Source organism: Camellia sinensis, chromosome 7 (assembly GCF_055761805.1).
Source record: "Camellia sinensis isolate YWXY chromosome 7, ASM5576180v1, whole genome shotgun sequence".
In the NCBI taxonomy this organism is placed as follows: Eukaryota; Viridiplantae; Streptophyta; class Magnoliopsida; order Ericales; family Theaceae; genus Camellia; species Camellia sinensis.
In genome coordinates, this window is record NC_138967.1 from 62,087,804 (window position 1) to 62,159,892 (window position 72,089).

A 72,089-nucleotide genomic window follows, 5' to 3' on the forward strand; every position below is an offset into this window, starting at 1 on the left:
ACCAGTTGTTCTCCTTGCAGACCACTTTTTCTGGTCGACCGACCAGTTGAGGTGGTCGGCCGACCACTGTAACTGGTCGGCAGCTTTTTTGCTTTTTCTGCAGATATTTTGGTGCCAGCTGGGACAGTTGGTGAGCACAGATAGCATCCTCCATACACGTGTATGGAGGGATTGCTTGGAGCCTCTAGCTTTTCAAACAAGCTTAAGGCATGGTTTTCTATAAAAGGGAGCCTCCTCCCTCTTGTCTCAGGTTCAGAAATTTGCATAGAGCTATACATATACTTTTATCTCTATATTTCTCCCTCTCTCTCCATATTTGTGTTGTTTGGTGCCTAAAAGTGAGATTTGTTCATACTTTTGCCCTAAACACATAGTGAAACACCTTCATTCTTGAGCTAAGGTTCTTGGAGGTTTGTTTGAAGCTCAAAAGCTTGGTTTTGCCTCAGAAGTTGCTGATTTGCTGTGTTTCTTCAAGGGTGGGACTCTATCATCTTTAAAGCTTTGTCTTTGATTAAGTCTTTGGCCCTATTTGCATGATGTTTTAGGCCTAACTTTCAACTGCAAAAAGCTTCATTTTCAAGTGTTTGAAATGTTTGTTTAAGGTCTCTTTGGTGTTGAGGGTGTTCTACCCTCTTGTGTGCCTTGTTTTGCCTTGTTTTGTGCCATCACTTTAGGCCTTTGTGATCACCTTTATTTGGCCTCTTCACCACTAAATTCAAGAGGAATTTCAATGGTGGAAAGGGTGTTTTGAGGCCCCAAATAGGAGGGGGTTGTCCCTCCCTCCTCTTCTCTTGTATGCTTGTGTTGGTGGCTTATCAAAGTAGCATGTTTGTTAAGCTTGTTTTGGTTCCATCTCAGCCTTTTTTTGGCCTTATTTCAGTATGGCATACCTCTGTTTTGGCTTGGTTTAGGCCACCCTTGCATGCTTTATACACTTGTAGTGTAATCCTTGCAAACTAGCCTTGTATGCTTAAGGTTTTAGCATGTCTTTCTAGCATGTTTTGGCTCTGTCTTAGCATGTCTTAGACCTTATTTCAGCATGCCTTAGCTCTGTTTTGGGTTGGTTTGATCGCTTGTTGCATGCTTCATGTACTTGTAATGCAATCCTCCTTGCTAGCCTAACATGCATCATGCTTTGGACCATCATTCTAGCATGTTTTTGGCTCTACTCCAGCAAGCTTTTGGCCATGTTTTAGCATTCTCTAGGTCTGATTTAAGTGTTTTGGGTCATGCATGCCTTGCTTTGTATAGCCATAGCGCATTCTTGTTCACTAGCTTTGTGTTTTGAGTCCACTAGCATGCATTGCTTGAGCCATGTGCATGATTTAGCATCATTTAACTTGATATTTCAGAGCATATATTATTGCCATGTTCTCACTTCTTTCACTCTTTGAGTGCTTTTAAGGGTTATGCCTTTGTGCCTCACTTATGGCCTAACTTGTATGCATGCATGCCTAGGCTTTTGAGCTCCCATCTCAACATGTTTTGGTCTTTGTTTGACCTACTTGAGCTCTGTCTATGGTTGGTTCTATCATTTGTGCCATGTATTGCATACCTCTTGTGCAGTCCCCTTTAGTAGCGTTGTGCCTTAGGCCCTCTAGGATGCTATACTTGTGATTGTTTGAGTGGTTTGGCATCATTTCATACATGATTTCAGAGCATATAGTGTTGTCATACTTCCAAGTTGTCACTTCTTAATCATATTTGAGAGTTGTGCTCTTATGCTTAGTTGATGGGCCAATGCCTGAGCATGCATTATCTTGCATTTCATGCCATCATTTCAGAGTATTTTGGCCACTTTTTTGGCATGAATTAGATCAGCCCATATTCGGTTTAAGTCCATTGAGCATTGTATTGCATGCCTCTTGTGAGAGGCTCTTTCCTAGCTTTGATGCCTTAAGCTTCTAAACTTGCCATGCATGCATTGTTCATATGTTGGAATCTTGTGCATGCCATTGCATTGTTGCTTGTATGTTGTCGCATTGCATTGTGTTTGGATCGGGCATTGATCCAAACACGAGAAACGAGGGACATTTCATACTTGAAGTGATAAAACATGCCTCATTTCTCGGTCGCCGACCCTCTTGATCATGCGTGATAGAGGTTAAGGCCCTTATGTGCTATTTGTGCATTCATTGGCATTGAATTGTGCAAACTTGGCTTCTCGGCCATCGTGCATTGCAATGCTCGGTTGGTGGCCCGAGAGTCGAGAACCGCACTCCCTTGAGCTTAAGAAATGATAGGGAGGGTGGTTGTGCACACATACCTTGCAAATACACTGTTGTGCCCCTTTTGTTCTCTATTGCAGCAAATTGGAGCTTGGCAGAATTTTCTGGTCGGTAGACCAGAAAAAGTAGCTAGGTGACCACTTTTTCTGGTCTGCAGCATGTTGAGGTGGTCTACACCACCATTTTCTGGTCGGCAGCCTTCATGGAGGTTCCCATGTTGGAGTAGAAGCTATCTGGAGGTTTGTGCAGTATTCTCAAATCAAATGCAAACAGAGGCAAGTTGGGGCATAGTAATGGATTTCCGAATGAGGCGACCGAGCATGCATGCACTTCTCGCTCCGAGGCTCCTTTTAACTACTTTGCTTAGCTAGTTAACTATTTGGTTATGCACTTAAGTAGTTAATGCACTTAGCTATTCATTTGTGTTTGTAATTAGTTAACTTGTTAGTTAATTAGCTTCGTTTTGTAATAATTAGTTTAATTAGCTTAGATTAGCTAGTTAGCTTATTATTTGAACCCTCCGTCGAGAGGGCGTATTGTTGTAATAAGTGTGCGTGTGTGTGATGCATGTCTTCTCCCTCCGTCGAGAGGGCGTATTGTTGTAATAAGTGTGCGTGTGTGTGATGCATGTCTTCCAACCCCATTTCTTTCTCCCTTTTACTTAACCGCTTTCGATGATTAGTTTAGGGTCATTTTCAATTAGCATCCTTATGCTTCGCATGCGTGTATCATTCATCTGTTTTGCATGCACCGGCTCGACGCATCATACAAACTGCATTGTATTTCAATACCAATATGAATACATGTTATCTAGTTGCATTCACATGACATCTTAGAATAGTCGAGCCTATCTTAGTTGCATTTTTGCATGTGTTGCATTAGGCATTGTTGACATATATATAACTCAAAGAAAATCCCTATCTCAAGCTTAGAAGAGAAAATGAACAAAACAAGGTTGAAACTCCAAAGTTGTCGAAACCAACTTCTACTTGGATCAAAACGAAGCTCTTGATAAGCTCTACACTTAATCTCAAAGGACCATGGTGAAAAGATCACTCAAGGTGAGTAGATCTAGAGATCTAGGTGCGAAAAGTCAAGTTTTAGAGAGAGAAGAAAGAAATCACAGTTTGAGAGGAAAAGAGGAGGAAAAGTAATGAGAGGAAAGTGGATTGGGTCTATTTATAGTAATAGAGAATTGCCCTAAAGTCAAATAAAAAGGACAAGTCAAAAACCCCCAAAAAGTAGGGCCCAAACCAACCCAAAAAGATGAAAATTATACGCAGGTGTCAACCCGTCGGGCATAGTGGTTGACCCTTCAAATAGAAAAGCAAAGAGTGCAACAGGCAAGGTGTCGACCCTTCCCATACTGGTGTCGACACAAAAAAACAAGCAGCAAATTCTGGACAAGGGTCGACCCTTTCCAGACCGGTGTCGACCCTTGTGGCCAACAACAAAAGGAAGGTGTTGACACCTCCAAGACCGGTGTCGACCCAGAATAAGATTTTTAAGTTCCCAAGCAACTTTTCAACGTAAACAAGCATGAACAAGCAATCCTAACAAGTTTAAATTGATTTGTATTCCTCCAAAACTAAGATATAACAACACTAAAAATTCTCAAAATAAAATAAAGGATTCAAATGCACTTCCCAAAAACTTTGAAGGGCACAAGTGCTACATGTATGATGGAAATTCTATTAATTATCATAGGAATTATTGGACAACAAGTCTACCTGTTAGTACCTACACATAAGTCTCTTTTTTATTTTTTACCAAAAGTGGTAAGATTTAGTAAGGAACATGTCCATTAATTATGAAATATTTATAATACTGAGATTATCCCTTAAAGAAAAATAAATAAATCTTGTTTATATCTCTCTTATATGTTTTACTTTCCTACCTTAAAGAAAAATAAATAAATCTTGTTTATATATGTCTTATATGTTTTACTTTCCTACTTATCTAAACGTGATAATGTGAAAATGTAGCTACACTTCTTCTTTTTTTTGTTGAGGAAATTTCATTTTTATCGCTAAACTATATCCCTCTAATCAATTTCATTCTCGAACTTTTGATATTGTTAATTTACCACCTCACCTATTTAAATCATGATTAATTTGCCCCTTGTCGTCATATGCAAATCGAAAAAGTTAAAAACATTACAGTTTGACCCTTAATTTCAAATTATAGATCCAAACTCACCATTTCTAGTTTCCTCTCACACCCAAACTACCCGCTCTCATCTCTCAACCAAACAACCTTCACCACCACACCATTACCATCATTAGTCGCCACCGCCACCACACACTCTAGATACATCATCTTCTTAACCACAAACCACCACCAAATTTCATCACCAACAACATGAAGTGTTCAGGATCCAAAACCTTCAAACCTAGATTAAAAAAATAGTTTTGTTAAAGCGTAAAATGCAGTTTTTCACTAATCCACCTCCATCAAATCCACACATGTTACATGGCTTAAGCAATTACTCAAATTTTATGAAGCAATTTCAATATCAGAAGGTGTCACTTTTAGAAAATGGCTCTATTAAGTCAAATATTTTAGTTGAATTGGGTTTTTGTTCTTTGTTAGAAATCAAAATGAAAATTTGCTATATGTATCTAGAAAAAAAAAGAATTTCTTGACGTACGTATATATATGTATCAATTAAACAGATTTGAAAATTAATTGAATTGAATTAGTTTATTTAGATTTACTGAATATAAATTAGTGAGTTTCATTATTATGTATAATTGTTTGTGAATCGAAAGATATTTTCTATTTGATGAATTTTCTTAGTTTTTAGGATGGTTGGTGGTGGCGGGGGCGATACAAGAGAAAGGGTGGTTTGGGTGAGAGAGAAAAAGAGAATGAGTGAATTTGGATCTACAATTTGAAATTTGAGGCTAAAATGTATTTTTTTTTTTTTTAAAACTTGTTCTACTTAAATGTGACGGACGGTGACAAATTGATCACGATTTAAATAGGTGAAGGGATAAATTGACAATATCAAAAACATTTGTGTGAAATTGATTAAATAGATATAGTTTAGAGGGAAAATAAAAATTTTTTTTTCTTTCTCACTTAAATTTTAGATCACAGTCATTTCTTTCATCTTCTTATCCCACACTCCAAACGTAGTGTTAGTGAGTGCTCACTAACCTGGAGTAAGGAATGGATTTTGGGAGTCACTAAAATCAGCCAAATAAATAAATAAATTTATTGCATATCTCAATTCTTTGAACATTCTATCAACTGTGGCCAAATCTAATTTAATTGGTTGTGAACTATCAATTATGGTTGTTGAATCAAACCATAAACCATTTTTAAATAATGAACTTGGCCACATTTATTACTATTATTATTAGTATAACTTTTATCATTATTATTAGGGCAAACTTCAATTTACTCCTTGTGGTTTGGGTCATGTTCAATTTATCCCTTAATGTTTGGAAATGACCATATAACCCTATATGGTTTGTGGACTAAAATGCACAATTAACTTATCTATTCAAGATAACACATTGCAAGAGTCACGTGCTTGTAGGGAGAGTAACACTATTTTTAAAACAAAAATAGCCCCGCCACATCTTCAAATTTGTAAACAATGCCATTCAATTATTTCTCTCTATTCCTTTCATCCCGGCCATTAGCACCTCCTCTTCTTTTCCTTTTCTTCTTCTCATTTTCTCTTCTTGTTTTCTTTTTTCTAGCTTCCCCCATAATCAAACCATTCCCATAATCATTTCACCAACCCATATACATTGGACCCCCTGTCGAGAAATTGGTAGAATGCCGAAGGGGTTACTCATGAACGGAAAAAAAAAAAATTATATGAAAGCCACTAAATGCTGATAGAGCAATGGATTGTGAGACCCCTAATCTTTGTAAATTCTATTAAGGCCTTCACTTTTTGAATTATTAGAATAAAAGCTCTTAATCCCTCGTTTAATCGCAAACTTAACCCTAGAATTGAAAATGCATCGCGAACGAACCCGTACAAACCCTAATCGACCTCGGTAGTTTAGTAATCATTTCTATCACCTAATACTAATTAATTAACCATCTAATTATAGATTGATCACTCAAAACCTTAACTTTTAAGTTTCATCGTTTCGTTCAATTATTCATCTTTCAATTCAAAGTTTAGTGACTTAAATTGAATTGTTTTTCCTAACCCTAATTTAAATAAATTCTACATTTAAATTAGATATTCTAATTCATAAATTTGAGCCCTAGTCCTCACACTTCAATTGAATGACACTTTAGCCCCAATTCAAGTACATATGTATATATATATGTAAAGTCGTACCTTTTTCTCATCAAATCTTTTTGTACACAAAATCGACACTTATATATATGAATTTGTACATAAAACAAAAAGAAAAATGCCCTCAAAACCTCATGCACATGGCCGGCTACCCTAGGGAGAATTCCTTGTTGTGTACTTTTTGGAACATAGATGATTGATTTCATGAAGGAATTTTGACTAAATCCCTAAATCATGGAGAAGTGTTTGTACTAGTTTTCAATCTAGTTCTATTTTGACCAAACTAGGACTAAATCATATTTTAAACCATAATTAACCTTCTTAATTTACCTCCATTCCATTCCATTCCAATCAAATACAAATTCTTTTCATGCAATTCCAACCAAGGGCATTTAGACTTTTCACCATAATTTTTCTATAAATAGAACCTCTCCCCTAACATTTTTGCACGTCACACACACACACACACATAGTTTGGCTAGAGAATGGCAGAATAGAGCAAGAGTGAGCTTTTGGAATGAGAAGGAAGAAAAAGAGAGAGCTTGCACAACACCAATCCTAGGCAAACAAGTAAGCCACAACACAACTTATTCTTTTATTTTCTCTTCCAAATACATGGTATTAAAAGTTTAGAATATTATTTTCAGATGTGCATGCATGGTGTTCTTCTGTTTGAATAAAAGAAGTTGGGGCCTTCCTCAAAACTCGTCCAGTTTTGGATTTCTAAATTTTAATGTTGTGTCTTGTCTAAAGGAATGAAAAAAAAATATTATTTTATTAGAATATCCATTCTTACTCAATGAAAAATATATTATACATAAAATCATCATGAACTATCACGATAGAATATTATTTTATAAGAAGATTAAAGAATAACCATTGCTGCTAACCGTATCAACCACCACCATCTTCGGTTCTCGTTGATAGCCTCCAATGCCACATTTGGTCGCTGACAACGATTTTCCCGTAGCCCCCACCAATTGTTGGTATTTTTTCAGTGAATCTTCAACAAGGTTTTTGGCAAAGTAAAAATTTGTTTAAAAACATAAAAAATTTCACACAGTGAAATTTCAAAATTTTATTTATTGTCAGTGAAATTTCACTATGACGGTGAATATTAATTGTGCGAAATCACACTAGTTTGACCCAAAAAAAAATAGAGAGAGAGAAAAAAAGAAAGAACACAATGAGAATGATAAATGAGATGATAGACAGAGGACTTATTGGAATATAAGAATATCTTATAGACTAATTATGATACATGTACTTGAACGAGAATTTTCTAATAAATTCCCCTTTACTAATTACAAATTTATCATTAATCTATAATTAGTTTTTTAAAAATATAATAATATGTAATTTTTTTATTTTATAAAAAAGACGTTAATAGTTGGGACTAGAAGAGAGCAATCCCATCCTTTTTGTAGTTTTGCCAGTATTAGAAACTTTGATGTAACTTTGGATATTATATATAAAGGTTTGTTGCATCCCCACGAATCGAGGACTGTAAATGAATAAAGTCGTTCATGAATAGATTTGAGCTTGACTCAGTAAGGTCTCATCGGACTCGATTCGTTGAATATTTATTGAGTTCGAGTTCGAGCTCGTTAAATTCTTAATAAACAAGTCCAAATGTACTACAGCTTGGCTTATTTAATATTTATTTAAATAATAGAATAAATATATTATTTATCTATACTAAATCATATAAAAATATTTATAAAAAATAAGATAAATATGTTATTAACATATTTAAATAATGTAAATAATAGCTAAATGTATTAATATGTAAATAATAGCTAACTATAGATAATACATTTATATAATAGTGGTGATATATATTATTATTTTGAGAAGATATTAACTTTTCTTTTAATATGTTTATATTTATTGTATATATAATTGTATAATCAAAGTTTAATTGTAACTTTACTTTCATAGGAAAGTATGAATTTATAATTTCTTTGGCTCATTAAGGTTCGTGAACAAGGTCTAACTCGAGTCAAGCCTAAGCCAATTTGACTCAAACTCGGTTCATTAAATTTTTATTAAGTTTGAGTTCGAACTTACTAAAATCTTAATAAACAAGTCCAAACATACAAATTATCTTATTAACTCGGCCCATTTGCAACTCTACATGCAACCATATTGGTGTGCTTTTCATGCGCCTCCTCATTTGTCAAAGCTTTTGAATCAGTTTTTTTATTTTTTGTTATTTTTATTTTTAATGTTTTTTTTTAATTCTTAATTTATTTTTATTTTTTTTAGACTAGGTGTTTAACAAGTCTCATGGATATTGTTTAATATTGGGATTATGTAAAGATGTTTTTGAAATGGTGAACTTTGTTAAAACTAATTTAAAATAAGTAAAAATATTATATGAAATTAATGAAAAGTGCATTGGGTTTGAAATTTGTTTGGCTTTTTTATTATGCCCCGGAATATTTGTTTGCAAAATCCAAATTTTAAATAGAGGAAATATTATTTTGCCTCAAAACTTTTACCCATTTTTTAATTTAACCTCCAAACTTTGATTAATATCAATTTTATACTTTAACTTTCAAAATTTTGATCAATTGGGCCCCTATTGGATGGATTGTGTTGATGTGACACAAAAGTTCATTTAGAATTTCATTTTACCCCCTAAACTATACCTTGAAAATCAATTTGCCCCTCAAATATAAACAAAAAAAATCAATTTTTCATTATTGAGATAAAAATTGGGAGATTGACCAATAAATCTCATATTTTGGACTTGTAATCCATATAGTCCCTTTTCTTCTAATCTATTTAGTCATTTTGGATGTGTAATGACTCATTTGCCTACCACATTGGAGTGCTACATTTGGAAAAGTACACTAACAAGTTTTTTAGTATCACAACATATCCACCACGTTGGAATGTCACATTTAGAAAAAGTACACTAAAGAGTTTTTAATTTTTTTTGGAGTGTACAACATACCCGCCACGTTGTTACATTTAAGAAAAATACACTAAGAAATTTTTAGTTTTTTTGAGTGTCACATCATACCCGTCATGCTGTCACATTTGGAAAAATTACATTAAGGAGTTTTTAGTTTTTTTGGATTCAAAGTTTTAAAGTGTCACATTATACTCACCACATTGTCGCATTTGAGAAAAATACACTAAAGAGTTTTTAATTTTTTTTGGAGTGTCACATCATACCCACCATGTTGGAATGTCACATTAATATTTTTCACATTGGAGTGTCACATCATACATGCCAAATTAATAAAAGGATATAACTATCTACCAAAACATTACCAAAATAAAAAATCAAACGACACGGAAAGAAACTCTCCACTAATAAGACTTAACAAATCAATAAAAAAAAAGTTGAAATTAATTGGAGTACTTGTTTGTGAGATGAGATTTATTGGTAAATATCTCTACAAAAGTATTTATTAATATTTAAATTTATTTTTTATATTTGGGAGGCAAATTGATGTTTAAGATATAGTTTGGGGGGTAAAATGAAATTTTCAATAAACTTTGGTGCCACGTCAATACAATCTGTCCAATTGTAGACGGAATATGGAAGCAAGGGCCAAATTGATCAAACTTTTGAAAGTTTGGGTGTAAAATTGATATTAATCAAAGTTTGGAGGTCAAATTAAAAAATGTGTGAAAGTTTGGGGGGCAAAATGATATTTCCTATCAAATTTTTGTTAGATCTAAGTATTTATTTAATTTTGTTACCTTTCTTCTCAACGAAATGCAACCATGACAACTATTCTTTAATTAAGATAGCAAAAAATAAATAAATAAATAATAATTCTAAAGGGTTAAGGGTAAATTATACAAATGATCATTGCAGTTGGTCTCTATTGTTTCAATTTGTTCGATTTTACTCCTTAATTTAATGGATTGTGTCATATTAGTTCAATAAATAATGATAGTTAAGTTTAGTAGACGGAAAGTCAAACGACGTGTCAATTTGATTTATGTAGTTTACACAATATGTCAATTAGGTCTCTGTTGTTTTAATTTGCTCGATTTTGATGGGGAGCAAATTAACACATTGTATAAACTACAAGGACCAAATTGATACATTGTTAGACTTTTCGTCCACCAAAACTAACAACCATTATTTATTTGACTAATATGACACAATTCGTTAAATTAAGAATTAAAATCGAGCAAATTGAAACAACATAAACCAAATTGACACATCGTGTAAACTACAAAGACCATTTTCATAATTTACGCAAGGGTTCATTACACCAGCACCCCCTTAACTATTAAAAATATTTTTACCTCTCTCATCTATGAACCCGTACGTTTTAACACTTTCAACTTTGAAAACCATACAAATATACATTTTTTAGAGTTGGCCTGAAATAGGTGAAAGTGATACATTTTTATAATTGAAAAGGTCAAAATGTACAGGTTCATCGATGAAGGGGGTAAAATGATATTCGCTAATAGTTGAGAGGTGTTGGTGTAATTAACCTATTTTTAAATTAAACTAATATGTTGTTGTCAATCTAACCGAGTATTTAGAATGAGTAATAAATATTTTGACCACAATTTCTATGATATATAAAAATATGTGTATATTTTTTAGTGAAAATACAGTAATAATAATTTTATGTTAAAGCTTAAGTCATTTAGATAGTCACATTTTTATACTGTCCAACATCACAATTTCACAAATAATATTAGTTTCATTGAAGCATATAAATATCATAATATTGAAATCTTGTTTTGGTGAGATTTTATCTCTCGCCTTGGTGCTTTCTTGGTTGAAACTGGAAGTTTTATGGGACTTGTTCTTTGGTGTCACCTAGTGAGACTTATTTATTTGCTTGGGTTAGAGAGAAGATTTTGGTTTTGGTGAGAAAACTTGTATTTCTGTTTGGTGAGCTTAGTTATTCGTAAGAGTTTGCTTTGTCATCATTGTAGCTCTTCGAAGTATTGTTCTCTTTGCTAGTTAAATCCCATTCTCATGTGATTATCATGAATGTAAACTTAGGTCAAACGACGTAACTATTGGTCATTTATGAGTTTAAGATTGTGTCACTCTTGGATTTGCATATTTTTGTATGATTCTTTTGTTTCATATTCAAATGCCATCAATTATATTGGTGTGATTGAATTTTCTAAAAACTCCGCACAACAGAATATATCCCAGACTTTGGGCATATCATAACAATGGACAACAAAAATCATAGCTTCCATACAAAAGATCTTTAATGGTTAAAACATTTTGCAAATTTGATTGGAGTACATGAGTCAACATACTGTACTACATTGGTCAAAAAATTAGGCAATCTATTCTAATAAATTTGAACTTAATTCCATTGCAGACTTCAAAGTTGACCCAATGATGGAGAAGTTAGGAACGGAAATGGTTGAACAATGTGGCGGCATACCACTAGCCATTGTAGTGCTTGGAGGACTTCTAGGAACAAAGCTTACCTTGAGCCATTGGCAAACAGTGCATCAAAATATTGGCTCATACCAAGAGGAGATTGTTAGATGTGTCAGCTCTAAGTTACCAAAACTCGTCATATCTGAAGGCATGTTTTCTTTATTGTGGCAATTATCCAGAGGATTTTGATATAGAAGTAGAGACGCTATATCAACTGTGGATGGCTGAAGGCTTCATATCCCAAGAGGAAAGAGAAGAAGAAGAAACAATGATAGACGTGGCAAAATGTTACATATGTGAATTAGCACAGAGTGACAGAGGTGCATGGTTCAAGTGGAATTGCCACTAGATGAGGAATGCTCAATAATTAAAGAAAGCAAAAGATTTAAACATTGTCGACTTCATGACCTCATGCAAGATTTATGTTTGTCAAAGGTAAAAGAGGCAAATTTTCTTAATGTCATTGATTATCAACATAGAAATGTACAAGGGCATCCCTCTTCTTTAACATGGAAACATGAAGCGGCGCTAGCAAAAGTAGTAAACTACGTAGACTTGTCATCAATCTAGATAAAAATAGTAACCTTTGCCTCTCCGAACAAGAAGGAAGAGCTCAACACATTTGGACAATTTTATTCTTCATGGGTGATGAGTTTAGCAATCTTTTTGGAGAAGAATTGACTCTTTTCTCGCAAAATTGTAAATTTCTTAGAGTTATACATTTTGTTGGAATAGGCTAAGACAAAAGAGAACCAAAAGAAATAGGAAACCTAATCCTCTTGAGATACTTTGTTTTAAGAAAGACTGGATTCACAAAGCTTCTATCATCAATAGGCAACCTGAGATACTTGCAAACCCTTGATTTGTGCACAACCGATGAGATCAGTGTGCCAAATGTGTTATGGAAGATGAAAGGATTGATACGTCTTTATCTTCCTTATTATAATCAATTTTTCACACAAGGAAAACTGAGACTAGATGGCTTGAGCAACTTGGAGATATTAGAAAACTTGGCTTCAGAAAAGATTGAAGTTAGAGGTATCTTCAAATTAACCAATCTTCAGAGAATAAAGAACGCAAGAATGCAAGAAAATCTTGAGGATTTGACGGTGGTCAATAACTACCTCCTTAACAACTACTTGGTTGTGATTTCCTTGTTCTATTGAATATATATGGTGCTATACGTAAGTTTCCAGAATATGAACACCATTTCTACCCAAGCCTCACCACTTTATTCTTGTTGAACTCTCAACTTAAGGAACCCAATGGTAACATTGGAAAAGCTACCTCACTTAAGGACTCTCCACTTATGTAATGCCTTTGTTGGAAAGGAAATCGTTTGTTCAGCTTATGGTTTTCCTCATTTCAATCATCTAGAGCTGTGCATGGTTCTAAATCACGATATTGGGTAACGTAACAGTATCAATCGCGGAGCACAAGTATCGATAGTATCGATCCATAGGTATCGGGAATCGGGTGTCACGGCGGTGAATTTTAAAAATTATTTCACATGTTTTTCAGCTTTTTCTTTCCCATACCGGTCCGAACCGGTGAGTATCTGCCTGTTGCGGCTTGTGTAACGGCTTGTATAGCGGTTATAGACCGATACGTACCGGAACTCGGCCGATTCTCCTGCGATTTTCAATCTCAGCAGTATACCGGCCTATATCCGTCGCGATGCCCCATTTTCCCGATACGTATCGGCCGATATACGTAGCCTATCAGCCGGTTTTTAAAACTATGGAGCTTTGTAATTTAGAAATTGAGGAATGGAGGGTGGATGTTGGAGTCATGCCTAAACTTTCTTGTCTATGGATTGTTAAATGCAAGAATTTGAAGAGGCTTCAGGATGGATTGATATTCATCTCTACCCTCTAGGAATTGCAGATTTGGTATATGCCTAAAACATTTAGTGACAAGCTTCAAGTGGTTGATGGCCAAGGAGAGGATTTTCACAAATTTAGCCACATCTCTTCCATTCATTTTGCAAGTAAATATTTACTTTTCTAGACTAATTCAAAAAGCTGAAGTAAGTATTTTAATTTTCCACAATCTTTGGATTTTAATGTTTGGTACTAAAAATAAACTGAAAAAGACAAGAAAAAAAAAACGATAATTTTTCAGAAGTCAGAGGAGAGTGAAGATCAGTATTCTCAAAAATACCGTTTCCCTTGTCTAAATTTCCCTATAACTTTTCTCGTTCTTTCTTGCGTTTTCTTCAAAACAACAGGTAACCTCTTATCTTTTTATTATTTCAATACCCTTTCTTTGCTTATTTTCAGTAGTCAATCCTTGTTAGGGTCTTCATTCATCATCTCATCATATAGTCTCTTCGTTTTATCAATATTATTACCTCTCCTCACATGTTTTCTTTATTTATATTAGAACAACATGTTTAGGTTCATTTAATCATGTAGAAACCATGTATTTAAGCTCAGTTTGATCATCATATAGTTTAGTATATTTTCTTTGCTTTTTACTTGTTATTTGCCTTGTTAGCATAAGCATAATTTAATAGCCTCAAACCGGGCTTAGGACTATTTTTTGTGTGTTTAGTTGTATGTTAGGATCATGTTTATTTATGTATTTGCATGTAAGACGTTGAAAGTGGGCATCTGAATAAGTCCTTTTAACCTTCATAGCATGTGCTTGTGTCTTGTTGCATTGTCTTTTAGATAATCCAAATTAAATACTCTTTCTATGAAAAATTATATGTTTTGAATATTTTTATGTGAATATTGCTTATTCTAGTTCGAGTCCATTGCCATGAATGATTAAAAATATCCTTTTGATTAAAAATCTTAATTTTTGAAAAATATAGCATTTTTTTTTCAATATAAAATAAGTGATATTTATTATTTATTCAAATTATCTAGTTGTTTGGGTTAGTAAAGGCTTTTAGGTCTAATAATAAAGTTTGTGAATAATTAACCACTAAAATCATAAAATAGAAAGTAAGTAGATGCAATCTTCGGATTGGGCAAAAATGAATGCTTTAATTCAATAACCTTCTCCTTTTGTACCTACGCTCTTGAATTTGGAATTTTTTTATTATAATGGATCGGTCCTTAACTTAGTTTTCATTGCTAAAGGTTTCTTAATTTTTCTTAAAACATTAAGTGGCGACTCTTTGTTGGTCAAAGGGAGTTAGTACAACATTTGTGTAGGAAACGGGCCATAGACTCGAAAAAGGCACGATACCCACAACTACATTACCTTCATCAAATTTTGAGTTGGGATTTCTTTTTCTTTTGCGCAAGTCTTCCATGTGCAGTAACCGCATCCTCTGTCAATCGCACTTAGGATCGGTAACCTTTAGTTTTGATACCACTTGTTAAGATTTATATCACATCCCACACTACAAGAAAAGTGGGCTTATGAGACGGAACTTTTTTGCGACGGCACATTTACCGTCACAAAAAGTCGCAAAAAGTCATTTTTTGTGACGGCACAACTTGCCGTCGCAAAAAATGTGACCTTTTGAGACGACACAACTTGTCGTCGCAAAAAATGTGACCTTTTGAGACGGCACAATTTGCTGTCACAAAAGATATGACTTTTTGAGACGGCACAACTTGCCGTCGCAAAAAAAAAATGTGACTTTTTGATAAAAAAAAAATAATAATAATTTTTTTTCATTAAAATAAAAATAAAACAAATAAATTTTCAATCTATAACTAAAAAAATGACTTTTTTTAAAAAAAATTCATTAACTACAAAAATAAATTAACAAAAAATAAATTTTTTTGGCGACGGCAACCCCCGTCGCAAAAAAAAAAAAACAAAAAAAGGTTAAACCACATTTTGTTGTTTAAATTTCATTTGTGATCGATTTTTTTTTTTTTTCATTCCCGCTATGTTTCCCCCCCTTTTTTTCCATTCCCCCCCCCCCCTTTTTTCCATTCCCCTCCCTTTTTTTTTCCATTCCCGTTTTGTAACCTCCTCAACCCAAACAAAAAATGCTCAATCTCAAACCACCCCGCCCAAAACCAAAAATCCCTAATCTCTTCTTACCCCCCTCTCTGTCTCTTTTCACCCATTTTTCATCTTCCTCTCTCTCTTTTCTTTCTCTCTTTCACACATCACTCTTCTATGTCTGTCTATCTGTCTGTCTCTTTTTCTGTCTATATGTCTCTCACTCATCTATCTCTTCTCTCATCTCTTTTCTCTCTGTCTCTTTCGTTCATCTCTCTTCTCTCTATCTCTCTCGTTCATCTCTCTTCTCTCTGTCTCTTTTTCTGTCTCTCACTCTCTATCTTTTTCTCTCTTTGTCTCTATCTCTCTCTTCTCTTTCTCTCTCTAACTCATCACTCTTCTCTGTCTGTCTGTCTCTTTCTCTCTTTGTCTCCCGCTCATCTGTCTTCTCTCTATCTCTCTCATCTGTCTTCTCTCTCTACCTCTCTCACTCATCTCTCTTCTCTTTATCTCTCTCTCGCTCATCTCTCTTCTCTCTATCTCTCTCATCTCTTTTCTCTCTATGTCTCTCTCGCTCATTTCTATATATCTCTCTCGCTCATTTTTCTTCTCTCTATGTCTTTCTCTCGTTCATTTCTTTTTGTCTATCTCTCATTCATCTCTTGTTTCTCTCTCTTTTTTCTATCTCTCTCTTTCTCTTTCTCTCTCTGTCTCTTATTCTCTTTCACTCATCACTCTTCTCTCTCTATTTTTCTCTCTATCTGCCTGTCTATTTGTCTCCCCCTCATTGTGTTCGCCTTGCTTACTTCCCTCTCCATTCTTCTCTATTTACCAAGCTATCTTTCGATTTATCAAGACACTACAAGAAAATGCACTTTTGGTGACCACTTTGTCTTTCTATCACTCATCACTCTGTCTCTGTCTCTATCTCTCTTCTCTATCTGTCTCTCACTCATTTCTCTTTCACCAACCATCTCCTCTACCACCTTCACCACTACTGCAAATGATATTCCACTACCACAACTACTACTATTGTTGCCACTCCGCCTCTACGACTATCATTACTACCACCATCACCACCACTCCACTACCACCATTACTTCTACCATTACCTCTCATCTACCACCGCTACTCTATCTCCTCTACCACTACCACAACTTCACCACTAATCTCATTCGCTATCACCACCACCACCACTATCACCTCTTATCCACCACATTCACCACTACTGTCGCTCCCTATCCTCTACCGCAAAAAATTAGTTCCTGATTTTTAGTAACAAAAAAAAAATGGGTCGCAAAAAAACATTTTTTCATCTTCCTCTCTCTCTTCTCTTTCTCTCTATTACTCATCACTCTTCTCTCTCTGTATGTCTGTCTATCTGTCTATTTTCCCTCTCTCTCTCTGTGTCTCTCACTTATCTATCTATTCTCTCATATCTTTTCTCTCTCTATCTCTTTCGCTCATCTCTCTTCTCTCTATCTCTCTCGGTCATCTCTCTTCTCTCTCTGTCTCTCTCGCTTATCTCTCTTATCTTTGTCTCTTTCGTTCATCTCTCTTATTTATCTTTCTCTTTTTCTGTGTCTCACTCTCTATCTCTCTCTCTCTGTCCCTCTCTCACTCATCACTCTTCTCTCTATCTCTCTATCTTTCTCTCTCTCTCTCTCTCTATCTTTCTCTCTGTCTCTTTCATTCATCTCTCTTCTCTTTATGTCTCTTTTGCTCATCTCTCTTCTCTCTTCTCTCTATCTCTCTCTGTCTCTCTCGTCCATCTCTCTTCCCTCTCTGTCACTTTTCTGTCTCTCACTCTCTATCTCTTTCTCTTCTTCTCTCTCTCTTTCTTTCACTATGTTTGCGTTGCTCACTCTCTCCCTCCCGTCTTCTCTATTTATAGAGCTCTCTCTCGATTTATTGATCCACTACAAGAAAACACACTTTTAGCGACCACTTTGTCTCTCTCTCGCTCATCACTTTGTCTCTTACTCATCTCTCTCTCTCACCACCCATCTCCTCTACCACCTTCACCACTACTGCAAACGACATTCCACCACCACCATTACTTCCACTATCGCCACTTCACCTCCACCACTCCACTACTACTACCACTACCACCACTACTACCACTACCACCACTACTACCACCACTACTACTATTACTATTACCTCTCATCCACCGCCACCACTCCATCTCCCATACCACTACCACAACTTCATCACTAATCTCCTTCGCCGCCGCCGCCACCACGACCTCTTATCCACCACTACTATCGCTCACTCTTCTCTACTACAAAAAATTATTTTTAAAATACTCAAATAAAAAAATTTTTTTTTTTCGATTAATTGTTTTTAAGTAATTTTTTTGAATATATATTTTTTTTCAAATCATTTTTTTTTCAAACAACTTCTATGTCAATTATTTTTTGTCAATTAATTTTGTAGCCCTGTATAAAAATATTTTAAAAATTAAAATATTAAAAATATTTAAAAAATTAAATATTAAGAATATTAAAAATATTCTGAAAATCAAAATATTAAAAATATTCCGAAAATCTCAACCAAACAAAACCTTTTTTCATTTTTTCCCCGTCTTTCCCCCCTTTTTTCCCCGTCTTTCCTCCCTTTTTTTCCATTTCATTTCAGGTTTGTAAAGCCCTAAGTTTCAGAGCCCTAAGTTTCGAAACAACACTATCTCTCTCTCTCTCTCTCTCTCTCTCTCTCTCTCTCTCTCTCTCTCTCAGAGGCGACGACGAGCGGCCATCGGCGTGCCCTAAGTTTCTATTTTTCAGATTTGATTTTCAATTACACTTACCTTCCTGCCCACAACCATCTCTCTATCTTCCTTCATTTTTCACAGTCAGCAAAGCTTCCTCTCACCAGAAAAACAGATCCAAAGCCATCTCAATCACTAGTTCCAAACGTAATCGACCTCATATTTATCTCCGATCTGCGACTCTCTCTTTGTCTCTCTCTTCAGTCTCTATTTCACACTCGAAACCCTAGAATTTCGCAAACGGCTATCATGAACCACTACCACATTTATGAAGCTATCGGCCGTGGCAAATTCTCGGTAACTCTCTTTTTAGATTTGATTCGAGTTTGCTTCTGAATCTGTTTGTGGCGTGAAATTTTCTGCTTGGTTGCTGGGAAACAGAGGAAAATAGAAGAATGTAAAATTTTAATATATATATCTATCTATCTATCTATCTATCTATCTATCTATACTATTATAAAGTGAACACATAATATGGTGTCCTGAAGCTTGCTTTACTCTCCTCATGCCATGTGGCAGTGTTTTTTATTTTTTTTTAAAAAAGTTAAACAAAGAGATGGGCAAGGCTTGAACCCATGACCATGGATTTAAGTATGAGGACTCATACCACTTAAGCTAAGTACATATTATAATATTAATTTCATTATTATTTTCTTTTATTCCTATTTATTTAATTTGCACACACATCGTGTGTGTCCAACCGCTAGTACTATTATAAAGTGAACACATAATATGGTGTCCTGAAGCTTCACTCTCCTCATGCCATGTGGCAGTATTTTTTATTTTTTAAAAAAAAAGTTAAACAAAGAGATGGGCAAGGCTTGAACCCATGACCATGGGTTTAAGTACGACGATTCATACCACTTAAGCTAAGTACACATTATAATATGAACTTCATTATTATTTTTTTTATTGCTACTTATTTAAATTGCACACACATCGTGTGTGTGCCACCCACTAGTACTATTATAAAGTGAACACATAATATGGTGTCCTGAAGCTTGCTTTACTCTCCTCATGCCATGTGGCAGTCTTCTTTTTTATTTTTTAAAAAAAAAGTTAAACAAAGAGATGGACAAGGCTTGAACCCATGACCATGGGTTTAAGTATGAAGACTCATACCACTTAAGCTAAGTACACATTATAATATTAATTTCATTATTATTTTCTTTTATTCCTCTTTATTTAATTTGCACACACATCGTGTGTGCCCAACCGCTAGTATATATATATGCATTTACAATTAGTGCAACAGTAGCAACAAGTTTCCCTTAAAAAGTTAGAAATTTGATTGAATTAAGCTAGGTATCTGTAGTTCCTATTTTTCTTATGTAACACGTAATGGATGTTCAAAATTTTAACTTCTTTTTCTCCTCTCTTATTGTTTACTTGTTTGAAGTAGATAATGCAGAATCTAGGGTTTGATTTGATGTTTAGGTAAAAATTTGGGTTTCAGAGATATTTCTTATTTGTTACTGTTTCTTAAGAGGAATCGAGCAAGAACTGTTTGGAATATTTTGTGGACATGTTTTTGGCTAGTGAATACTTATAGGGTACCATAAATATGTTTTTTCTTCTGATTACTTCTTCAAAACCAATTCTGTATGATGTTTATGTTTAAATGATGCTTTCTACTCCAGCTTGTGATGAAGTTTTTATGCTTTCCTATTTTTGTGTGGATATTGCATATGCAAATCTGTAGTCCTAGTTGACTAATTAAGTAATAGTATTGGACTATGTTGCCATGTGATTCTCATAACAACTGTGATATTAGTGGACTACTGATGGTGTAGAATCCAGTTTTAAATTTTTTTTTATTGTCACTTATCAAAAAAAAGGAATCCATTTTTCAGATTTCTATCAATTTAGTTCTTTGGAAATAAATGTTTGTGTTTATTTCACATGCAGAGAGAGCTTATATGAAGATGAGGAGTTTGATCAACGATAACTTGCTGCATTGCTTGTTTCAAAGGTCATTATCATTTTTCTATGTATTCCTCCTTTGTGTTTAGCGACCATCGCCCCTCTTCTATATTATGATCACTTACTTTTCTTGTATAGAAAAAAGATAATTTTCTTCAATTCTGGTTTTTATGATCATTTGGGTTGCCAAGGTTTTCTTTCCTTCTTGCCTGAATAGGTGTAGTGCGATCTTCTAACCATATATATTTATTCTTTCCTTCTAGCAATCAAGTGGGGCATTGATGAAAATTTGTGGTATCCTATTAAATCTTTAGCTCAGATGTGTGACATTTGAAAATTAATGTGTGTAGTGTATTCCTTTTACACGTAAATTTTGTGTTTCAAATTCAGAGGGGCTGCAAACAAAAGATTTCCTTGTATAAAGCTGCCCAAGTTAGCTATGTATGTTAGGGGTTGGATATAATCACATTTGAACTCTGAATCAGCCAGGGAGAGATAGGGATATAACATTCTATTTACATTGCCATGATTATAGGAGTTTTTGTATAATGAGGAATTATAATTTTAACAGGATTTATAAGTGTCCTATGTAAACAAAATTTAGCTATGCCATGTGTTTATAAGTGTCCTATGTAAACAAAATTTAGCCAATTCCAATTTAATTACTCATAGCACCTCATCACCATTCTTAAAAGTGTCCTATGTAAACAAACAGTTTTATTAATTAAAATGAAGAAGAGCTAGTGATAAGAATGCAATACTGGTCTCTGTTCAATATTGGAAATTATTGTGATGTACACGTGTATTCCTGTGGGTATCGATGAATATTATGGATTGTATCTGGAGTGTGTTATCAAAGGAGGGAGACACATTGGATATGACAATTCACTCAATCATTCAATATGTTCAGATGTTTTCATCCCTGGGGTAGTGAGTTTCTGCATTCTTGGTTTCTCTAATCTTTGCAACCACAATATATCTTAGTACTCTTTTTTTATTTTTTTATTTTTATTTTAATTATCAGTAACTTACAATAGATTACTTGCATGTGAAGATAAAACCTGAAATCAGAGGCTATCACTTGTTAGTCCTTAAGACGTTTAATTAATTTACTTTTATCTTGTTTACACAAATTCCTTTATTTCTTTCGTCAGGTTTTCTATTACTTGGGTGAACTTAATGACTCATTGTCATATGCTCTTGGTGCTGGTCCAATGTTTGATGTTTCTGAGGATTCAGATTATGTCCATACCCTTCTGGGTAAGAATTTTCGCATTGCATTTATTATTTTTCAACATGAAAAGAATTATATGAATGTAAATTATGCCTTTTCACTGTAATCTTACTAATTGTTGCTGTCATGTTCTTTCTTCACTCAGCTAAAGCTATTGATGAATATGCCAGCGTCAAGTCAAAGGCAGCAGAGTCAAATGATGAAGCAGCCAAAATGGACGCTCGTTTGGAGGCAATTGTGGAGAGAATGTTGGATAAGTATGTAAATTTCACCTCATCTTCAATGTAATGACGCCTTTTTCCAATTTTCTTACCATTGCTGTATATAGGTGTATCCTGGATGGAAAGTATCAACAAGCTATCGGAATGGCAATTGAATGCAGACGATTGGATAAGCTTGAGGAAGCAATTATGAGGAGTGATAATATTCATGCAACCCTATCATATTGCATTAACATCTCTCATTCCTTTGTTAATCTGAGAGAATATCTCCATGAGGTATGGATAATGTTCTTGCTTGTCTAATTTAGAGAGCTATTTCCATATCCTAAAACAGCATATTTTCTGTAAACATTTTTTATTATTTCCCACAATAGTTAATTTCTGGTTGTCATGATTGGTATATTTATTTATGACATTGTAGTTCTTCATCCAGGTTACCTTTCTTGTTTCAATTTGAAATAGAAATTTTTTGCTAGACTTAATTATAGTTATGTTTAAATATTATACCAATCTAATGACAACTGTTGTTGCCATGTTGGTTTCCGCATTCAAGTTCCTTGGGCCGGCCTATGTGCATTCAGAAACTTTATTTATAAAATTAAACAGGATTTGGATTGTCAAGAAAATTGAGTGATATATCTAAAACTCCTTCTTCCTTGGTAGGTTTCTCTTACATTACAACTTTTGATGCATGCTACTGATTTAGTTTGTATGACTCATTAAGATTTGGACTATGGAATATATATATTATTTTTTTAATAAAAAATTTGTACTGGAATTTTATTTACTAATTCATTTATTCTATTCCTCTATTTATTCAACTGCCACAAGCAAAATGTGGAACTCCCTTTTACATGGCTCCTGAGTTGTTTCAGGATGGAGGCGTCCATTCTTATGCATCTGATTTTTGGGCCCTTGGTTGTGTGCTATATGAGTGCTATGCTGGGAACCCACCCTTCATAGGAAAAGAGTGCTATGCATGTGCGTGATTTCTTGGCATATTATGTTTCAATATGTTGATTGCTATAAAACATTGGAATTATTACTTTATTTTCTCTGCTTTTAATTTGGCATGCCTTTCTTTCTTTGTAGCGATCTCATGCTAGTGGAGACACGAATTGGGGAAAATTTTCTATACAAGGCCACCACGGTTATAGCTGCAGCTAATCAAATTGCCTTTCATATTCTAGGTGTCTTTGAAACGTTTTTTGGCATGTAGACCCACAATTTTGCAGTGTAATGGCCGGACAGGGGGTGACAGTTAGGCAAGGAGGGTTTATGTGTCATAATGCCTTCACAATGACTTGAATACTCAGCATGTAAAATATGGGTCCCAAAGTAAATGGCTCATCCTGTCTAGACCTCAATTTTATTTATGAAAGTGAGAATTTAAATGCAATTTGTTTTATTATTTTAGTAATGAAATTTGGTTTATGTTATTTTAAATTATGAACAAAATCATGTATTTAAACATTATATATGTATTATGGAACATTATGTAGTGGGATAATTTTGTTGATGTGTAATTATATGAATGGAAAAATATTTTATTATGAAGAAATTGTTATTTTTATATTATTATGGAGAAATTTTAATATTTTTATCGTAGGATGTTTTTTTCTTTTTTGCGACGGCATTACACCGTCGCAAAAAATAGTAAGTTTTAATATTTTTATTAATTTTGTTACAGGTTTTACTTTTTGCGAGGGCATTATACTATCGCAAAAAATAGAAATTTTATTATTTAAAATAGAAATTTTATTATTTTTTTAAACTTTTTGCGACGGCATTACACTGTTGCAAAAAATAGAAATTTGCATATTTTTAATACTTTTTGCGACGGCACCACACCGTCGCAAAAATAGTGTTTTTACCGTTGCAAAAAAAGACTATTAGCGACGGTATTTTTTGCCGTCTCAAATAACATTTTTAGCGACGGTAAAATAGTCTCGTCCCAAAAAAGTCAAGAAATTTCAAACGTTATTAGCGACTGCACAATGCCATCGCAAAAAGGCAAAAATGCCATCGCAAAACATTAGCGACGGCACTGTGCCGTCGCAAAAACTCTTTTGCAACCCCTGCATTTGCGACCCCCTCTTGCCGTCGCAAAAAGTATTAGCGACGGCATTAGGAGTATTAGCGACGGTATTTTGTCGTTGCAAAAAGTCAATTTTTTTGTAGTGCCACCAATGCAAATGAATGTCCACCCACGCACATACCAAGGAGAAAAATAATCACATACAAATTTACATAGTTTGGCCCAAATTATCTACATCCACGATAAAAGAGCTTCCATTATGAATAAAATAAAGAATACATGTGAGGCACTACAAAAAAATTAAGGTTTTAGAGATCAAAATTTAGGGACAAAATTATTTTTTAGTAACTAAATATTTTTGTTGCGAAAAGTGTCATTATATTTTTAACAACAAAAATTAGACATTAGTGATGAATTATTATATTTTTGGGACCAAATTTTTTGTCTCAAAAAATAAACCATTTTGAGACCAAATTATTTTGTCCCTAAAAGTCTATTTATTAGTGACATTTTCAAAATTTTGTTGCTAAAAGCCTTGTTTTTTACTTTTAGGGACGACCTTTTAGCAACTATCCTCATGACAGTAGAAATTAGTCCCTAAATGCCTTTTGCAAAAATAATTTTACTTTTAGAGACTAAAACATTTGGTCTCTAAAACTCTTATATGTTGTAGTGAGATGACCAAAATATTCAAAACTTATATCACTATCCAAATTGAAAAATCTAGAAATTCCCTAGATGTTGATTTGTGATTATGTATCAATTTTAAGCAGCATATAACAATCCTAATCAAACAATCAAGACAAATCGACATAAAAAATCACAATTGGACACCTCCAGTTGTGATAAAAAAAAAATCACGGGCAACAGCTACAAAACAATCCACTAGGAAGATATAAAGGAATTACACAGGTATACTTTCAATTACCTAGCGAATCCACGCCCGAATTGAACCAACCTCTATGCGCCTCTTCCAACCTTGTCTTCACCTCGGAATTGTCTTGACGATGAGTCACTCCGGAATCCACCAAAGCTTCAGGCTTGAATTCTTCAGAATCCACTGAAGAACAACTCTCAGTTTTGTGTAGAACAAACAAATAATCATTTGATGTATACTCTTTAAACCAGGAGTTGAATACTCAATCAAAACATCAAAGAAAACTAGCTAAATATCTCCAAATATAAATCCTAAAACCCAAGAAGAAGATCTGGAGAAGTAATCCTAAATTCTGACAGAAACCCGTACTTTTAGAAATCTGAATCGCGATGCTCGCTCGAGCGAAGATTCTCTCATTCGAGCGAGGAACCAAAAAAGCGTGTTTTCCATAAGTGACTTCGCTCGAGCGTACATTCATCTCTTTCAGGTTTTTTGCCAGACGCAGCATTCGCTCGAGCGAGCACTCCTTCGCTCGAGCGAGCAAGGGCGGACATGGAACTCTGAATGCAATTTTGCATTTTGCTTTCGGGGCACTGCCCCTCGACCTCGCCGTGGTGCTGCCCCGGACCCGCCAAGGGGCGCTGCCCCCTGGACCCCTGCGAGCTGACCGGGCAGCTCGATCCCCGTCATAATCAGCGAAGTGGCAATCTTAAAAGCATTAACATCACAAACCTCTCTGTAAAGCACAATTCGGGTTGGATTCGCATCTAAACACTTATAGCCTCACTGAAATAAAAAGTGCGAAAACAAATACAACTTAAAGGAATTTTGTCAAACGGGATTTCCAAGAATAAAAACCTAACAATCTCCCCCTTTGACAATGCCGTGACAAAACACATCTAACAAATAAAATCCTAAACACCCTAACCCTTACAACCAATAAAAACAAACTTCTTTCTCAAGGTCATGATCTGCAAAACAACTATTAGTGCCACAATCTCCAAAACAACTATTAGTCCCACAAGAGTATATGAAAGAGCAATAGACATATGACACAATTATCTTGAAACATGAGATGGAAAACATGAATAGATGAAAACTAAGACTCATGAAAAACAACTCTCAAACAACAAAAGCAAGATCATAAACCACACAAGCAATGATATGACGATGTAAATACCGGAAACATGCAAGAAGGAAATAATTAGCACACAGTGCATAGCAAACATGCAAAACAACTATAGCCAATCTCCCTTACCAAACAAATCAAAGTATTCATGCTAATAAACTCTTGTAATGATAAACCAAACTACCCTTCACTAAAAACAATGAACAAGAAGAAAAAACAACAAAAATAATATGGTGGAGCAAGCAAGAAATCTCAGATTTGTACCTTAAAACACACAAGATTATCCAAGAAGCACAATTACTAGTAAACACAATGTGCATAGTCTGTAGAAGATTCCTCATGCAAGAAAGTGATGCATTATGTGAAAAGCATAGATCCCATGATAAAAGCATAGTTCTAAATCGCGATATCAGGTAATGTAACGGTATCGATCGCGGAGTATCAGTATCGGTAGTATCGACCGGTACGTATCGGGTATCGGGCGTCGCGACTGTGAAATTTCAAAAATCATTAGCAATCCCTCTAAAACTCAATTTTATGCATTTTTTTGACTCTTTTAGCCTTAATTTATCACATTTTAATCAAAAATTTAATATATAGAGGCACTTTTGACTCATTTTAAACAAAATAATATAGATTTTTTTTTTTTAAATATTCACTAAAAATAAAAAATACAAAAAAAATTAATTTTTTAATAGTACTGTGTTAAGCAAAACGGGTCCATTTTTCCAAAACGACATCGTTCCATTCCATCCCCTTCCTACTAGATGACGTGGACATATTCAGGCCCTTAGATTGTCTGCCTACCACGTGTCCCAATCTTGTTCATATTGCTGGACAGAAAGAAGGCCGGAGAGGAGGCTGATCCTCTTCAGCCAAAAGAAAAAACAGAGCATTATGAATGCTCCTAATAAACAGAGCATGTGATGGGAATGTATTAATTTGTTGCAGGTGCTTTTGCTCGTTTTCAGGTGCATTTTATAATTCTTGCACCTGCACCTGCAAGAATTATAAAATGGTGGCTTTATAAACAGAGCATTTTTCAGCTGGAGCATTATAAACGGAGCATTTTTGCAGGTGCTTTGCTCATTTTCAGCCGTATCGGACTGTGTCGGAGCTATATCGCTCACGTATCGGATTCAGGCCGATACGTATCGGGAATTGGCCACTACGGACGCAACATTCATTCTCACCGATATACCGATGAGTATCCGACTCGGCACTCCCATTTTCTGGTACGAATCGGCCAGTACAGCACGTACGGGCCGATATTTAGAACCTTGGATAAAAGTGTGTGTGTGACTCTTGGAGTTTGACAAACACTAGATTCAATCCTAGTAGTGATCTGAAAGTTGGACCTCCGACAAGAGAATCTATGCACAACAAAGGAAAGTCAAACCACTAGGAATCAAGGGGTATTTGGTGAGTAAAGGCAGAGGCTCCCCCTCAATCAATGAATCCTTTATTTTTTTTTTTCTTTTTTTTTTATCTTTTTGTTTTCTTTCTTTTACACTTTTTTTTTTTTTCTTTCTTTCTTTTGCACATTTTTTCTTTCTTTTGCACACTCATTGGCGGCTAACACGCTCAAGAGTATGGAAACCGAACCAAAGAAGCATGGATATAATAAGGATGGCATGGTTGGTGCCTCTGAGGTAGCCTTTTCCTCATGCCTGGACTACAAAGAATAGAGGGGAAAGCCATGGAGATGCAAAAAGATGAAAGGTGGTTAAGAGACTCAACATCACCCATGATATGCTAGTATAGGTCAATTCCTCTAGAAAAGCAAAAGATACAATGCCAGAAGTCCATAGAGAAAAAATAATCACTAAGGCGGAAGACTCCAAAATTTGCTAATCCAAGAGTGTGTACAGAATGAGACATACTAATCAAAAAACATACACTTCAAAGTGAGTAATGACCACAGAAAGCACACACATATTAACATGTAATGGATATTCTTATCAATTCCAATATGCACCAAGGATCACTCAAAAATTTTAAGCTTGCTAAACCATACAAAGAAAATCTTTTTGGGATTTTTTTTTTTTATTTTTTTTCTTTTTCTAAACAAAGCAAGACATAAAAACGAACATGCACACATTTTTTTCTCATTAAAAAAAAACACACAGAAACCTAAAAACTAAAACAAATAAACAAATTAACACAAGTCAAGTTTTCTCACCCAAACCGCTTTAGTATAAACAAAGTTGTGAGCATTGCGGTTCTTGGATGGTGTCTTGACGTTGTAGTTTCCTTTGCTTTCAATGGAAACCCGTCTCGACTTGGTTTCCAACATCCTATTTTTAGGTCTAGGCAAATAAACTCTCCCATGCAACTTATAACAATAAGGGCGAATATGACCATGCATACCATAATGATGACAAATAAAAACAGGGTGTACAGGGTCTACCTTCTTTTTTTTTACCTTACCAACTCTAGGAAGTTTGAGAAGTCCATCCTTATGTTGAATTTTTTGTTCCCCCTTTCCTTGAATTCTTGTATCATGAGATATGGAAGCACTCTGTTTTTGCTCTTTCTTACCACCAAACCCAATGCCACTCTTGTCAGAACAAATTGTTGAGACCCAATGATATTGTCCAAAGTCTTTGATCATTTGTTCCAAAGACCAATGGTAGCCATAGCACACTTGAGTTCTTCCTCTTTCTTGATGATTAGTTCTTCCAATGCAAGTTGAGACATCTTGAGAGTTTCAATCTTTTCTTCATATGTTGCATAGATTTGCGGTAGCTCGTTCCTCTTTGTCTCATACGTTAAGAGTTTTGCACAAAGAGCTTATCGATCATTAGAAATCTTAAGGGCATCATTCCTAGCCTCGGAAATCTCTTTCTTCAATTTGACATTCTCACTTTCACATGCTTTGTGTTTCATAGTGAGTTTGTCATTCAATTTGGATAAGTTAAGAGATTCCTTATACAACTTTTCATAAGCTTGCTCAAGCTCTTCATCATCACTACCCGAGGATTCATCATCAGTGGTATTCTCAACCGGCCTCTTCGGATACTCTGTTCGTCCTTCAGTTTCAGAAGCCGCCATGAAAGCAAGGAATTGTTTATGTCCCTCTTCGCCTTGATCTTCGTTGTCACTTTCATCTTCATCAGATTCTGATTCATCATCCCAAGTGATGGCGAGGGCTTTCTTCTTCTTCAAACGAGTGGGACATTCTGAAGCAAAGTAGCCAAATCCTTGGCATTCATAGCATTGGACTCTTTCAGAGTTCCCTTGTATCTTTCCTTTCTCCTTCTTGGCTATAGAATTAATTTTGAGTTTATCTTTACCTTTAGATTTATGAGTATGAGTAGATTCCAAAAGATTAGGATTCTTTTTCAAATTTTTTTTTTTAAATTGTTTAACAAAAGCAACCGTAATCTTGGAATCTATCTCACAATCCTCGTCAGAATCCTCTTCAACTCTATGAGCACTACTATAAGCAATAGTATCTTTTTGTTTCTTTTTGAAATTCCTATGTGCTTCATAAGTTTGGAGATTTCCAACCAAGTGATCCAGCTTGAGGTTGTCAACATCTTGAGCCTCCTCAATAGCCGTAACTTTTGATTGGAACCGATCGGGCAAGGATCTCAAAAAATTTCCCACAACTTTGGATTCTGGTATTTTTTCACCTAAATTGAAGTTGGAATTTACAATGTCACTCAACTTCGCATAAAATTCATCAAAGGTCTCATTATCTTTCATTGAAAGGTTTTCGAAACTAGACGTGAGCCTTTGAAGTTTTCAGCGTTTAACAAAAAGAGTGCCCTCATGAATAGTTTGTAAGATATCTCAAGCCTCTTTTACGACTTCACAATTGCAGATACGACTAAACTCTTCAGGTGTGACAGCGCAAAAGAGAGAATTGATAGCTTTACTATTCCAGCTACTATTTTGGTAATCAATTGTGTCCCACTTATCAATTGGTTTGGGGAAAGTTACTCCATCAACGGTAATCGTTGGTTCGGTCCACCCATTCATGATAGATTGCCAAACTTTTTTATCTATAGATTTCAAAAACGATCTCATCCGAGCTTTCCAAAAAGAATAACTGGATCCGCCAAGTAGGGGTGGTTGAACCATAGAATTTCCCTTACGAATTGTATCCATTATCACAAATCAAACAAGATCTTGTTCTAAAATAATTTTTTTTAAAAAAAAATAGCACGACCTGCTCTGATACCAATTGAAAAATTTAGAAATCCCCTAGATGTTGATTTGTGATTATGTATCAATTTTAAGCAGTATATAACAATCCCAATCAAACAATCAAGACAAATCGACACAACGATTTTACATGGAAAAACCACAATTGGACACCTCCAATTGTGATAAATAAAAAAAAACTACGGGCAACAGCCACAAAACAATCCACTAAGAAGATAAAAAGGAATTACATAAGTATATTCTCAATTACCTAGCGAATCCATGCCCGAATTGAACCAACCTCTATGTGCCTCTTCCAATCCCGTCTTCACCTCGGAATTGTCTTGACGATGAGCCATTCCAGAAGCCACCAAAGCTTCAGGCTCGAATTCTTCAGAATCCACCGAAGAACAACTCTCACTTTTGTGTAGAACAAACAAATAATCCTTTGATGTATACTCTTTAAACCAAGAGTTGAATACTCAATCGAAACATCAAAGAAAACCAGCAAAATATCCCCAGATATAAACCCTAGAACCCAAGAAGAAGATCTGGAGAAGTAATCCTAAAATCTGACAGAAACCCGTACTTTTAGAAATCTGAATAGCGATGCTCGCTCGAGCGAAGATTCTCTCGCTCGAGCAAGGAACCAAAAATGCGTGTTTTCCATAAGTGACTTCGCTTGAGCCACGCACTCCTTCGCTCGAGCGAGCAAGAGCGGACATGCAACTCTAAATGCAATTTTGCATTTTTCTTCGGGGGCGCTGCCCCTCGATCCTGCCGTGGCGCTGCCCCGGACCTGCCAAGGGGCGCTGCCCCCTCGACCTCCGCGAGCTGACCGGGCAGCTCAATCCCCGTCATAATCAGCGAAGTGGCAATCTTGAAAGCATTAACATCACAAACTTCTCTGTAAAACATAATTCGGGTTGGATTCGCATCTAAACACTCATAGCCTCACTGAAATAAAAAGTGCGAAAACAAATACAACTTACAGGAGTTTTGTCAAATGGGGTTGCCAAAAATAAAAACCTAACACAAATCTATGCTCAAGGATAGTTGCGCCCTTGCTGAATTCAATGCTCACGGTATTTTTTTTCTCTTATTCTCTACATCTCTATTTTTTTTCCTCACTTGGATCTCTCAATCTCGCTCAAGAAAGATACACATGAAAATCCTAATTCCACAATAGATTTCGAACTCTACTATTCTAACCCAAATAGATGTATAGAATCCACATATAGGACACTAACAAACTTTGTCATGAGGAGTGACACTCGATAAGCACAATGACCAACTATAAGAAGTAAAAATGAATGTGAAACAAATGGCCTGAAAATGAAATATTTTCTACATCATTGAGAGCTAATGAAGTCCTAATACAATCTTAAGCTCTGTTTGTTTGGGCGAAAAAAATTTCAAATGTAAATATTTTTTACGGAAAACTTTTTCTAGAAAATGTTTCTTAGAGAAAACATTTTTCTATGTTTGATAGTAGTGGTGTTGAAACGAAAGTGGAGGTGGAGGTGGAGGTGGAGGTGGAGGTGGGGTGGCGGCAACGGCAATAGCGACAATAATGGTGGCAGTGGCCGTGGTGATAGTGGTGTGGTGGTGGAGGTGAACGTGGCGATGGTAGTGTGGTGATATTTGTAAGATTTTAGTCTACAAAATGTTTTTCATCTCTTGAAAGTAGAAAACATTTTCTGTCCATGTAAGTTTGTTTTTTGTTGATCATAAAAAATATTTTTTGTTAACTTTTATTTTTTATTATACCAAATATCAAAGAATATAAAAATATTTTTCACCTAGATAAACGACACGTTAATTTATTTACTTTACAGGTGCAGGTAATCTGGTTCATCGACCGCATACTCTCCTTTATATATATGGTTTTTTAAGATTTTCCTACCCGCTTAAGGAAACATCATTTATAACTAACAAATGATGAAAGTTTTTTCAAGCACATAGAAAAGGCGAAAAGGTAGAATCTTCTAATACAATAAACTAGGAAAAATTATAAATAAGTGAGAGAATCTTAAAATTTTATTTATTACTGGTAGAATTTTATTTTGTGCAAGTTTTGTTTTTTTGACACATTAAAAAGACTAAGACACCAATTGTCTTTATTGAATTTTATTCTTTCCAATTTGATGGCTTTGAATTCCGGATTTGAAGTTCGCGTGGAGGGTATTGCTCATAGACTACCAATTGCCTACGCTTTCAAGAATTTTAGAATTGTCAAAGCAAAGCAACCAATGTAGACATTGAAAATCACCTGTGGTATAGAAAATTTTCACAAAATTAAAAAAAAAAAAAAAAAAAAGAGCAAAAAAATGAGATTCACATCTGCGGGTCCATATATAAATCCCTTTTCATTGTTTGACATTTATGTTTGGTTCTTATGAAAATTGTGTTGTTAAGACTTTTTCATATAAATATAACTAGCCTATCACCCGTTCTATGCACGGGATAATTATAGATATTTATATTTGTTTTAATTTTTTTAATATATAAATTATGTTTTTAAAGATTTTTTATAAAAATAACTTAACAATCTTATCACTAATCATAGTGTACAGGAGAAATTAAAAAAACTACTGCAATAACTATGCACAGGCTGTATCTATAATTATTTGTATGAGAGGATTTTAAATGCTAATTAGAGATTTTGACCAAATCAATAAATGCAGATATGTGGATTGAAAAAAGTTAATAAATGCTGATCAGGAGATTTTGACCAAATCAATAAATGCTGAGATTTTTTTTTTAAATCAAAAATTTAGAAAATTAAGATTGAGAAATTGGAGCTCCTACAAGGTTTGGGATTTAGAAACCCCCTTTTTCTTAATATATTTACAATTATCTATATGTGTGAATTACGATTTTTAAATGTCTTTTTTTTTTTTTTTTTAATGTCTTCTTTTTTTCCTTTTTCATATTATATTAAAGTTTAATATTTTGATATTAATCATATGTGTTGGACTTTTCAAGGAATTAAATGTCTTCTTTTTTTATTATATTATATTAAAGTTTAATATTTTGATAATAATTATATGTGTTGGACTTTTCAAGAAATTTTTTTTATACTTGTTCTTAGGATGCATTAAAGTGTTATTATGAGGGATAATAATCATATGTGTTGAGACTTTTCAAGGAATTCATATGTGTTGGATTTTAAAGAATTTTTTTTATGCTTGTTCTTAATACATTAAAGTATTATTATGAGGGTAAAACTTTGGGATTGGGAGAAATTAATAAATGTTAAGGTTTTTTTTTTTAAATCAAAAAATCAGGAAATTTAGATTGGGAGATTGGAGCTCCCACAAGATTTAGAATTAAAAACCCCCTTTTACTTAATATATAGTATAGATAGAAGCTGAATAATTTTTTTTTGGTTTTGCTCAAATAGTACAAGAATAATGAAGAAACAAATACAATCAAGTTGCTTATCCCATTTCAAATCCCCAAAAAAAAAAAAAAGAAGCTAAAGTACACATAATCAGGAATATACAAAAAAAAAAAACCATTTCAAAACAATAACCAAATACAATCTCTCTCCTAACCAAAAAAATCCTGTAAGAAACAATTCATATTTGTTTGGGTCCGATTCTGTATTTGATTTTTTATGTGCCGATCAAATAATGCCTCGAACCATTCTCAGCAGCAAATTCAAAATTCAGTACTCTTCGCTCCCTCCATCTCTTTCCTAATTTTCTCTACTCTTTCAAGAACTCCCTCAATTGCTATATCAAATGCATCTTCAAGTGTCTCCAATCTTGACATTGGATTTGCATATATGATTCTAGGAATGAGCTTCACAATCTCCTCCCTCATCTCTGCCACTTCTTCTTCCGATATCCGACTCAAAGTCTCCCCAATATTCACTTTCCCATCTTTAATCTCATCCTCTGGTATGAACACAGAATATTTCGAATAATTCTTGGGTAAATGCCATATATATTGCTGGTATGCGGATCTAGAATCAAAGAAAACTGGAATGCACCCTGCCAAGATCGAATCAAACGTTGATCGCCTAGTAGACGAATCACCGGAAGGCTGCAAACAAAACTTGGATCTTTGAAAGATTTCTATCACATAAGTTGGGTTATCACACTTGTTTTCGCCCGAAGCACAATTCAAAAACTTGCATTTTTTTCCAGAATCAAGGCACTGGTTAATAATCTGACTCCGGATAGAATGTTCATTGTTGGGTCTTGGAGCACCCGCGAAAGAGAACAAGTATTGCCTTTTCAATTTCCTTAATTTGTTCTGCCATTGAAACACCTCGTCATCGCTAGATGGATGGAAATAAGTTGGATATGGAATCGCAAAATCTCTATTGGTTTCGGCTTGGGAAAATGATTCAATTATCAAAATCGTCATGTTTTTGGATTCGGGTAGTGACATGAGTTTGTTTCCCCAATCGGAATCGTTGTCGGTTTGTCTCCTAAAATCCCATGTAACCCTTCCTACAACAAAGAAATGATCTCTTCCACCCATAGATTTCCACTCAGGCTTCTCAGAAACCCATTTGGCTAATTCAATGGGTGCTGAATCTCTTATTGAAGTATTGTAACCCCAAAGGTATCGACCGATGTCAAGGCCAGCGTAGAATGGTACATAAACGATTGAAGCCAAAGATGAATTGTTGGTTAAGCACTTGTAGTTGTTCATTCTGTTGTGGAAAATCACTTCCAATAAAAACTGGTTTGTTTCAAACCAACTGATATTGTTTTGGAAAATCCCATGAAAATCCGCAGCACGAGGACCAAGACCCATGTTTGATATGTACTTGCAAATATCAAACCATTTGATTAGTGATGAACAATTCTTTAGAATGTCTGTGTTGAATCTGCTAGGAAGATCATGAACATAGATATATCGACCTGAGCATGAATCCAAAACATGTTTGGAGACCCGTTGAGTTGTGTTTTCAACCTGTTTAACTCCATCCTTGCTATCAGCAACTCTGTTTTCCTCATTCTCAGACATAGAATGAGATGTGGAGTCTCGAAAGATGAATGAATTTGCATAGTTGGCAATGAAGGTGAGCCTATTGTTGTTGTTGTTGCCTGAAAATGAAGCTGAACAGAGGAAACAAAGCAACAGAAACCATAAAATGAAGCAGAAAACGAAACCAAACCAGGATTTTTTGTTGCAGTTGAGGTTGATCGAATTCTTCATGTGACTTGTATTGATTTGCCCAGCAAAACAAATCTCTGTTATTTGTTTAGTCGATAAAAGCTGCAGGGAATGAGGAGATAAACTCTATCTCAGACAAAATGTCTGAATCAAAATGTGACCAAGAGACAGAGATGACAAAGTTTTAAATAGTACTGTTAGGATAATTAGTTAAGGGCTTTTGAGGAATCGTTTAGGTTTAGTTGACTTATTTTGAAATCAATTTTTATGATTCGAATTGTTTACATTTTTTAAGACTCATTGAATAGATTATTCATGTCAAAAATCAAAATGATTGAACATTGGCAACTATATATATTCGAACGATATTTGTTTTAAAAAAATAGATAACAAATACAATTTCAAGAATAATCATTCATTTTTTGTAATATAAATTTGATTCAAACATATAGCTATTAATATCTGATCATCTTGATTTTTTGCATAAATATTCTACTTAACGAGTCCTAGAGAGTGAACGGTTTGAATTATCGAAATAGGACTTATAATAGGCTCAACAGATCTCTCAAGTTCTATCATGTTTAGATCCTAATATGAGAGAAGCTCAACCCAATTAGTAATTGGTGTAATAGTATTAGGAGACTAATTAGTAAAGTTTAGATCCTGATATTCTCCCTTCCGTATTTGTAATGGAGATGTTCCATTTCATCATCTAACGGTGAGTGTAATGATCTTTTTTAATTTAAATTAATTATAAATTTGCATTCCTATTTCATAGCCATTATGTAATGGAAATCCTCCATTATATATATAGAATGAAGAGGATCAAAGTAAAATTCTAACCCAAAAATTATCAATTAATCATTACACATTATTAAATTTAAAAAATAGATCTAAAAAGTGAGTTTGTATATCATTTTAATATACGATATTGAGAATATGAACGAGTAAATAGGTGACGCAATCATTAATTTTTTTAAATAAAATATTTATTGTGAATGATGACAACAATTTTAAAAATTATTGTTCTAAATAGAATCGAACTGTATTTTAGTGGTTTGGTTTGATTTCGTTCCAAAATTTTCATGGTTCAATTTGATTCTAAATTTCATGAAACTATAAGTTATGATTTAGTTTTAATTGACTCCTAAATCGAACTAATTCAAACCATATTCATCCCTAAGTGAAATTTTCTTAATTACAATTTGTTAATGTTCTTTAATTTATTTGAAATCTTTAAATGCACAAAGAGAACAGTGCCTCGTTTATTTAATTTATTTATTTTTGTCTTACTTCTAGTATAAAAAGACTTTGGAGTTTACTTTGAATATTTTACACAATAAAATAATTGTTTGATAGTTTATTTAACTAAACAAATTTAGTTTTTATAAATCATCAAAAGATGTACTAATAAGATTTACAATTATTTTTATTTTTTGAATTAATAATTATGAAAACTAATTTATAAATAATATTAATTGAATTCAAGTATTACTATTGAGATATACTCATTGATATATAAAAATAAGGGTTGAGTTTCTATTATGTTCACGTCTTAACATTAAAAAAAATAAATAAATAAAAAAATAAAAATAAATAAATAAATAAATAATTGGGAGGCCTATGGATAGGGGCAGAGGCACGTGAGGCCTAGGGTCCCATGGCCCCCCTCAAGTTTTTAAGAAATTGTGCTTATACCCCTAATAAAAAATATATATTTCAATATAATCTTTTAAAGTAATTTCTTAAAATTTTATATTACTATTTTCTTTACCTTTTTTCTTTTTTTTTTTTAAAAAAAAAAATCTGTTTAGTTTGTCACTCTAAATATTTAATTATGCTAAAAAATATTTTTATAAATTTTATATTAGAGAAATGTTATATGTCACCAATTTTTTTGTTATATCACATCTTATAAAAATACTTGTAATTGGTTCATTTATTTTCATATTGTTATTACACAATTAATAACAACTAATGATATATTGCCATTTAATTCAGCGATTGAAAATGGAGAGAAAAAAAAAAACAAGTGATATATAATAGGCCCCGTGTATTATTAATTCACCTTTCTCTCTTTTCTTTCTCTATCCCTCTCTATATTTCTTTTGTGTGTGTATCTTAATGTAATTTTGCTCTCATATGTTGTGAAGGTATATGATTATTTTTTAAATTGTGATGATCACCATACATAAAATTAAATTAATAATAATACAAATAATGATCAGTTAACTTAAACTTATATTTAAATATACCTTTGCAATCGTATTAATTTTTAGTCTTACCATCAAATAAAAATTAAGTTAGATTGTGATTTTTATTAAGATTTTAATTCAATGTTGCCCGTTCTAAGTCAAAATCCTGACTCTATCACTACCTGTGGAGCCCACCACGGGTCTTGTTTCGATAATCTGAACCGTTGATTTTGTAAGGCACTCGATGTGTATCATTCATAAAAAAAATTAATTCGATCTAATAATCATAACTCTTTTATCTTATTGCATTTATCTCTAAGAAAATGGACGGTAAACATATTTATGAAAATAAATTATTTATTTTTTTAGAGACAAATACAACTAAATAAAAATGTTACGATTGTCAAATTAAACTAATTTATTTTTTCAAAAATATATGCATTGAATATCTTACAAAATAAAGGATTATAGTAAATCTTACGAGTCCTTTCAATTTTCTCATGTTGAGATGCGTAAACTTGAGAAGCTAATCCTAAGATAAAAAGTATTTGGAAAGAACAGCATTTTTGGTGGGTGAATTGGGGATGGGAAGACTTTTGCCTTTTTTTTTATTTTAATTTTTTTAGTAATATATTAAATTCATATTCTCAATTTTGATTCCTATGGGTGAGCCTTGGTCAACTGGTTTTGATAGTGAAGCACCACTTGGCACTTGTTAATAATACACGTGCTCATATTAACTGCCGTTAGATTGGTATATTTCTTGAGATTTTAGGCTTATTTTGAAAAGATAAAAATAAGTAATTTTTTTAATATATTATAAAATAATATATAAAAAGTAAAGAGGTGGTGTAATTTAAATAAGTTAATAAGTTGACTTATAAATTTGCTCCCAAAACAGGTTTTCATTTGACAGTTGAGAATATATAAGAGCTCACTAAGTTAGCTTGAGGGAGTCATTAGAATCTTTGGAAAAAAATCATGAATTTTCTAGGATAGTATTAAGGATCTCATGGAAAACTTATGGCAGTTTGCCAAACAAAGGCGAAGAGAAAGAAAACAAAAAGCACAAGTATTATTGGTATATATAAAATTTGCAATTGGATTTAAAAAAGCATGTCTCGGGCAATTTAGCAAACAAAAAACTACTCAAATAAAGAGCAAAATAAGTATAGATTCAACCCGAGGCATGTAGCGCACTTGTAAATGCTTGGGGATTAAGACCTCAAGTCTCAAGTTCGAAATTCCTTGGGCTAATTTGTTAGGCGTTGCGCAGTTGGTTCGAAAGTTAGCCTCAAGTTATTACCGTAACACTTGGTGTGGGTTCAATACTCTCTTGCTTCGCGAGTTCTGATTTAAGCGGAACTTGTTTTGAGAGGTCGGGACAAGTTCTCAGATTATAATCTCTGACTCAAAACGAACAATAGGACACATTGGTGATCTCTGCAAGCGGCACACTAGTGATCTCTGCCAGGGGCACTGCTTTTGACTTGTGGGGAAGGAGGAAGATTTTCCAATAACCAAAAAAAAAAAAAAAAAAAAAAAAAAAGGGGGTATTGACACAAATCAAACTAAAGATGTTAAACATAACAAACATTTTTTTTCCCCCTTAAAACTATAGGGAAATGCTATAGTGTGCACCTTTTTAGATACATACCATATGCACTCTATCACAAAATGCGTAAATATATTATAAAATTTTATAACATCAATCACAAAATATATAATCTTGTCATAAATTAGTATAACAAAAAACATCGTAATCAAGTTACAAAATTTTAAATATGTTATTACGTTAATTTATGATAAAATTATATATTTTGTAATTGATATTATAAAATTTTGTAATAAAAATATATATTTTTATATTAGAGTGCATATATTCCACATCATAAAATTTCCCAAAAGTATAAGTTTCCAAGTTTGGTGGCTTATTCTTTGGGTCCAGAAAGGAATGTACCACCACCGCCCATGGTTGCGTACAACGACGGAGAAAGCGAGAGAATTTATTTAACACTGCAGCTGCATCTCAAAAAAATTTCTGACCTCTCTATTTCCAATTTTAAATGATATTGACTACTTATGTATAAAGACAAAATTGGAATTTCAGCACCAATTTGAAAGATAAATAATATTTTTTTATAACATAGACAAACACACACATATATATAATACGATATATAATATATACAGATATTTAAAAAATTCAAATATTATTTAATCAATCTCTATTAGGATGAAAAAAAAAAATTGATAAAAAATAAAAAAGAATACAAGGCGTGAGAATAATAAAATATATATCTTTTATACTGCGAGGTTATTTTATTTATAAAATAATATATATATATATATATATATTTAGAAGTGCTATAACAAACATAATTTTTTATAGAAGCAGCATAGCCATGGGAATTGTGGATGCTGCTGTGCAGCAAAATGGACCCATTTTCGATAATCCAAACCATTCATATTTTAGAATACATCAAGTAGAACATACTTGTAAAAAATTAAGTTAATCGGATATCGTTTTCCCATTCATCAACTCACATTTGTATTCATTTTAATACTTTAAATAACAATTATTTTTATAGATACAAATGTGAATGGATGAACGGGTAAACGATATCCGATTAACTTAATTTTTTACAAGCATGTTCTACTTAATATATTCTAAAATATGAACAGTTCAGATTATCGAAATGGGTCTCGAAATGGACTCATTTCGCTGCACAGCAATTGAGCAGCATCCCCAATTCCGTAGCCATGACCCCCTACAATCTTCTCCTAATTCCATCACTACTCATATTTATCTATCTATCTATCTATACTATACTATATATATAACCAAATGTAGTTGTATTGGCAAAAGTCTCCAATTATTCAGTCCTAAATTTTCATAATTTTAATTTTCTCTTTTTCTTACGTGGCAACCCTCTTTGATTGTCTCTCATGCTTTCAACCCTTTTTTATTGTCTTTCATATTTTATATTTTCCACCATTTTCTATTTGTTTGATTAATTAAAATAAAAATTAATTTCATGGTTTATGAATAAAGATTTAAATTTCAAAATACCTCCATATAAATAAACATATAAAAATTAATAAATAATTTATGAAAATTAATTTCATGATCTACAGATAAAGATAAAAATTAAATAATTAATTTAAAAAAAATTATTTTCATAACTTATAGATAATTTAAAATTTCTTCCCATAAATAAACTTATAAAAATTGATAAATAACTTATAAAAATTAATTTCATGACTTACAGAAAAAGATAAAGGTTAAAAAATTGATTTTAAAAAAAAATGAAATTACTCCTTTTTTTTTTTAGCCCTTCATTTTGTACTTTAATTATTTTCATTATAGATAAACATATAAAAACTCATAAATAATTTATGAAAAATTATTTCATGACCTATAGATAACGATAAAAATTAAAAGAATTATTTAAAAAAATTGATTTCATGACTTAAAGATAAATAAACATATACAAATTGATAAATAATTCATAAAAATTAATTTCGTGGTCTATAGATAAAGATAAAGATTAAATAATTGATTTACAAAAAATTAAAATAATAAAATCTGAATAAAGATATGATTTGTTAATCTGTATCTATCAAAATCATATGTATCTAAATCTTTATTTTCATTTACTTATATTTTTTCTCCTTCTATCACATATTATCCTTTTTTATTTTGAATTTTTTATCTTATGAAATGTCCTTATGTATAACTTTTAATCTCCTATTAAATTCTTATCCTTCTCTTCATAATTTTTATTATTCGTTATTATTTACCAAGTGATAAAGATATGAAATAAATAGTTGGCTCTAAATGAGAAGAGTATTAATAATGAAATAATGAAGGCTGCATGGGAGGAGACAACACAAAAATCTCACAAAATTAATTTTCGCCACTATATTTATCCAAGGTAATAATTTGATACTCTTTCTCTTAATTGTTAAAAATAATTTGTATTAGATCATTACTATGTGTTTTTTCTTTTTCTTTTTTTTCTTTTTTTATAAGGCTATCATTTGTTATAGTATTTCTTCAAACCCATCTTTAAATTCTCTCTTTGAAATTTTTGTTTTTTTAATAATAAAGTTTAGAACCAATTTCTTATCAAATTTGTTTTCTTGGTACTTATTTTATTGAAAGATCGAGACAAGTAAAACTTTAATATGACATATGAAATTAATAAACATAATACAAAAATGGTAGGGAAATACTATACATATTTGTCGATATCTCTCTGTTATTATTAGTTGATTTGCTAGATTATATTATCAATTTTGACTCCATATGATTTAATTCAATGTCCATGACTTTAGTTGCATTTGATCATTTTTTCATTGAGTAGCATATATAATTTTTTTGTTGGTATATAATGATTAAAGCTATCATTTATTATATTTCTTCAAGAACAATTCAAATAATTTGTCATCATTTTTTAATAAATAAAATGGATTAAACCTATTTTCTTATATAATTTTTATAATCTTATGAAATTGTTATCTTGATTTAAGTTTTTTAAATGTTGCAGGAACTATGCAAGTATTATTCAAGTTATGGGAAAATGATTATAAAGAATGATTTATATGCATGTGTCATTGATAGAAGAAATTAAAGATAGAGAGTTGCTAACATGATCAATTAATGATTTATTTGATAAATTTTTTTTATGAGTAGGGTAACAAACTTAGATAAAAATTTTTAAAAAAAACTACTTAGAAATTATAATTAAAAATTAAGATTTATTTATAATTTGGTCCCACAATAATAATATAAACCATTGATTTACAAGTTTAAGTAAATTTATGATAACTTTTCTGAGTTTATGGAATTTCTCTCTTTTAATACTTTGCTCTTTTTTTTTCTTTTTTTTATGAGTTGGGTAACAAACTTAGATTAAACTTTTTAAAAAACTACATAGAAATTATAATTAAAAATTAAGATTTATTCATAATTTGGTCCCACAATAATAATATAAACTACTAATTTAAAAGTCTTAAGTAATTTATGATAACTTTTCTGAGTTTATAGAATTTCTTTCTTTTAATACTTTATTTTTGTTTGTTTGTTTGTTTTTTTTTTCCTGCATGATACTATAGTTTGATACAAGTTATTTATGTTATCAAGTGATTGTGATACTATTATTCCCAACAATCTTTGTAATTAACAATTTTTTTTGCATATCAAATTTTATTGTGAAATTTTGTGGATTAATTATGGTTGACATCTACCAGGATGACCTAATATCATGACTTCCGCTATTAAAACAAAATTTAAAATTAGAATAATTTATTTATCACACAAAATGTAAATAGTCTATTTTTCCGTGCATCGCACGGATTACCGCTAATACTATATAAGAAAAAGGGTATTTTCAGTGAGGAGTCTTATGAGAGTTTTAATTTCTCATACTAATTTTCTTGATTTTTTAAATTTTAAATAATTAAGAAAATCTCCATTAGCAAGTTTTTATTTGATAATCCCATATCGGGAAAAGAATTAAAAAAAAAGTTATTTTACTCATATAAAGGGAATATTATACTCTCATCCCATTTTGTGAGGAGTATTGTGAGGGTTTCAATATCTCATATTAATTTTCTTAATTCTCTTAATTTTAAACAATTGAGAAAATCTCCATTAATTAGCTTTTATTTGGTAATCCCACATTGAAAAAAGAAGGATAAAATGAGTTATTTTACTCATATAAAGTAATCTTATACTTCCATCCCATTTAATATTGTAGTGTTGTGCATGTTTCAATTCAATATAATTTAAATTTTAAAAGTTTTAATTAATTAATTATAACGTACCTGATTAGGCTAAATCATTTTTGATTTGATTGATTTGTTGGTTTAACTGTGATTTTATCAAAATATATTGATTAGATTTGTTAGATTCGAAATAAACTAAAGATTCATCTGATTAAAGATTGAAAGACTGAGATTGCTTGATTAGAAATAAACTTTCCATCCAAATAATTGTTAACTTTTATTTTATAATCCCACATCGGAAAAAGAAAAAAAAAAGTGAATCTTAATAGTGTAGTATTGTGTATATTTCAATTCAAGATAGTTTAAATTTTAAAATTAAAAGAACATTTAAAAGTTTTAATTAATTAATTTTGTATTTTTGTATAAGTAGGTTGGTGATTTGATATAACCGATTAGGCTGAACCATTTTGGGTTTAACCGATTCGCCGGTTTAATCGCAATTTCTCAACAATTTTAAAAAATTTCATTAGCTAACTTCCATTGAACCATGTAAAAATAAAACTCTAATTAGTCTATGATTTATTTTATAATCCCACATCGGGAGAAGAAGAAAAAACAAAGTTTATTTCGCTATCTATCTATATATTGTATAAGAAAAATGAGATTTTTAGGGAGAAGCCTTCTAAGAGCTCCAAATCCTTATTCTAAAATTATTGAATTTCTTTAATTTTAAATAATTAAGAAAATTCCCGTTAGTTAGTTTCCATTTACTTTTTATTTTACAATTCCACATAGGCGTTTTGATTTTAAAAATAATTTTGTATGAAATTTTAAAACTCTCATAATATTTAACTTAAAAATAATTACAATCCCACATCGAGAAAAGAAAGAAAAATTGAGTTGTTTCACTTATATAAAGTGTTACAATCCCACATCGAAAAAAGAAAGAAAAAGTAAGTTGTTTCACTTATATAAAATGAATCTAATAAAAGGGGTTTTAAGGGAGAAGCCTTCTAAAAGCTCCAAACTCTCATTTTAAAATTATTGAATTTTCCTAATTTCAAACAATTAAGAAAATTCGTATTGCTAGCTTCCATTTACCATTTATTTTATAATTCCAAATCGGAAAAAAAAGGAAAAAGTGAATTGTTTCATTTACATAAAGTGAATCTTATGCTCCAATTTATATAAATTATTGAATTTTCTTAATTTTAAACAATTTAGAAAATCCTATTTGGTTAGCTTTCATTTAACTTTTATTTTATAATCACACATCGAGAAAAGAAGGAAAAAATTAATTGTTTCACTTATATAAAGTGAATCTTATGCTCTCATTTATATAAAGAAAAGAAGATTTTTAATGAGAAGCCTTATCATCAATACCACTTTTTTTTTATTTTCTTAATTTGAAATAATTAAGAAAATCTCTATTGGTTAGCTTCCATTTAACTTTTATTTTACAAAATCTCACATAGAGGTTTTGATTTTAATAATAATTTTGTATGAGATTTTGAATCTCTCATAATATTTAACTTTAAAATAATTACAATTCCACATCGAGAAAAGAAAGAAAAGTGAGTTATTTCACTTATATAAAGTGAATCTTATACTCTCATTTAATATTATAGTATTATGCATGTTTCAGTTCAAGATGGTTTAAATTTTAAAATAAAATTTAAAGGTTTAAATTAATGAATTTTGTTGTAAATTGGTTGATATTTTGACTTAGCCGATTAGGCAGAATCGTTTTCGGTTTAACTGATTCACTGATTTAATAACAGTTTTAGTTGTTTTATCAAAATATATTACTTAGATTTGTTTAGTTTGAAATAAACTAAGATTGTCACGCCCCGGATTCACTAACAACACTCATGCAGATGTATATAATATAAGCACACAATACATGTGTTATTCCAATTTTATACATTCTTAGATACAACATCTAAGTCAAATGGATGCTCTGTAACAAAACATACAAACATGTTATAAATCAAATTAAAATGTCTAAAGGCTTGCATCATATACAAAGGGTGTAACCCTTAGAAGAATGGTACACGGCCAACAAATACATAAATGGCCCTTGGCCGACAAATAAAGGAACCACCATACACGGTTCCAAACACAACTTCAATGTCTCAGTCCACATCTACATAAGCATACCTGAAAAACAGTTTCAGCCATATCGAGTGAGCATAAAGCCCAGCAAGAAATATTTCAAAAACTAAATATGTTCCACCAATGTAAATGATCATGAATGCGATAAATACATATATAATATGCTCAATGCATTCTCAAATCTACTTGCTTTCTCAATAACATCATTTCTTCCCAGTTTCCAAACCATTCGTTTATTCAAAACGCTTTTCGAATTCAATACATTAGTTTGATATAAAATCCATTTCCACAAGTTAATCCAGGTATCTCAATACCAACTAGAAATTTCATTGCCAATTCCAATACGAATACATCATTAACAAACAACAAATACATTGCTAAAACCGTTTTAAAATCATTTCTTTCCAAAACCAAATGATAATATATAAAATGGGTAAATCTCCAAAATCAATATAACCTTTCACGGAAACTTTATCCGCGGGAAATCGTCAAACGGGACCCATGTAAACGTAGTACCATTGCCATTTTACAGAAATTTCGTCCTCGTGATCGGCACCCATGTATACGCGTGAATTCGGGACTTTCACCCTAAACACACAACCCAACTTGATTCAATGGAGTCTATCCCCCTTTCTTTTCCCAAACATGGAGTGCATTCCCTTTCTTCTCACAAAAATCATACATTTACAATGTATTAAAACATAAACATACTCAATGACAATGGGTAAGAGATTAGTTTCATTTTTCTAGATTTACCATTTTATTTACCCTTTCCAAATAGCACAATACATGTGATCCAAAGTATGATTTTTTTTTTATTTTTTATTTTTTAAATGAAGCAAATGCTCTTAAAACATAACACAAGAATTTTCAAAATCTCTTTCCAAAACATGTTGTTTCAATTTTCAAAATTCCGTTACATACTCCATGATAAGCATGATTTATAAATAGTCTAGTTTGCCTAGTCCACATGCAATTTCTAGAATGATCATAACTAACCTTCACTGATAACCCAAAACAAATATTTCTAAACATATAAATAAATTTCATTAAAGATACACTTTTCCAAAATCTCAAATAGGAGTGATAATGCATATCCAACTCCACCATCATCATTAATCATCATTTCAATTTCACATTTCTCAACATTTATTATATTTTCTCTTTACAATCTTAACATTTACATTTTTGGGCATAACCCATTTCCTCTTTGAAAATCCATTTCAATGCAAGAAATAGCTCTTTTCAATATATATCAACTCCAATTTCGTAATCACAACCTTTTTCAAGAAAACATTTGAAAACCCCTCATTTAAATTTTTTATTTAATAATCCAACCATTTTCCCAAAAAATCAACATTCCAAATCAGGGCTTTTTATTTTTAAAAACTCATATGCATTTTTGTAAGTGGAAGAATAACCTTTTGTAGCCAAACCATAGCTCAACAATCCCATTTGGAATAAGCCCTCACTTACAAAACAAATTTCCAAAGATCAATCCAATGACAACAGAATCTATATATTTAAAATACACCACAAATACATGACTGAACTCATATTGAGTTTAAGAAATAGATCATATCTCTTGAAGCAAGAAGGAAACAAGTTGGAAAAAGCACCGGTGGTGAAACGACGACCCGTTAAGATTAAATAGAAGCCCTCGCCGTGCTCTACATTTTTGTATATGGAACTAGGGGTCAAAAATGTATAGAAATAGATGAAATCAAGCCTAAAAAGCTTGAGAAATCGAAAATGGTAGAAGGAAAGAGTAAGGAGAGTGAAAAATGAAGAGATTTGATCCAAAAAATGGTTTTTAGTACGCTCGAGCGTTGAATGTTGCGCTCAAGCGCACTATGCTCATAGCACAGATTTGCAAATTTGATATAAGTATAACTCTCTCATTGGGACTCCGTTTAGGATCATTCTTGTGTCCAAATTGAAGCCTCGGAAGTAAGCTTTTCAATGGTTCCAGCCTCACATCAAGATTCAAAGTGTGGGAAGGGAAATTGATAAAAGAGTGAAGACTACTCAATAATAACTATTCGAATTTAGAGTTTTTAATTCAATCTCATCCAATCACTATGATAACACTTTAACCAAGGCTCAAATATCGACTAAGAAGGTTCCCAATCAAGATAATCAAGGAATCAAATATAATTCCATTATAACAGGAAGTACAGAGTGCTACAACCTCCCCACATAGGAAATTCCGTCCCTGAAATTGAAGTAATGCCAAAACCAAAAACCACGCAACGATAACAAGGAATACAACACCAATCCACGTTTAGATCCGTCGTGGGATAAGTTCCCAAATTTTAGGTTCAACACCTCGAGGACTCGAAGATACCAGAACAACAAAACACCAAGGAACAAGCACGTATGCCTCTTCGACTGACACAACTTGTAGTGGTCCATGAGAGAAGAAACAACAATGACCACAACAACAATGATAACCACTCGGACTCAAAGACGCCAACCACACCTGAATCACCTACAACACCGAAATCACCATCGAGTGCTCAAACGTTCAGACATAGAGAATAAGAGAACTCCTCACACACCAGACTCTCGACCAACTCTCCGAACAAGAACACAAGGTAAAATACGGCTAAAGAATAACGAATACGACATAACAAGCCTCAAACAAATTCTAAACCCCCGTAAAGTAAACACATAACACATAACTAGCAACTCAGGCTAGATCACAACGCACCACACAATACAAGGTACGACACCCAAGTTAAAGAAAATTCCTTACTTTTCCCATTTGTCTCAAAACACTTTGCTTTCCCAAAAGGTGTTCAAGTCCGCACTATCCCAATCTAGATACATTTTCAACTGTCCACAATAAAATTCAGAAATTTCCAAACTGTTTTTCTGAAAACCATAGATGATATTTATAACACAAAATCATTTTCATTTTGTTTTTGATTTGTTGGATTCATCTTTTTATTAAACCGAAAACTTACGTTTTAATTCAAAACCGTTGTAGTTCAAGAAAAGTACCTAAGGCCACAACACCAAAAGATTTTTTTTTTTTTTCAAAATCATTCATTAGCTTTCCTCCAGTGAACCACAACACGGTCACCTAACAAGACCCATCACACCTATAGTGATGCCACAATACCAAAACCAAATTTCCACGATGAGAATCCGAGAACTTTCCAAAATGTCTGCAACGCAATAACACAAGAAAAAGAAATTTTACACTCACAATTACATAATGGCGCAAAAGCACAGTAAAACTGTAACCCCAAACCGGTTACCTCAAACTCAAAATAACTTCCTAACTGTCCATATGGAATTTAAATAACTTCCGAACTATCCATATGGAATTTACATGCCACACTAAGATATCGATCAATTACACAATCTTTCAATTCCATCCTATTCCTGAGGTGACTATATGTTAACCAATCCAAATGCCAACCAATCTATTATTCAACACCACTATCCTATACTAGCCTCCTAACAACGACATACCACTTAACTCTATATCTCAACACTACACCAACACATATTACCTAACCAAATAAACTCCGAGATGAAGCTCCTCACACAATCTTACATTTTCATTGAATCACACTGGATTTCTCAAGTTAGCCCATATTATCTCAAATCTTAGGCCATCCCCTACACTTATGCCTACATGGCAATACTTCCTCGTACCACGCTTGAGTTCGAGCTGAACTCCTAAAGATCATAATACACACTCACCCCAAGACCAATGAAGTAAATAACAAACTTACACAACTCACTACCCGCTCCACACAACCCTACCATACCACTAGAAATTCTATCCTCAAACTAAAACCACAATAGAAAATCATCCCAACACTAGGGATCTTACATATGGTTCATAAACAACCTCCACTTCTGACGAAAGTAATTTAACTTAGCACACATTAAACCATGCAACAATACAATAAGCGTAATATACTACACCAAGGCAACCTCCTAGGATAGTCTCATGACCAATCCCCTCTTGCACATCTCTTAACAACATACTCCTACATACCACCAATCCCAAACAAAAGAATCTATAATTAAAGCAATTTCCATAAAACAAAACTAACCACTCTCTGTAGACCAGAAATAATTGCCCTATAAAATAAACTCAAGTCACTCTCGTGCCAACCACTCTTACTAACTCAAACACCAACACTGCCAACTCCCAAAGACCTGATATGGAATTCTTAAATATGTTATAAGGATATTGATCCGTCTAACCCATTTCTTGGAATAAACAACAACACTTTACCCTTCATTGACCCATAAGACTCGCATTTTATTCGCCCAACTACTCTTCTCACTTAGCACCAAAACAACAATACTCCAACACCAAACACCCCCCATAATGGGTTCCAAATATACACAAACCACTCAAGCGACCAAAACACCACACTTCCAGAAATTACAAACAGAAGTTGACCACTTGAGCGCAAGAAACACCGCTCGAGCCAAGAATACCAACTCCTAGAAGTTTTGAAAACAAAAGACCATCGCTCGAGCGCAAGAAAGGTTGCTTGAGCCAAGACCGCTCGAGCACAGGAAACACCGCTTGAGTGTAGAATACACTCTCCTAGTAGTTTTGTAGACTTACAAAAGTACTGAGAGTTTACAAAGACCGCTCGAGCGTAGAAAGTACTGCTCGATTGATGAAGCCAAAATCTAGACAAAATTTCTATTGAAAAACAAACCCCGACTTGTTCCAAATGCAACCACAATACTCAAACAACTTAAATCAACAAGGGATAAGTTAAACAAGGATATGAACAACCATTAAAGACCAGAAAATCCGAATGCCAAAGCATCAAATAGGTCCGGTCTAAACCAAAATCATCATATCTCTAACATAAACCAATAACCAACATCAACCAAACTGAATATATTGACTGGTAAAACTCCATCCCCATAATAACCCAACAAATCACAATGACCCTCAAAGTACTCATTTTCCATAACCAACTCTACCGTCCATCTATTCCAAATTGATTTCAACCAAACACAAATTATTTACCATAGCATACAAACCCTAATCAAAATAAGGCTCTCCGACCCTCACATTCCCAAGTTAGAACGCAATAGTTCTTACACGTTCAAATGAAGATTTCCCAATTCCATAACAACTTATAAAATAAATAGCCCATCATACATTCATGAACACAGTCATAATATTTCAACGGTCCACATCGTATCGATTACAAAAGAAAGAGACCACATAATTATAGCGATCCCGGTTGTCCCTTTACTGTTCTGTTGTATTCCGGACTCGGTTCCGTGTAGTTGGTAGTGGTATCTATCTTGTTTTCGTCCTTTAATTCCACTTGATTGAGTTTTAGGATGTTTTGAGGAGGATTGTTGCAGGTTGGTTAGGCCTTGGTTTCAATTCCTTGTTGTTCAATTTTTAGGCGGTCCGCTTGAGCGGGTCTTTTTGCGCTCGAACGGAGATTGCATACCTCCAATATTTCGTGTTCTTGCAAAACTTCTGCAGATGTGATTTTTACGCTCGAGCGGGTTTGTTTACGCTCGAGCAGTGGCACTCGAGCGGGTCGGTTGGCGCTCGAGCGGGTAGTACTTCCAGAGTATAAGTTCTGGGAGGGGGAAATCTACGCTCGAGCGGACTGGTTTTCACGCTCGAGCGGATGTGCTTTATTCTTGTGTCTTGGCGCTCGAGCGGGCCTCATTGCGCTCGAGCGTGTCCAGATTTTTGTTCTTGGCGCTCGAGCGTCGTGTTCTCCGCTCGAGCGGGTCATACGTATATGAGTTATCCGCTGGGTGATTTCAAATCACTTTTTGTTTTTCTTTCTCTCTCCTACTTTTTCTAAAAACCATTTTTGAGAGCCTCTCTCTCTAGAAACTCCCTTCTCTCTAGGGTTTGATCTAGTTAGAGTGTCCTCCTTCTCTTCGGCCTTTGTAAAAGTTGTGTTGATCGTCGAGGGCGTCGTTTTGATCCAAACATCTTGGTCTTTGGAGCACTCTGGTTTTGGTCTCTTCTCCACCCGAGCTCTAACTTCGAGGTAGGGATATCCTACTCCTCTTTATGAGCTTTGTCTTTAAATTTTAGTATTTTGAGATGTTAGGGTTGGTTTGGTAATGTTGTGAAAGTTTGGGGCTTTTGCGTAAATTTACAAAATTTGGGGTTTTAGCTATATAAAGCCTAGATGCATGTTCGGCATGGAAAAGTGAAATTAGTGTTAAAACATTAATGAAAACGGAACTTAAGGGTTGTAATGTTAATTATGGAAAATGCCCTAATTACATTGGTTAATTAATTCGCATGATTAATTATGAGAAATGAAGAATTGATTTGGAAAGTTGTGGGATTAAAGGGTGTAGTTGGATTATTGATCACTCACCTAGTTGGAATGTTGATTATATATATCCATTGTTGCATTTATTTTCTGTATAGAAATAACTGCTTTGGGCTATCGGTGGAGGATAGTCTTGATTGTTGTAGACAATGCATGATGATTAGGCTAACTGAAACTAATCATTGGAATGTGTCAATGAGATTGACGATTGAAAGAATACATTAAATTTATGTGTTGTGTGATGATGTGTATAATTGTTGTTTATATGCATTGTGTTGTGTTGGAGGAGATAGGGGATGTACTCCACGGTTTAGGGGAAGATAGGGGATGGACCTCTAAACCAGATGTTGTTGGGAGGAGATAAGGGATGGACTCCGTAGATAGAGCTCATATGCTTATCTAGTAAAGTGTTGACAGAGCTCATATGCTTGTCATTGGAAGTGTGATAGTGCTCATATGCATATCTGTGGAATTGATGATATAGCTTGTATGCTTATCTGTTGGTACGTGATATAGCTAGTATGCTTACCTATTATGAAATGGGGAAGTGCTTGATATGAAGTACTGTCTCATATGAGTTGTTTGGCTAGGTTCTGAGCCATGGTTATAAATTGAGAATTGAAAAGAATTGGAAAATGGATTGTAATATGGACTTGTATGTCATGAAGCTGTAAAGTGTGATAAGGGAAAGTATCAGTGTTGGCCATCTATCAACTGCTAATCTTTTAGTCATTGTTCATATTTGGTTTAGTATATTTCTGCTGGGCTGTGGCTCACCCTATATGGGAATATCATTTTCAGGTACAGGTAGCATGCCACCTCCAAGGACATAGCTTGGGAGGCTAGAGGCGGACACACTTTTGTTGTCTTATTTCCTTTTGATGTATTACATGTAAATTCAAGCCAAGGGCTTAATGTGTAAATGAGTTAGTACTCTCTTATTGTAACCAAGTGTTAACTTGGAAAGCTGTAAGCCCTTAGGGCATTTGCTTTTGTCGTTAACATGTAATACTTTTTGTAATGGAACTCTGATGAATAGAAGAATGTGGAGTTTTTATATATCATTGCATGTCTATATTGATGGGTTTAATGTTATTATTTTGAGGACGTTACATAATAATTACAACCGTTTATCTTCCAGTCACAAAACAAGATAACCAAAACTAATTACCCAAAGCAACTATAAATCTGCTAGGCATTCATCTAACTACTTCACCCAACTTATATAGAAAACGACTTCACTTATTCCAATCACCCATCATCTATAAAGAGAAACCTCAAGCCTAAATGTCCCAACAGGCTCTACCAACCCTGAGAGAAGTCAAACCACACTCATATCCCAACCAACCACACTCCACAATACTAACCTCTAGGTTACCAACACCAACTCACAACTTATGCTAATACACAACATACCACCAGTGTAGCACTCACCGAGGTGCCCACTCCAAGTCTATTACTCAATCCAAAACGTTTCTATAAGAAGGGAAACACCCAACTTAGGATACATAACACTGACACATTTTCCCAAAATACTAACACAACACAATCACATAACAATTACTCAAACAACCCCATTGAGACTCCAATTAATTTACATACCATTTGCCACATAACACATAACACGTAATCGTGCTAAGTCTACAAAGATAATCATTCGTTCCAGTACTCACTTAGATTTCTTATTAGAAACAACTTTGATAAAGTGCATTTTCAATAAGACCTCCAAGTTAGTCAACTAGATACCAAATTATATCCATGAGTCTCAACACCATGCCGACATAAAATGCAACACATAAGCATGTTATCATTTAACACACAACATACAAATGTCCTCACCGAGCATGATAAACCCATTATGGCTAACCACTTCCCGCGAGCCCAAGGTTTTCAAACTCAGTTAGCTCTGATACCAATTTGTTACGCACTGGATTTACGAGGTCCGGCCCATGTGAATAAACCACCCAACAATAGATGATCACTAGCAACACTCATGCAGATGTGTATAATATAAGTGCACAATACATGCGTTATTCCAATTTTATACATTCTTATGCTCTGTAACAAAACATACAAAGATGCTATAAATCAAATTAAAATACCCAAAATCTTGCATCATATACAAAGGGTACCCTTACAAGAATGGCACTTGACCAAAAAATACATAAATGGCCCTTGGCCAACAAATAAATGAACCACCATACACGGTTTCAAATACAACTTCAATGTCTCAGTCCGCATCTGCATAAGCATACTTGAAAAACATTTTCAGCCACGTAGGGTGAGCATAAAGCCTAGTAAGAAATATTTCAAAAACTAAATATGCTCCATCAGTGTAAATGATCATGAATGCAATACATACATATATAATATGCTCAATGCATTCTCAAATCTACTTGCTTCCTTAATAAAATCATTTCTTCCCAGTTTCCAAACCATTCGTTTATTCAAAACATTTTCCAAATTCAATACATTAGTTTGATATAAAATCTATTTCCACAAGTTAATGCAGGTATCTCAATACCAACTAGCAATTTCATTGCCAATTTCAATACAAATACATCGTTAGCCAACAACAAATACGATGCTAAAACCGTTTTAAAATCATTTCTTTCCAAAACCAAATGATAATAAATAAAATGGGTAAATTTCCAAAACCAATACAACCTTTCACGAAAATTTCGTCCGTGGGAAACCGTCAAACGAGACCCATGTAAACATAGGCTATATAAGCATTACCATTGCCATTTTACGAAAATTTCTTCTGCGGATACGCATTAGTTTCCTTTTTTTAGATTTACCATTTTATTTACCCTTTCCAAATAGCACAATACATGTGATCCAAAGTATGATTTTTTTTTTTCATTTATTTTTTTTTAAATGAAACAAATGCTCTTAAAACATAACACAAGAATTTCCAAAATCTCTTTCCAAAACATGTAGTTTCAATTTCCAAAATCCGCTACGTGCTCCATGATATGCATGATTTATAAACAGTCCAATTTGCCTAGTCCACATGCAACTTCTACAACAATCATAGCTATCCTCCACCGATAGCCCAAAACAAATATCTCTAAACATATAAATAAATTTCATTAAAGATACACTTTTTTCAAAATCTCAAATGGGAGTGATAATACATATCCAACTCCACCATCATCATTAATCATCATTTCAATTTTACATTTCTCAACATTTATTCTATTTCCTCTTTACAATTTTAATATTTACATTTTTTGGCATAACCCCTTTCCTCTTTGAAAATCCATTTCAATGCAAGAAATAGCTCTTTTCAACATATATCAACTCTAATTTCATAATCACAACATTTTTCAAGAAAACATTTGAAAGCCCCTCATTTACATTTTTGATTTAATAATCCAACCATTTCCCCAAACGATTGACATTTTAGGGTTTCTCCAAATTAGAGCTTTTTACTTTTAAAAACTCATATGCATTTTTGTAAGTGGAAGAATAACCTTTTGTAGCCAAACCATAGCTCAACAATCCCATTTGAAACAAACCCTCACTCACCAAACAAATTTCTGAAAATCAATCCAATGACAATGGAATCTATATATTTAAAATACACCACAAATATAGTACCGAACTCATATTGAGTTTAAGAAATAGATCCTACCTCTTGAAGCAAGAAGGAAACAAGTTGGAAAAATCATTGGCGGCGAAACGACGACTCGTTGGGATTAAATGGAAGCCCTCGTCGTGCTCTATGTTTTGGTATATGGAACTAGGGATCAAAGATGTATAGAAATAGATGAAATCAAGCCTAATAATCTTGAGAAATCGAAAATGGTAGAAGAAGAGAGAAAGGGGAGTGAAAAATGAAGAGATTTGATCCAAAACGTAGTTTTTAAAGACCTGATTCTGCGCAGTACGCTCGAGCGTTAAACGTTGCGCTCGAGTGCACTATGCTCACAGTACAGATTTGTAACGCCCTCAAAATATCATACCAATCAACCATTCATAAGATCCATAAGCATAATAGAAATGTTGCATCTTCATTCATCAGGGTCTGTATTACAAAAGATATAACATGCATTACACTTTCATAAATATTCTTCCTAAAACTATAGCATGTAACTCTAATTGATAATAACAAAATAAATGCCCTACGGGGTTACATCTTTCCAAGTTATCACTTGGTTACAACAAAAGAAGAGTCTAGTCTCTATACAAGTAAAGCCCTCGGCTTAAAAATGAAGACATCCAATACAAAAGGAAATAGCAAAAATGTAACCTTCAGCCCCTAAACCTCTCAAGTTATGCCCTTGGAGGCGATATGCCACATGTACCTAAAAATGGTGTCCCAAGTAGGGTGAGCTAAAGCTCAGTAGAGATATGCTACACAATATATGAGAAATAACTAAGACATAAGCATCAGATAAATGTGGGATATTTCTTAACCGACATATATTATTTCCATGACCATTCAATTTATATAACCATGCCTTAATTCATTTCCAATCATCCATTTTGGGTAAATCCATTTACCAAGTTCATGATTATCAAAACAAGCAAAATGAGATTTCAACTCACTAGTTCACAATTCAATGCATTCATCAATCTAACACTTCTATTTCTTGCCATTTTACGGAACTATGTCCGAGGGAACCGACACCCATAAATAAATAAGATTTCGGGACTTTTACCCTGGACACTTCGGCCAATTTAATTCGCAATGGAGCCCATCCCCTATCTCCTCCCAAACAATGGAGTACATCCCCTATCTCCTCCCAAACAATGATACATATAGAATGTATTTAAACACGTTGTCATATACAATGACTCATCAATTCACATATTCAATGGTTTACTCAAACCGTCATATTCAATGACATAATTCAATTGATTAGTTTCAATTTTTTTTTTCTAATCCTCATGCATTTTCTACAACAATCATAGTTATCCTCCACCGATAGCCCAAAACAGATATTTCTAAACAGATAAATAAATCTATCAACAGATAATTTATCAAATTTTCCATAGGTGAGTAATTTATCAATCAAACTACACCATTTAATCACATATTCCCCCAATTTCATAATTCCCAAATCAATTTCATATTTCTACATTGATTTCATTATTTATACAAAATAGTTAATTTAATTCAAATTAGGACATTTTTCCCCCTTTCCCAAATATAGCACCTAAGGCTAAATTTCACCCATTATACACAAACAACCCCATTTTCAAGACCTCTCATACACATATGGAGTCCAAAGTAGAAAACCCTTCTTTCACAAATTTAATCCCAAACCCTAACTTCACTCAAACTTCCCAACTCCGCCATTTATGCAAAGATGACACACATCTACGTTAAAACTCATAATAAAGAGTAGACCATCCCTATCTCAAAAGGAGAAGCTTAAAGAGGAAGAAGGAGAAATTTGAAGATGCTCCAAACTTGAACTTTTTCGGATCAAAATGAAGCTCACTCCAAACTCTAGCTTTTTAACAAAGGGGGTAGGGTAGAAAAACCCTAAATCATGAAGTATTTGAAGAGAGAAAGTGTGTTTTAGAGAGAGAGGCAGCCGGATTAGGGTTTTGAGTGAAGAAAAGGTCAAAAGGTGATAAAATCACGCTGCTGTGAACTGATATATACGAGGCTCGCTCGAGCGAAGGATTTGTCGCTCGAGCCACCAGACACAACAAGTGGCCTCGCTCGAGCGCAAGAAGCATCGCTCGAGCGCACAATGCAAAGCTTCAGGTCTGCCACCAACGTAGATGCACGCTCGAGCGCAAGAGTTCTTGCTCGAGCGAAGGAACAAAGAACACACGTCTCATTCGAGCGCAAAAGTTCTCCCTCGAGCGAAAGCTGCGTCTAAGAAAGAAACCTGAAGACTCTCAATCCTCACTTGAGTGCAAGAACCCTCACTCGAGCGAAGAAGCAAATATCCAAGGCTCGCTCGAGCACAAAAAGCCTCGCTCGAGCGAAGAAGCCAAAACCTGGGCAACAACCATTTGCACCAAAAGACAACTAACCTGTTCCAAACACGCCCAACAAGACCCAAAACTCAAATTCAAAGAATTAAAGGGAGGAAACAAGACATAGACAACAACATACAACCACGGAACCCGAGTCCGGAACACAATAAAGGTTGGGGTAAAACCTGGATCGCTATAAGATTCGTAAATTTCAAACAGGTATAACTTTCTCGTCCGGACTTTGTTTAAGGTCATTCTTGTGTCCAAATTGAAGCCCCAGAGTAAGTTTTCCAATGGTTCTAGCCTCACATCAAGATTCAAAGTGTGGAAAGAGAAACTGATAAAAGAGTGAAGACTACTCAATAATAACTATTCGAATTTGGAGTTTTTGATTCAATCTCATCCAACCACTATGATAACACTTTAACCAAGGCTCAAATATCGACTAAGAAGGTTCTCAATCAAGATAATCAAAGAGTGAAATATAATTCCATTATAACAGGAAGTACAAAGTGCTACAAAAATTGACCTTATTAAAAATGGAACGACTGAGATTGCTTGATTAGAAATGAATTTCCCATCCAAACAACTGTTAACTTTTATCTTACAATCCCACATTAAGAAAATGAGGAAAAAATGAGTTATTTCATTATATAAACCTCATGCTCCCGTTAAATATTGTAGTGTTATGAATGTTTTAGTTCAAGATAATTTAAATTTTAAAATTTAAAATTTTTAATTAATTAATTTTTGTATAAGTTGGTTGGTCCTTTGACCTAACCGATAGGGTGAACCGTTTTCGGCTTGACTGATTCGCTGGTTTAACTGTGATTTTAGCGGTTTTATCAAAATGTATTGGTTAAATTTGTTTAATTCGAAATAAATTAAATATTGACTTAATTAAAGATTAAACTGCTTAAATTGCTTGATTTGAAATAAACTCTCAGCCCAAACAATTGTTAACTTTTAAACAATTAAAAAAAATCCCCTTTGGCTAGATTTCATTTAATTTTTATTTTATAAATTCACATTGAGAAAAGAAGGAAAAAGTGAATTGTTTCACTTACATAAAGTGAATCTTATACTCCGATTTATATAAGCAAAACGAGATTTTTAGTGAGAAACCTTATGATCAATATCTCATACTAATTTTTTTAATGTTCTTAATTTTAAACAATTAAGAAAATCCCGATTAGCTAGCTTCCATTTAACTTTTATTTTACAAAATCTAAAAAAATTAAATATAATTATCATATTTTTATTAAACAATATATTATTTTATCTCGTACATAGCATGTGTGATATGCTAGTATATTATATAAGTAAAAAATGAGTTTTTAGTGAGAAGAGAAAAGAGAGCTCTAACTGCTCAATCCGAATTTATTGATTTTTCAATTTAAAAAAATGATTAATAAATCACACACTAACACTTTCTTTTTAAATAAAGAATATATTTTTTATTCCTAAAACCATTCATTTCTTACTATCAAACAAGAAAGGAGTTTTCCAATAAAGAAAAAATATTTAATAAATCACACACTCAAAAAAGGAGTTTTCCAATTAAGAAAAATTATTAAATCACACACTCAAAAATATTTCAACGTAAAATATTTTCTATTAAAATATTTTAAATTCTTCACCATAAAGTATAAAATAATTTATATAATTAAAATTTCATAACATATTATTTTTTTCCCCTTCTCTCACCATGGCCATTACTACTCAACGTATATATCAAATCTCATTATTTTCATACACAGTAAACATTAATAGGGTTTATTTAAAGTTTAAACTCTCAACTCAATTTTTTGTTAATTTTTAATTTTTTTAATAATGAAAATACTAAGTGTTATTATGTGTTGTATTTTAATTAATTCATAATTAAATTCATGAAGTTTTATATTAAAACCCTAAATTATGCTACCATAATTGCCATTTCAAATTACTTCCTTAATTATGTTTATCATACCAAATTTATTCTCAAAATTGCTTCCCTAAGATTGCATTAATGCATGCTTTTGATGGATTTGGGGTGGCTACTGTGCGGGATGCACATCAACCACTGTTGTGCAGCCTAAAGGGCCCATTTCGATAATATGAACCGTTCACATTTTAGAATACTTTAACTAGAATATACCTGCAAAAAATCATGTTAATCGGATATCGTTTACCTATTCATCCACTCATATTTGTATCTACAAAATAAAATAACAATTGTAATTTGAAGTATTAAAATGAATACAAATGTGAGTTGATGAAAGGGTAAACAATATCCGATTAACTTGATTTTTTGCAAGTATGTTCTACTTAATGTATTCTAAAATGTGAACAGTTTGGATTATCGAAATGGATCCCGAAATGGGTCCATTAGGCTGCACAACAGTGGCTGTTGTGCACCCCACACAGCAGCCACCCCAAATGCGCTTTTGATACAATCATATATCTGCATATAGAAAATAATAAATTCTTTAACTTCAAATTTAAAAATTATTAAGTTCCATACACAGGGTTCAAAATCCATCTAGTCCCAAAATAAAATACTTGCACTAATTAGTCCTATATATTTTCAATTGTCACAAAAAAATTCTATTGTAAATTTTTTTTTTTAAAGACACTACTACATTCCATCACCGTCGGACTTCCGTTAAATGGTCATCGGAGACTCTCCGGGATATTCAACACCACTAGGAAGTCGTCGGAATATTATCAGAAATTCACAGAGTATTGCCGGAATGTTTTGAATATCATCGCAAATAGTCTGAATGTCTAGAATGTTCGTTGGACGTCATTGCCAAAAAAAAAAAAGAATAATAAATTGAGAAATTAAAGTGCAAAAATATAACAAAATGTGCTAAATATTGATAAACTGAAGGAAGAAGAAAAAAAACTTAAGAACAACAAGCAGGAACAATGGAAAATATATATATATATATATGTTATTTTCAATTTTTGTAGGTTTAAGCAAATAATTTCTAATATTGATCAAACTGAAAAGCAAGTTTTGAAACTGTAAAATGTTACAGTTTCAAAGTATGATTCTATTAAGTATTTATCCTTATTAATCAAACTGAAAAACCTGTTATGAAACAGCAAAATTTTGCAGTTTCATAATTTTACAGTTCTAAAGAAAGTTATAAAATTGCAAAATTTTACAATTCTAAAGAATGATTCATTTAAAAAGAAAAAACTGAAATTGTAAAATTTTAGAATTTTCATCGCCTGTAATTAAAACTCAAAAATAACTTGTTCAGAACTAAATTTTCTCCATTATAATAAGAAAATAAAAGTGTGTAGTACAAAAAAAAAATATTAAAAATAAGAGATCGAAAGAAAGAGACAAATATAGAGAGATGCGTGTACTTTGACATGTATTTTTTGGTGTAGATATAACCGGATCTAACGTAATTCTACTCAAATCTGATGTAGATTTGAGTAGATCTACTCATCTTTTTCGTCGAAAACTCATCTCTTTCGCCGTCGATGGGTATGAAACAAGGAGTTGGTGCTCGGTGGTTACCCGTGAACTCCAATCAATGGTGGTCGCCGGTGACTGTAGATTAAAAAGAGAAAGAAATAAGGAAGGCGTGGTCGTGATAGTCGTGGTCGTCTCAAATATCAGAGAAAGAGAGATAAAGAGAAGAAGCAAGCTGTAGGGAAAAATGAGAAGATAAATGGCTATAGGACTTTTGAGTCTATCTAAAATTTTTTAGGATTAAATAGAATACACACTTTTCAAAAAGGACTTATGGGTAATTTGCCCTTGATTCTTTAACATGGCATGGGCTTCTCTTCGGTCCTTCATCATATTAAAGAGGTGGTATTGGGCCTTGTGGGCTTACTTTTGGGCCCCATTTTGATATTTTAGGATTCATCGAGTATATTATCCCTGCAAAATTGAGTATATTATCCCTGTATCAGTTTTGTATGAAAAACATTTGATGGTGAAAAAATAAACAATTTATACAAAATTGATTTAAACACGTGATTTCCGTTATCTAATCAACTTGATTTTTTTTTGCAGCGATGATATACTCGACCAACCCTGAAATGTAAATGGTTCAAATCACCAAAACGGGGGCCAAAAATTGACCTATTGAACTTTTAATCTAATATTAAAACTCCCAAATTAGTTGATATCAGTCCCAAATCGATAAATTATGATGTAATTTATACATAATGTTTAAATTTATTATTATTAAATATTTTTACTAAGATTAAAGCTAAAATATGACATATAATTTAGGGCAGCTCTATCTTAAATAATTTTTTAATATATAAATATATGTAACTATTTATTTCATAGTGTTAACATAAATACATACTTTTTTACCTAAGTTCAAATTTTTTAATAGATATGCATAAAATATGTTCATTTTTCTTATTTAAAAACTAAAAAATGCTTATAGATATTTATTTAGCAATTTAATAAATAAATAGGTCAAATGATTCATAAGTTGGGCATAGACCAAGATTATGTTTAATAATTAGGTGACGGTCACGTTGACATAAATATACAAGTCATTTATGTGTAACTCTAATAAAAATGAATAAAATTTAATTGATTACAAATCATTTTTACTACATATTTTAGATAAATTTATATTATTATTTAATTTTAAAGCTAATTTTTGATTATTTATTTATACTCGTGTATAGGACTACTATGGCCACTTTACCGACTCTTAACACAAAGTAAAATAAAACTAACTAATATTTTAAAAAGAAAGTGATTTTTTTTTTTAATTTAGTAGCTTCAGAATACAAAGATTGTTAAAATTTATAAGTTATTGACACAAAATAAAATTAAAATGAACAAACTAAAATTTTAAAAAGAAAAGTGATGCTATTTTTTTTTATATTTTTTATTTAGTAGTTTCAGAATACAAAAATTGTTGAAATTTATAAGTTATTGACACAAAATAAAATTAAGAAACAAAAAAGTGATCTCTTCATTTTTTTTTTTAAAAAAAAAAAAAATTAGTATCATTAGAATATAAAAATTGTTAAAAATTATTAGTAGTAAACACAAAATAAAGTTAAAATTTATATAATAAGATATCATAAATGCTTATTTTTTAACTACAAAATTTAAATTTTAAAAAATTATAGTTGTCATTTAACTCTTATCTAATTTTTTGAGATTTTTTTTCAAATTTAAAAAAATTAGATGTGACATTTCATACTTATCAAAATTTTAAACTACTACCCTCCTTTGTTCTTCTATTATTAGGGTTATATTAGATTTTTTTAGGTTTATCTTATTTTATTTTTAAATTTTTAAATTTCAACTTGATTTCTTTTTTTTCAATCTTCATTTGATGTTTATTGAGTTTCTCTCTACCTTATTGTTCCAGAATTTATTTAATTTTCTCTTTTTATATTCTTATAATTCATCCTCAAATTTAAACTTGATTTTTTTTTAATTTTATCTTTATCTTATATTTACAGAATCTACTCTCACTTTTAATTTTCAATCGAGTTTATCCTTTTTCGAAAATTTATCTAATTTTCTCTTTTTGTATTTATCTTCAAATTTAAACTTGATTTTTTTATTTTTATTTTATCTTTTTCTTACATTTACAGAATCCACCCTCACTTTTGATTTTTAATTGAATTTATTCTTTTTCGAAAATTTATCTAATTTTCTCTTTCTATATTCATCTTCAAATTTAAACTTAATTTTTTTTTTATCTTTGTTTTATATTTATAGAATTTCACTCTTACTTATCATTTTCAATTAGTTTATTTGATTGAGTGTTTTTCAAGAAAATTAATTAGTCTTGCATATTTATATAAACATAGTGAAATCACTTAAATCTATTATTTAAATACCTATCTAAATTAATATCATAATATTTAGTTAATTATTAACATGTTTAGTATTATTTATCACATTTTATTACTTACCTATGCATAGCATGGGTTTTATACTAGTACTACATGTACAGTTGAGTGATTGTTTGGATACTTTTAAAAGAAATTAACATATTACTAAAAAGTTAAAAAAATAATTTCAAATACACGGAAAAATTGATAAAATTAATTTTTAGTGTTGTAAAATTTAGGGCAATCACCATAAGTTTATTTCTTAATCTTTTAAATCATTAGGCCCAAACTCTAATATCTTTGGACTAAAAGAATATAATTTTTCCAAAACGATAACTATCTGTTGATATCAACCTATCTATCTATCTCTCTCTTGAAATCACTTTATCTTTTGAAATCACTTAATTTGTCTATCTGTTAAAATTCATCAAACTTGTTTTCTCTAAAATTTATCATTAATATGTAAATAACTTTTTAAAGTTACACTGAAATGAAATTCTCCAATTTTTAAATAAGTCATATTTATTTTCATTTTTTTTGTTGTAATGATTTTATTTTAAAATTATGTTCATTTTAAAAAAAAAAATTGAGTTGTCTTGAATAAACAAATTTAAGAAGTAATTTTTTTATAAAAAAAATCCCACAAATAATTTAAAAAATCAAAATAAGCCAATTTTTTTAAAAAAAATTTGGGTTCATTTTTGTCTTTTTTAAAAAAGTTTTGAAATTTTTTATTATTAATATTATTTTTTAAAATTTTCAATTCCTATTGTCAAAACAAAATCTAGAAACTTCGTTTTTTGATTTTATTTTTTTATAAAAAAATTCACTTAAAATGAAAATAATAAACAAGCCACTAAAAATATATCTTTATATGGATTTCTTTAGTTTATATCATTTATAATAAAAATAGGTTGATTTTATAATTATAACATTTTTATTTTGTTTGCATCCGGAAAAATGAATGACGAATATATTTTTAAAAGTTGACATCAATTTTTCTTTGACAACCATGATAAAATAAAAATGTTACAATTATCAAATTGATCTAATTTTTTCTATGCATAATATATACAAAGCATCTTACAAAATATACTGTTCAAATAATTAAAACGGAACTCGTTTCACGACTCTTTAAGTTCTCTTAAATTTAAAATTTGAACTTAACAAAAATTTAACTATTTAAAAATATATAAATTAATATAATTGTGTTCGGTTTTATTACTATAAAATAAAGTGTTCATTTTCGGGAGGGAGGGATTTGGTTAAAATCCCATCATAATAAAATTTTAATGCACTAAGGACAAGCACAAAATTTTCTTAAAAAGTCCAACACATACAACTATTAAAAAAATATTAAAATTTAAAATACTATAACTTTTGATTTAGATGTTTGTTTTTAATAGAATTAGTATTTTTAAAATCCTATCATCAAAATCTATCAAATAAGATTCATGTTGACTATGAAATTTAAAAAAGTTAAATAAATTATTATCATCAAAATTGATGTAAACAGTAACATGTTACTCTATTTGATAATAACATGTTACTTTGGCAATATTGTCTAACAAAAAAAAAAATGATATTTTACTTTGATCTTACTCAATTATGCGTCTCATCTTTAGAAGGTTTATGAAGTAAAATAAATAAGGCAATTATTTCACCAAACAAGGGTCTAATAGAGGGATTTTTGGCTAAATTTCCTCTTTTCTTTTCTTTTCTTTTTTTTTAATGGGGAAAACTACATGCAGATAGGAGAAGGGGAAAAAAATTATCAACACATGGAGGGGTGCAAGTGACACTTGCACCCCACAACCTTTCATTTGTACCTCATGATAGACACACTTATTTATCTGTTTATAATTTTTTTCTCCTTTTTCCACCAGTATGTAATTTTCTCTTTTATATATTTATTTATTTTTCATATAGGATTCCATCCTCCATAGCTGGATCATTTTTTTTTCTCCACCTTGGGGGAGTTGACCTCCAAGTCTTCCCCAAGAACACGAAACTAAGCAATCACATGTGCATAAAATGTTGTAATTTTTAACTAAAAATGTATTTTAAAATACAAATATTTTTATTAAGATTCAAACTACAGTTATTTCAACAAAAATATTTTATTCAATTAATGTAATAATTTTAAAATGTCGGTTACATGAATTTATTATGGAGTTAAATGGCTACATTCATAATTCATTATGCATTTACTTTTACATAAAAATTGGGTGGATTTATATTACTTTATATTTTATGGATAGAATTTGTTGTGTATCTATACTATTATATAAGCAAAACGTTATTGTCTCTAAGTTCTAATCTAATTTTCTATTTTTTTTTGAATTATTAAATATAAATAATACATTTGTAATTATACTATTGGCTCTTTTTATTTTATTGATATTTTTCTTACTATTTCATTAAATAATCTAATAATCAATATGATAAGTTTTTAATTTTTCTTTGATCATAAATGTAGCAAAAATCTCCAATAATCTAATTTGGCCTATCTAATCGTATCTAGAATTTCAATTTTTTTATGCAAAACGTAAAAAAAAAAAAATTCTAATCATATTTAACTCATATTTAATCCATATCTAATTTGAAATTTAAAATTTAAAAAAAAAATTCCAAATATAACTTTAGTCTTATGTAATTTTAAAATTTTAAAATATTTATTTAAAGATATTTATCAAAAATTTTATTTTTAAAAACTAAAAAAAATACATGTTCTCTCTAAAAAAAAGATGTCAAAATATTTACTACATTATCATTCAAAAAATATTTATAATTTAAGAATTAAATAAACAAGTGGGCCAAATAATTCGTTGATTGGACATGAAGTAAGACATTTCTCTAAGGATAGGATTTGAGTCAAGCATTAATATAAAAATCAATTTGAACACAATTTCTAGGTTATTTTTAATATTTGATCCAATATTTGACACCTTCAAATTAGCTCATATATTAAAAAAAAAAAAAAGGCTCATATTCATCACAAAATAAGAAACTATGATATAATTTAAATATAAAGTTTAAGTTTATTATTATCAAATGCTTACTAATTAATTTCTCAATTTTTAGACAAGATCCAAAATTAGAACTAAACATATTTTATAATTTAAACTGACCAGATCTTAGATAGTTTCTTTCATACATAATTAATATTCATATAATAGTTTATACATAAATATATAAAAATTTTACCCAAGTTTAAAAATTAAAATAAATAACATGTTTATATTTCTGATTTTTATCATAAAAAGTTCTAATAGATATGTATTTATCAATTTAATAAGTAAATAAGTCAAGTAGTTCACGGGTTGAGTATTGATTAAGACAATTATCAGTTACTAATACATGCGTAACGTATACATAATATATATAGGAAAAGGTTGAAAGGAAAACTTTGCACTGGTGGAAGACCCACACAAATAAAAAATATGTGAAGTGTGGGCATTATGATTAGACCAAAATAAAAAATAATTGAGATGTTAAACTCATAAGATGAACATTAGTCGCGTTTCAACAAGTCATGGGTCGTGATTCAATAAGATGGAGCTGATTGTTGGCAATTCATTGCATTTAAACACCGTAATGATTCCTTATAATTTTGGTTTGCTTATATGTATGTGGATGCGATTATGTATTCATTGCTGCTTTGGCATTTGTTGGTGTTGAATTGAGGAATCATTTCAACTGTTAAAATCTTGTGAAGAAGGGATGATTAGGGCAGGGCTTATAGATATTTTGATTTAGACTCAACCCATTTAATATTCTGGATTTAAGTTTCTTGGTTTTGTATGGTTGCTCTTGCCTTATTCCTCTTTTCCCTCATTGAGTTTGGCTATCGGGATGTGTTGGCTGTGTTTGGAACAGGTTGGTACATTGTTTTTCGAAAACCTTGTTGCCTAGAATTTTGCTCTTACGCTCGAGCGTCATTTCTTGCGCTCGAGCGACCTTTGTGAACTTTCAGTACTTTTGCAGGTCTGCAAAACTACTGGAAGAGTGTATTCTATGCTCGAGCGGTGTTTCCTATACTCGAGCGGTCATACGCTCGAGTGGCCATTTTTGCGCTTGAGCGATGGTCATCTATCTATAAAACTACTGAGAGTGTGTATTCTACGCTCGAGCGTCACTTCCTGTGCTTGAGCGGTGACATCCTTGTTCATTGTGTCTTGGTGCTCGAGCATCACTTCTTGCACTCGAGCGGTAACCATTTTTGTATTTGAACGCTCGAGCGTCACTTCTTGCGCTCGAGCAGACTGTGCATTTATCAGTTTGTAAAAGTCACTTTTTACGTCACTTTTTCACCTCACTCTCTCTAAAACATTTCAAAATCCTAAATCTAGAGCTCCTCTCTCTAGAACTTGCTCTCTCTCTACAAATATACCAAGATCTACTCATTCCTCCACCCTACTCCTTTTGTTAAAAAGGTAGAGCTCACCTAGAACATTATTTTCATCCTAATAGAGTTGGGTTTCGGCTTCATCCGAGTTTCATCCGTGCTTATCTCATCTTCTAGTTTTGAGGTAGGGATTCTTTACAACCTTTTATGATTTTTAACTTAGCTATTTGTTTTTATGAAACAATCCTGTGATTTTGGAGGAGTTTAAACAAACCTAGGGTTTTGGTTTATAATCAAAAGAGGGGTTTTTAAATAGATGTATTGAAAATGGTTATGGGATTGGAAATGAGGTTGAATTGTGATCAAACCATTGATTTTGATACTTGGAATGGGTTTTGGAAGAAAAAGGGGTTTTACCCTAAATGGCTCAAATCTTTATTTTGTATAAATAAATGGAATTGATGTTGGAAATATGAAATTGGATGGGTATTGATATAGATGGTGGAGTTTGATATGTAATATCAATCACCTTGAAATTTGGAAAGTTTATCTGCATTAAAGATTTTATATCTGTTTTGGGCTATCAATGGAGGATAGCTATGATTGTTGTAGAAATTGCATGAGGATTAGGTGAATTAAAACTAATTTCTCATCCATGTGTATTGAATATTGTTGCTCATTTAATGCATTATAAATGTATATGATTTTGAGAAAAACGGGTGAAAGTTTGAAAGAGGTTTGTATTACCAAACTAAGTAACCTGTGTGTGCAGGGTGAAAGTCCCGAGAAACGCGAGTATACATGGGTGACGATTTCTGCGGATGAAATATCTGTAAAATGGCAATAGTAGCGCTTGTATAGGCTACGTTTACATGGGTGCCGTTTGACGGTTTCCTGCAGACAAATTATCCGTGAAAGGTTGTACTAGTTTGAGATTTCCCCTGTGTTTTCTACTATAAAGAACATGAATTTGGACTTGTGATATAAACTGAGCATGGTCTAGTTTTGGGAAAGAAAGATAAATGTTTTGACATGAGTATTGCATATGCATTTCACCCTTATAACTTTGTTAAGATTCATATATTGTGTTGGATTATTTCTACTGCGTTTTGGCTCACCCTATATGGAAAAATCATTTTCAGATGCTGGTGAGATGCCTCCTCCAAGGTAGTAGCTTGGGAGGATTGGAGCAAGAGCTTCATTTTGTTTTCTTGTGTTAATATTTTGTGCAAGCCTAGGGCTTATTCTGTATTGGATTTAAATCCATTTTGATGTAACCAAGTACAGTCTTGGAAAGTTGTAGCCTACAGGGCATTTCTATTATCTGTTTGATTTCTATTCCACATATTTGTTGCTGACACATGTTATAAATTCAGGGTTAGGACTCATGAATGTATATTCGCATGTGTCACCCTTTTGTACAACTGAGTCTTATGAAATGGAAGGATATTATACTCTGATTTGCATTGTTATTTACTTATCGTAATGGATGGTTTATTACATAAATTTTGGGGCATTACAACTTGGTATAAGAGTGTACCGGATTTGAATACTTCGGTATATGGGAAGTGGTTATTACCATAATGAGTTTGTCTTGCTTGATAAAGATATTAGTATACATGATATGCTATGTGATAACATGTTTATGTGGTTGTATGGGTATGAGATTTAAATTCCTAAGATATTGATTGGGTCTACGGGTTTCTAGAAGTCCTATTAGAAGAGCACTTGATCATTGTTGTTTCTAATTGAAACTCTGGCAATGCGGCGGGACGGTCATTATCTAGGAAGGAAATTCGTATGTGTTTATGTGACTGCGTGCTTATGTGGAGTGAATTACAGTTATCCACCGCATTAGGATGCAAGTGTGTTAGTTTCGGCACATTTGTAAATGTGTTAATCTCTTTTGTTACATTTATTAGGATGTCAAGATGTAGTCATGGTGGTAGGCGTGGTAGACCTAGATGGAAAGAGGTACCGATATCGGATGATATTCTAGCACAAGAGGAGGGAGTTGGTTATGCCAATGTGGTTGAACTAGTCAGTTAGCAGGCCATGGGCGCATTAGCCCGCGAAATGGAAAGATCATTGCTGGAATCCATGGACATTCTCAGGGCTGATAATCAAGTCTAGGCCCATGTTGTTGAGACGGGGCAGTCTTTTCTAGAGCAAGAGTCCTTCTGGTCCAACCCAAACGAGTTTTTAGGTGATCCCAAGGAGCCACTAAAGGCGGATGACTAGCTAGAGCAAATAGTGAAGACATTTAAGATGCTTGGCATCGAGGACGACGGACTGAGAGTGACCCTGCCATTCTTCCAGCTGAAGGAAGATGCGAGTCAGTGGTAAGTATGGGCGTGAGTGCATTGGAGTGACTTGGGAGGCTTTTGTCAACGTCTTTCAAGAAAAGTTTTTGCCTCCCACTATTAGGGAGCAGTTGAGGGAGCAATTCTCACAGCTCAAGTAGTTGAACACGCGGGTGGACGAGTTTGAGGCCGCATTTACTAGTCTATCTAAGTTTGCACCAGAGTTAGTGGCGACAGAGAAACACCACTACGTGGAGTTTAAGAAAAGGTTAAGGATCGGGCTTCTTTTTAAGGTAGCTGGTTCAATGATTAGAGACTACGGGCGACTTGTAGAGTTGGCGACTTATCTTGAGACTGTGATGCAAATGGAGGAGGAACAAATGAGGGGCTCTAAGAGGAGTCAAAATGTTTAGGGGGACAGTAAGAGGCAGAGGGGTTCTACCCCACAACAGTTCTAGAGAGCACAGTCAAGGTCCACTTTTCTAATGCTGAGTTCAGGTTCTGAGAGAAGTGGTCAGGGAGATTTCACATGCTTTAAGTGTGATTAGTTGAGCCACGAGTCTCCAGCTTGCCCGCAGAGAGGAGGAAGGCAGCGATCTGCATTATCTTCGACTTGTTCTTAGAGCCAGAGTCAAGGGAGAGGGCATCCCATCACTTGTTATCAGTGTAGAAAGGTAGGGCATATGAAGTGATTTTTTTCTCAGTTCGGCGGCACACTCAGTGCGTCTGGTTCGGCGCAAACATAGAGCCACCAACCTGCATAGTCAATATAGGCGTTGAGGGCCAATCAAAGAGCCTCTTTGGCTCAGTCAGTGCATTAGGATTATGCTCCGAAGGGTGAGTAGGTAAAGCAAAGACCTACAGGGTGGGTGTACGTTGTTACCACGCCAGACCTCGTACCAGCGCCTTCGATAGTGAGAGGTACTTTCTTGTTTTGTAATTCCATTGCTAATGTGTTGATTGATACAGGTGCATCCCATTCATTTATCTCGCCTGCATTTGCATCGGCTTTGGGGTTAGAATTGGTTCGGTCAGTATCTCCTCTCAGTGTAGAGTCACCTATTGGTGGTGAGATTGTTTTGGAACAAGGGTGTCGGGGTTGTGACATAGAGGTTACTGGTCATCGACTTCATTTTGCATTTGTGTTCATTAACATGTCGAGTTTTGATGCTATATTGGGTATGGACTGGTTGTCATCGTATCGGGCTATCATAAATTGTTACCATTAGAGAGTTATTGTATGTACCTTGAGCGGTGATTGTTTTTATTTCATGGGGGACAGAGCCAATAGAGTCTTGTCATCAGTTTATGATCCTCGTGGTCGGAGTGAGCTTAGCTGTCTTCTTGCAAACTTCTAGGGTAGTGAGTGTGATGAAGTCCGAGTTGAATTGCCAAGGGTAGTTTGTGAATACCCGGATGTTTTTCCTAAACATCTTACTAGTTTACTACTTCATCGAGAGATTGAGTTCTCTATCGACTTAGTGCTTGGCATGGCACCGACTTCTTTGGCACCGTATAGGTTTGCACCTGCTGAGTTGAGTGAGCTAAAGATTCAATTCCAAGAACTATTAGATAAGGGTTTTATCTGCTCTAGTACTTCACCTTGGGGAGCACTGGCTCTCTTTGCCAAAAAGAAAGATGGTGCGTTGTGACTTTGTATTGATTACCGGAAATTGAACCGAGTAATTGTTAAGAACAAGTAACCAATGCCTCGTATAGATGATCTGTTTGATCAGTTGAAAGGATCTTGTTGTTTTTCCATGATGAACCTAAGATCGGGTTATCACTAGTTGAGGGTAAGAAAGGAGGATACCAAAAGATGACATTTTGTACACAGTATGACCATTATGAGTTTCTAGTGATGCCTTTTGGGCTAACCAATGCACCAGCCGTGTTTATGGATTTGATGAATCGGATCTTCCATGAGTCCTAGACCGTTTTATGGTCTGATGACATCTTGATTTACTCATCCTCTAAGGAGGAACGCGAAGAACATTTACGGGTAGTACTTGAGTTGC

General features: G+C 32.8%; 2 protein-coding genes across 5 annotated transcripts; one reads left to right on the forward strand and one right to left on the reverse strand.

Moving 5' to 3' along the window:
- The first annotated feature begins 18,462 nt into the window (after window positions 1-18,462).
- Window positions 18,463-23,355, forward strand: LOC114321610 (26S proteasome non-ATPase regulatory subunit 1 homolog A). 4 transcript variants are annotated; one of them, XM_028268782.2, is made up of 7 exons: window positions 18,463-18,875; window positions 20,487-20,549; window positions 21,654-21,761; window positions 21,881-21,992; window positions 22,064-22,232; window positions 22,788-22,937; window positions 23,049-23,355. In XM_028268782.2, the coding sequence occupies exons 2-6, from the start codon at window positions 20,498-20,500 to the stop codon at window positions 22,917-22,919; spliced, it is 573 nt and encodes a 190-aa protein (XP_028124583.1). In that variant the 5' UTR covers window positions 18,463-18,875; window positions 20,487-20,497; the 3' UTR covers window positions 22,920-22,937; window positions 23,049-23,355. The 4 variants fall into 4 exon arrangements, with proteins under 4 accessions (XP_028124583.1, XP_028124585.1, XP_028124588.1 ...); XM_028268784.2 differs by having other exon boundaries at window positions 22,832-22,937; XM_028268787.2 differs by lacking the exon at window positions 22,788-22,937.
- Window positions 23,356-33,521: 10,166 nt separating this feature from the next.
- On the reverse strand, window positions 33,522-35,478 carry LOC114321642 (putative xyloglucan galactosyltransferase GT13). The gene has a single exon (XM_028268829.2). It carries the CDS (start codon window positions 35,331-35,333, stop codon window positions 33,819-33,821), a length of 1,515 nt encoding a protein of 504 aa, XP_028124630.2. The 5' UTR covers window positions 35,334-35,478; the 3' UTR covers window positions 33,522-33,818.
- Window positions 35,479-72,089: the final 36,611 nt, after the last annotated feature.

What these genes read in the sequence shown, in the direction of transcription:
- LOC114321610 (XM_028268782.2), top strand. Translation starts at nt 20,498, where the DNA reads ATGAAGATGAGGAGTTTGATCAACGATAACTTGCTGCATTGCTTGTTT. An exon ending in GCTGCATTGCTTGTTTCAAA is followed by an intron (nt 20,550 to 21,653) that starts GGTCATTATCAT and finishes ATTTCTTTCGTC; the next exon opens with AGGTTTTCTATTACTTGGGT. An exon ending in GTGGAGAGAATGTTGGATAA is followed by an intron (nt 21,993 to 22,063) that starts GTATGTAAATTT and finishes TGCTGTATATAG; the next exon opens with GTGTATCCTGGATGGAAAGT.
- LOC114321642 (XM_028268829.2), bottom strand. Translation starts at nt 35,333, where the DNA reads ATGAAGAATTCGATCAACCTCAACTGCAACAAAAAATCCTGGTTTGGT.